The sequence below is a fragment of the Chrysemys picta genome, chromosome 6 (genome assembly GCF_011386835.1).
Source record: "Chrysemys picta bellii isolate R12L10 chromosome 6, ASM1138683v2, whole genome shotgun sequence".
Lineage (NCBI taxonomy): Eukaryota > Metazoa > Chordata > Testudines > Emydidae > Chrysemys > Chrysemys picta.
In genome coordinates this window covers 33,209,758-33,281,846 of record NC_088796.1, presented here as the reverse complement: position 1 = coordinate 33,281,846, position 72,089 = coordinate 33,209,758, and the positions used below count along the sequence as shown (strand labels likewise).

Sequence of the window (72,089 nt, the reverse complement as noted above, 5' to 3'; positions counted from 1 at the left end):
TTCATGAAAGTGAGCAGGGGAACTAAGCACTGAGGAGTATCTGTCCTGCTGTATTCTGAGAAGGGCAGCAGGGGAACAACACTGATTATTATGAATGTATTTCTCCCATACTCTTGCTTCAGAGTGGGCAGTGAAACTGGGCACAGAGATTGTTGTCTCCCTAGCCTGAAAGAAGCTGGGCTTATTTGTCTCTTCTTTCCCACATGGATCCCTTCTAAGTCTCTCAAGGAGAGTACTGGCCTGAGGCTCAATGATGGGCTCTTCAGAAGCTCTACCCCTTTCTATTGCATGGGATCCACACGGGCTAGATAGGTCTGTATTTCCCTTGGAGATCACAGCCTGGGTTAGGAATAGGGATTCCCTGGGACAGCAGAGGGAAGGAGCTGGACACAAAGGCCCCTCACTGCACTCTCTGGTGTTGGCAGTGCCCATGCTGTGTCCAGTACCCTCTATACATGGGGAAATGGCAACTGAACTCTGCAGAGATGTGGCTGCAGGTGCAGGCTGTAGGAACTCAGGCACAATATTCCATCTGACACACTGTCCTTCTGGCTTCACTCGCCTCATGGATATAGAGGAGGGTGGTGCTTACTCTGGAGCCAGTTCTTTTCCAATCCTGCCTCCCTCTTCTCCTGCCAGGGGAGGGAAGGTTCAGCCTGACTGGGCTATGTTTTTCCCCAGCAAAGCTAGCCTCACTATTTCTGCCTGGCTCCTCTCCTGAAGGAGGAAGAGGAGACTGAGTGACCCTACAGATACTGGGCTTCGAGGGAAATTGTGTCCTGCCTGCAGAGCTTGCAGAGGTCCCCAGTGAGAGACTCGATAAGGGGATTAAGCAGAAGACACAGGCCCTTCCTTTTGCCTCTGGTTTTTCCTGGCCTTGCCTCTCCCCCTGCAACCTGAGAGGGCCCCAGCCACCACCAGTACCTCACAGAGGGGAAAGCAGAGCTGAAGGGACAATCTCCCACAAAATCTAATATAGTCATAGGCTATAGCTGGGAATTTGATACATTACTGAACCAAATTGTTTGTCTAAAAATTTGAAATAAAGTTTGGAATTTCCCTCAGAAAAGCTCTGCAGCTGGGAGGCCTGGCTGAGCTCCTAGAGAACTTTAGGAGGTGAGGCATTCCCCAGCTGCCAGTGACTGACAAGTCTGGCTCTGCCCCCAAGCTGCAAGTATCACGAAGAAGAATAAATCTTTTGGATCAAACTTCAATTGTACAAAATAGAGAGATTTAGAAGGAAAGCTTCAAGTCCATCCCCAATGCAATCCACTGTTTGCAAAACATTTTACTGCTCAGAAACCCACCAAATCACAAAGGGGCTATTTTCTGATCTCACCAATACTGGTTTCACACCACTGTAAATGGAATGAGTTCAGGGGAGTTATTCCTGACCTACTATTTTCAGTTGGATTTGGATCAATCTCCAAGACCCAGGTTCTGCTCAGTTACAGCACCGTAAATCTGAAGTAACTTGGTTTCAGTGAAGTTAATTTGCAAAAATTTACACAGGTGTAATAGAATGGAAGGGAGGGGGAATCTGTCTCAAAAGGGTGACCTATGGACAGAGAGCCTTAACTCAGAATTGCTTTGCTTTTATTGATTTAAGGTGCTGCAAAGTGTTAATTATTTTAAGACTTATTGTATCAGGACCAGGAGAAATACAGAACACTCAATTTAGAACAAAGTCAGCCCTGTCTCTAGCATTCTTGTTGTTTAATGCAACACTTCACAAACAAATTGCAAATGCTGAATCCCAAACCTGAGGTTACAGTAAACTTTATACAGCTGAATAAGTGGGTTTCTTCTTTAATAGTTTCTTTTCTAATATATCACATATTACAAATTTGGTTTGGCAGTTAATTGTTTTAATGGTTATGGACACATACTAGACTTAGAAATACAGTATGATTTTGGATGTTGTATGATGCAGGAGCTTAGAGAGAATTCCCCTCTCCAAACTCCTTGAACAACACGTTTGTCTTGCCCAGGGCCGGCTCTTGGCACCAGCAAACCAAGCACGTGCTTGGGGCAGCACATTTTCAAGGGCGGCATTCTGGCCATTTTTTAAAAATTTTATTTTATTATTATTATAATTAGTTTTTGCTTCCGGCGGCAAAAGCCTAGAGCCGGCCCTGGCAGCAGCAGTGTGTTGTGCGCGGGGGCCGCTGCGGTTCGCGCCACAGGAGAGCAGCGCCCGCACCTTATGGCCGGGCGGGCTCTGAGCTCAGGACACTCGGGCTGGGGGCCGCCCCGCGGAGCGCACGGAGCCACCTGCAGGTGCTGCAGGGCGGCCGCCCCCCAGCGCCGCAGCCGGGGCTCGGCGCGAAGTGGCCCGAGCTGCCCATGGACTGCGGCAGGGTGGCCAGAAGCAGCAGCGGGGCCATAGAGGGCAGGGCGCTGCCGTGTGGGGCCTGCGTCCCGCTCTCTGGGGCTCCACTCCCTCTGGGCTACCCTGCCCTGGCTCCTCAGCCCCCTGCCGGGGCGGTACCCCGTCTCTGCCCTCCTGGGTCCTGGCCAGTCCTGGAGGTGGGAGCCCCGGCTGGAGGGACCCTGGGCTGAGGTGCAGCCCGGGAGCCCCGCTGCTTACCCCGACCCTGCCAGCACCGGACTGGCTGGAGGGGAGGGGGGAGTCAGCATTGGTGGGGGGAGAAGAGAGAGTCCAAGGCTGGGGTGGGGGGGGGGGGGGCAGCCAAATTTTTTTTTGCTTGGGGCAGCAAAAAACCTAGAGCTGGCCCTGGTCTTGTCTCAGACCTGAAAAGCATGAAAAACACGACCAAAGGATTCAGAACCACATATTCCTTCGGTATGATTTATCAGTGAAACTTTGCTACAGTATGTCATTTAAAGGGTGCTTTAATGGCAACATATCCCCAGTTTTTATGTCCAGACTACAAAGTTACTCTCAGGTACTATCCAGACTTTCACAAATGAGACTGTCAGTGGTGATCATTAAAAAAAAAAAAAAAAAAAAAAAAAAAAAAAAAGCACTTAGTGAGAAACATTTTTTGTAATCTTTAGAAAACACCCATTTGGCCACACAATATCAGAGTGCCCTTTAACCAAAATAATGAAACATCCAACAATTGACTAAAAGTGCTGTAGTAAGCAGAGAATCTGATTTGGGACATCTGGCTACTGTCTGTAATGAACTATGTGTTCTTGCGTCAAAATGACAATGTTCTCAGTTTGATGCTTTACTTCACATAACTGGTTAAAAGCAGAAGGCAATAATGACTCATTAACATTCAATTAGAAAAATAATTTGAATCAGCTGTATTCAGCATTACTAACATATGCTTATTGCAACAGGAAACTAAGTCATAGTAGAGGACGACTGCTTCATTGAATAGGCATGCTAAGGATTTTGTAATCTTACATAACAGTGGAAAACTAAAATCTCTCATTCTGAGTAAACAGTACTTTCACAAATTTTCTTCACTTTTTCTTTACTTAAATATGCTTTAGCTAAGAAGAGTTTTACTGTATGGAAATACATGATTTCCTAATACTTTAGATGGGTCAATTATACATATTACATATAAATACACATTTTTAAATTAAGCCCAGCTAGCCATACATAGTTTACAACTGCACGTTTAAGAAGCAATTTTCTGTTCAAAATTATATATTTGTATAAGTTAGGCAGTTTTCAAAAATTTAAAATATCTGTGGAGTAAAAACCTCCTTACTTTCCCCTTCCTTGATTCTTCCCATGCATCCACCAGTTCTGGTGCCTTGAGAAAACGCACAAATTTCAACAGTTTCTTATAACATGAGGTCCATGGACATGATTCTGTACTTCACCAAGGAGGGTAGTCAAAGGCAGGACTGGTGGCCAAGATTTTTTAAAAAATCCTTATTTTAGACACCTAAATAAGCATTCAGGGTACTTGGCATTTTGGGGGGGGGGCTTTTTTTTTTTTTTAAATCTGGCCGTGTATTTGGGTGCCTAAAGGAGGATTTAAGAGGTATAACTTTAGGCACCCATTTTTTAAAATCTTGGCTTATCAATTTAAATAAATGCACTTCATTGATGCATTGGTTTGTAACATACATTTTTCTTTTCTCTTTTTTAAAGGAAGAGTGAAATTAGTGCAAAAATTTATATGGAACATGTAATATTGAGGTTTCAAATGTAAATGCGCGAAGTGTCAGGAATTTCAAAAGTCAAGATTCTTATTGCAATGTTAATTCTGACACTTTAAGCCCCCACCACAGAAAAACATCTCAGAACATGTAACTAAAAGGGCATATCAGCCTGAGTTAGTTATATGTGCTAAAGCATAAACACTAATTGAAAATACTACATATGGATTTGTGTAATACATATTTTCGGAAGTGGAACATGCCCTTAAAGCTCAATCCAGAAAGCACTGAAGACTGTGATTAGTCCAATTGGGCCTACTTGCAGTAATAAACACTGTTCCCAGTAGTAAATTTCTGCAAGCTCTGACACATAAGAATGGAAGTTCTTTGGATCAGGTACCTTAGAATCATAGATTAGGGTTGGAAGAGACCTAAGGAAGTCATCTAGTCCAACCCCCCACTCAAAGCAGGACCAACCCAAACTAAATCATCCCAACCAGGGCTTACCCCATATCACTCTAAAACACATATCACACTATTATTTAATTATAGATTGTCCGATACAATATAATGAAATATTTAAATAAAATAATGTGACGGGCTTAATGTTTCTTTGAGAAGCTTTAATTCTGAATTTCTGATTTTTGTGCTTTTATATTCTAACCACTAATCAATTGATATAGTTTTTTTTAGTAATGAAGAAAACACATGCTTTGACAGGATATTTCAACTACTATAAAAGACGATAATGGAATGCAGAAATATTAAAGCAATGACTTTTGAAAGATAGTTGCATTACCAGCATGCCACAGTTTGATTTCCATTGTGTCTTAGTTTGTTATAATTGTCTATTTGTCTGGAATGATATTTTTTTCTTTAGCTCATTGCATGTTTGGCTTATGTTTTTTGCAATTTACTCCTTTGTGGAATGACAAAATATGCTGGCATGAGCAGTAACCAAAGATAATGTAGTTAAACATAATGGTACATGTAATAAATCCAAGCAAAGCAAAGCTGAAGTTTGCCTGAATTTTAGCTTTCCTTTTCTCCTCACTATGCCAAAACTTTGCAGATAAGGGTGATTACATTTTCCATTTCACAATATCACTTACTGGACTGATTTGTTTTAAATTATCCATTAAATTGTGTAGTGAAGTAATATACTGCTAAAATCTGGAACTGTGCTCTTATCTTCCTGGCAGCCTTTACGTTTCATTTCAACTTCCAGAATTTTAAGACTTGAAGGGGCCTTGTTATAATATGAAATTGTTCGCTGGAAGAAAAAGTATAGATATCACTGGAGTTCAGAATTATTTAGCATGCTGAAGAATGTTGTTCTTTAAAAGTGTCAGTGTTCTAAAATAGACACTTATTTTGTGCAAAATTAAATTAAAAATTAAGCACAGTTTCAACTCTAAGTCTACATTTCAGGGAAGGAAAGATGAGTTTTAAAGTAAGCACCAAATACTCTCACAATATCACCCTTGTTAGTAGTCTCAAGAGAGTGACTGAGGACGAATGGACATGGAGAGTTACTTTTAGATGAGATGCTGTAACAATATGGCTGAGGCATATTAGTGAGATGATGAGGGGAAAGTTTTCCTGGTCACTGCCCTGTGTATGAATGGAACTTCCATTGCCAGAGCTGTCAAATTGGCACTACTTAGTAGCTTTAAAATGAAATTCTGACATTTGTTTTATTCAGTGTCGTTGCTCTAATCAGTGTGTAATCAAGTAAATTGGCACCGTATCACACTGAAGAGTTTTCATATCCACAACTCTGCTGCTGCCTTCTATCCCAACCCAATAGACCTGAGTTGACTCCTTCTAAAGCTGGACATTTAGCATATCCTGCTGTAATCTGATACAAACCCATTCGCCCAGTGAACTGTGATACCCACGCTAGGAAGGTTGCCTGTGTTGTGGAATCAAGTCACAAAACAATTAGAAAATGTTTTTTCTACAACTTTGCACAGGTAGCAAGTTACCATTCACTCGTCCAAATAGCACTCTTGCAAAAAACAATGAGTGGAAAAATGTACAAGACATGGTATGGATTTAAGCAGGAGGTTGCCACTTTATTTAAACATTGGGAGGGGCATTATGTGCCCTGTGTCCCACTCTGTCAAAGCAGGCATTTAACTGGGTCCATGTGACATCAAGGATTCCCACCAGACAACCAAAAACTTTGGAGTAGAGCACCCTAGGCTTACTGCAGGACTCAGGTTGCCTTTGAATCGTCTCCAACTTCCCCACAAGGGGAAGGAGGGTGAAATTTTCCAATGGAGAAACTCAGTCTGCAAAAGATTTCAGATTTTCCCTTTTCCCATAGGCAAAAGCCCAGCAAAATCCTGGATCTAATTTACATCTGGGTACTGTTCCATTTTATCCTTGAAACAGGAGTGCATCAATGTGAACATTTTAGTCCACACCAGCAGGGTTTATGCAGGACAGTTAGAGCTCTACATATAAAAGCACTTTACAAATCGCACCCTGGTAGACCGGCCTACAGCCCTGTGAAGACAAGTCCTTAGGAATTATGTCCAGAAGAGGCATTAAGATGACTTAGTCTGACCTCCTGCCTCAACTTCACTTAATTTTTTTGAGATCTAATTGGATCATAGCAGAAAGTGGTATCGGAAGACTGACTCCCAAAAAGGGTCATGACTTTATGATGGAAACTCACCTACATACACTATGGCATTTGATAGAACAAGCTCTCTAATTTTCCTCTCTTCAAGGCCATATCTGTCTCTTGAGCTGTATCAGCTACTGCACTTGAGTGTATTATAATGTCTAGGACTGAAGAAGGAGCACTTCTCTGAATTTACAAATTCAATCAGGTGCTAAAGGAGCACTCAAAGAAGACAAGGCTGTTGCAGAGAAGCTAAATGAATTCTCTGCATTGGTCTTCACTGCAGAGGATGTGAGGGAGATTTCCATAGTTGAGCCATTCTTTTTAGGTGACAGATCTAAGGAACTGTCCCATATTGAGGCATCGATAGAAGAGTTTTTGCAAAAAATTGATAAATTAAACAGTAATAAGTCACCAGGACCAAATGGTATTCACCCAAGAGTTCTGGAGGAACTTAGATATGAAATTCCAGAACTATGAACTGTAGTGTATGTAACCTATCACTTAAATCAGCCTCTGTGCCAGATGATTGGAAAATAGATAAAGTAACTCCAATTTTTTAAAAAGGCTCCAGAGGCAATCCTGGCAATCACAAGAATGTAAGCCTGATTTCAGTATCCGGCAAATTGGTTAAAACTATAGCGAAGAACAGAATCATCACATACCTAGATGAATATGATATGCTAGGGAAGAGTCAAAATGGCTTTTGTAAAGGGAAATCACGCCCCACCAATCTATTAGAATTCTTTGAGGGGGTCAACAAGCATGTGGACAAGGATGATCCAGTGGATATGGTGTACTAGGGCTTTCAGAAATCCTGCGACAAGGTCCCACATCAAAGGTTCTTAAGCAAACTAAGCAGTCATGGGATAAGAGGGATGGTCCTCTCATGGATCAGTAACTAGGTAAAATACAGAAAACAAAGGGTAGGAATAAAAGGTCAATTTTCACAGTGGAGAGAAGTAAATAGTGGGGTCCCCCAAGAATCTGTACTGGGATCAGTGCTGTTAAACATATTCATAAATTATCTGGAAAAAGGGGTAAACAGTGAGGTGGCAAAGTTTGCAGATGGTACAAAACTGACTGTGAAGAGTAACAAAGGGATCTCACAAAACTGGGCAACAAAATGGCAGATGAAGTTCAGTGTTGATAAGTACAAAGTAATGCACATTGGAAAATAATATCCCAACTATACACAAAATAATGGATTCTAAGGTAGATGTTACCCCCTCAAGAAAGCAATCTTAGAGTCATCATGGATAGTTCTCCGAAAACATCTCAATGTGCAGTGGCAGTCAAAAAAGCTAACTAAATGTTAGTTACCATTAGGAAAGGGATAGATAATAAAACAAAAAAAAATCATAATGCCATTATATAAATCCATGGCATCTCCACAATTTTAATACTGTGTGCAGCTCTGGTCGCTCCATCTCAAAAAAGTTATATTAGAATTAGAAAAGGTACAGAGAAGGGTAACAAAAGTGATTAGGGGTTTGGATCAGCTTCCACATGATGAGAAATTTCTAAGCTGAATAGTCATACTCTTTTTAAAGAGATTACTAAGGGGAGATATGATAGAAGTCTATAAAATCATGGGTGATATGTAGAAAGTGAAAAAGGAAGTGTTATTTATCCTTTCATATAACACAAGAATCAGGGGTCACCCAATTAAATTAATAGGCAGCTGATTTAAAACAAGTATAAAAAATACTTCTTCACACAATACACTGTCAACTGTGGAACTTGTTGTTAGGGGATTTGTGAAGGTCAAAAGTATAACTGGGTTCAAAGAAGAATTGATAAGTTCCTGGAGGATAGGTCCATCCATCTATTTAGCCAAGATGGCCAGGGATCCAACCACATGCTATGGGTGTCCCTAAACCTCTGAAGCTGGGACTGGATGACAGGGGATGGATCTCTCAATAATTGCCCTGTTCTGCTCCCTCCCTCTGAAGCATCTAGCACTGGCCATTGTCAGAAGATGGGCTGCAGGGCTAGATGGCCCATTGGTCCGACCTAATATGACCATTCTTATATACTTATGTGGTGGTATTTTTTACAAATAGAGAGAGCGCAACAGTGATTAGATGAAGTGGTGGTTTATGATACTCATATCGGTTGCAGTTGTAGGTAAATCATGGAACCGGAAGTAAGTCTCAAGAGATCCAAGCCAGTTTCCTACAGTCCCTGCATTATTTGGCAAGGATCAAGTAAAGAAGATGTGCATGAAGCATGTGAAAAGGGATTGCATAAAGTAAGGGAGGAAACAGCAATTAGAAAGAAATTGCAAGATGTCATAAGAACATCAGAACAGCCATACTGGGTCAGACCAATGGTCCATCTAGCCCACTATCCTATCTTTTGACAATGGCCAATGCCAGGTGCCCCAGAGGGTATGAACAGAACAGGTAATCATCAAGTGATCCATCCCCTGTCACCCATTCCCAGCTTCTGGCAAACAGAGGCTAGGGACACCATCCCTGCCTATCCTGGCTAATAGCCATTGGTGGACCTATCCTCCATAAATTTATCTAGTTCTTTTTTGAACCCTGTTATAGTCTTGGCCTTCACAACATCCTCTGGCATGGAGTTCCACAGGTTGACTGTGCATTGTGTGAAAAAATACTTCCTTTTGTTAGTTTTAAACCTGCTGCCTATTAATTTCAGTTGGTGACCCCTAGTTCTTGTGTTATGAGGAGTAAATAACACTTCCTTATTTACTTTCTCCACACCAGTCATGATTTTATAGACCTCAATCATATCGCCCCATTAGTCGTCTCTTTTCCAAGCAGAATAGTCCCAGTCTTATTATCTATCTGGAGTAGTTTTGTATCATCTGCAAATTTTGGCACAAATACAGAGACGACAGTGACAGGATTGAGTTCACCCTTTTTTCAGTATCAGTCATGTAGCACTGATATTGCTATGCCCAATACACTGATAAAAGCAAAATCAGAGGTTACAGAAAGCAAGAGCATCTGCAATTGATGTATCATATGTGGCAAGTTCTAGGGATCCCAAAAAAAGACACCAGTGTCCATAATACAAGACAGGCCAGTTCTGTGAAAGCTATGGACTGGAGATGCTGCATGTTTTGTGAAGAAGTGAATTCTAAACAGAGACTCATAACTGGAAGTACATTCAAGATGAGTGAACAGATAATGAAGGCAGCTGTATTTGACCACAACATGAGTGTTCATTTAACTGGAGTAAATGACCTCAGAGCTGCTGAAGGCAAGTACCGCCTGACTTGTTACATCCCGTTTATGAGGTCTGGGATGAAAAAGAGTGAGGGCACCAAAATTACTGACACAGCAATGCTTTCTCTTCAAAATGCGCTTCAGCATGCAGCCAATCAAAGCCATGTTTTGGAGCTATCTGAGGTTTGGCATTATTACTGCAACATTGCAAAGGAAACTGGCATTGGAATTTCAGTACCTCCTGAAATAGATCACTATTCAAGGAAAATCTCCAAGCTCATATTGGGGATTTATTTCATTTCATTTCATTTCATTGCCTGATCGATCATCTGATGAGAGAGATACTGTTAGTTACAGACAAGTATAAATATGTACCCATCTCACAAATGATGGATTCTTGGCCAAGATGAGGAGATGGCCATCCCCATTTACCATCCCCAAGAAGATATATTTCTGTCACTGGTACATGTTGCACTGAAAATTTGGGAGATACTTTGCTACAAATGTTTCAATGTCAGTGAGGATGGTGCAGCTGCTTGTGTTTCAGATAGCCTGTACATGTTCCTTGATCTGCTATATGAAGGACAATCTCTTCTTGAGGGATACAAAGCCAGCAGAACTGTGCATTTAGAACAGCTTTTGAAACATGAATTAATACCTGTCCCTTTTGCATTAGCACAGATTAATGGCAGATTATGTACTGACTGATGTCCACTGCCCATCAACAGTTACCCTTGTTGAAGAAGAAGAAGCTGTCTTGTGATAGATGCAGAGGCTTTGGTACATGCCATAGGAAAGCCGTCTGGAGCCAAAACATTTGGAGACTTTGCAGGCACATTAAAAAAAAAAATAGTACTTAGGACTGGAGCAGTCTTCCACAGAATAGATACCTAGTACTACAAGCAATCTATTAAGCATGGTAGAAGGCAAAAACTCTCAAGAGGTTCAAGTCCCACCTGAAGCTATGAGCCTCTTCAAAGTAATGAGATGAATTTCATTGAGCTTCCAGAAAAATATTGCAAGGTCCTCCTTATTTTATCTGAGCAACTAATGACTCAAGCACCACATGATAAAATAGTCATTGTGGCTGGTGATTTCAGCATGAGGCTGAAATATCGTGCTCGGTAGCAAGAGTTGACACCAATCAGCTGTGTCTCCTCAGGAAGAAGCAGACAAGAACGATGTTACACTCTGTGCACAGTATACTTACAGTATGCTTGTTCCAGCCAGGGACACTGATGTGCTTATTTTTTCGCTGGAGACCCACCCGCTGCCCAAATCCAATACTTTCTCCTCCAAATACAGTGAATTGGAAAACAGGAGGACAGAGGTCTGATGGCACAGCTCATGTCACTGCCACCAATCACAGCAGACTACATGGAGGCAATATACAGTGGCTGCACAACAGGGTGCAGAAGTCAGCAATGCAAGTGCAGGCCAGCACTTGTTTGTACAGAACCATACAAATGCAGAGAACTGGAACAGGGCTCTGTCAGTGCACCTAACACTTAGTGCTTATAGATAGTATTATGTAGCTGTGTCATAGTAAGTGACCTAATAACATATTGATTCACTCTGCCACTATATACTAATGTTTCTTAACATCTGTGCTTAACTTGTGTATATAAAAATGTTTATTTAATGTTTAATCAAGAAAATATTTTCACCTGTTTAAAACAGATGTTTTCAGATTATGTATTGTAGTTGAGAGTTAAATAATCTTGTATACTTTTGTTTCACGATGCTAATGCTCAAGTTATAAGAGCCACGTCTTTCATGGTTGTATAACATTTTGATCATTTTTCTTACATCCTACAGCTCATTAAGATCCAACTGAAGTATGTTAATCCTAAATGAAAAGAAAATAAAAAGAGTTACACTTCAGTGATTTCCATGTATTACTTTTTTCTCTTTGTAGAAGTCTTTATACACAACATACAGCTTGGTAACAACCATATTTGGATTCCGCACACCCTAATTATCTTTAAAAGACTTACCAACTTTTAACAAAAAATGCCACTTACAATTAACTTTTCTGAAAGCCTGACTAGTCTATTGTAGAGACAATTCCATGGTATACCAAACTTGATGAGGAACTGTGTAGTTCGTGGGAATTCCCAAGCCTGTTTCTAGATTTCACAGGTCATATTGATGACTACTCCTGGTTGAGAATACCCAACTAGTACTTACCCAATGTATGATAGGTAACCTGTTTAGATCTAGTCTTTATCTACTCCGGGATTTCTGGAGCAAGTAAGACTCTGCTGCATATTGTAGCATGCACAGTTCAGTGAAGAGATGAACTACACCTCATACAGAAACAGCTAGAACTGGAGTCCTTTTCTTCATTGTTTTAGCATCAATTTGGTGCCATAGTCATGTAATCTGGTGCAATTTGTGGTCAAACCTGGAATCATACAGCAAACCATCTTCTGGTGTTGCACTAGCAAGGGGATGGAGCCAATTATCTAAAAAGTGTTTCCTATTTCTAACATTATGATTGTGTTTGTGCTTAGTTCTTCCTATGAGGCTCATATATCCAATTTGATTTTGAGAATAAATTTGTCCCCACATAGCAGAGCAAAGAACTTGAAGGCCTGAGTAGGTATAGCTATGACTAGGGGGGCAGACACTCTGGTTGAGTTTATTGCACAAACCTCCATTCCCCTCCTACACAAGTTCCCTGTGTGCCACCCACCCATCCTGTTTTCAGGGACTGCCTGCAACTCCTTCAATCTCCCCTCTGCCAGGGGTTCCGTGTGCACGCTCACAGAGTCACAGAAGAGACCATCATGACCTCCTGCACATCACAGGCCACAGAACCTCACCCACTCCTGCAATAGGCCCACCACCTCTGGCTGAGTCCTGGAAGTCCTTGATTTCAAGTTACAGATAATTCACCACTCACTCTGCTCTATGCCCTCCATAGCAGAGGCTGTGTGCGCCCATTTTGCCCTCCTGCCCATGATTGGCTGTCTATGTAATCCCTCTTCCTGGTTCCCCCAATCTCCACCAGCAGGGGTTCTTTGTGCCCCCTATAAGCCCTCCCTCTATTCCAGGATCCCCCAACCTCCTCCAATGCAAGGGCTCTGTGTGCCACCCCATTCTTCTCCCCCCATCCTCCTTTCTACCAGGGTTCTGTGCCCCATTCCCTCTCCCCAATGTCAGGGTCTGTGTGGTCCCTCTGTCCCCCATTCTCTTCATATTAGGGGCTCTGTGCCCTTATTCCCCCATATCCATTCAAGAGTCTGCCATTCTGCCCCCATAAAAGGGGCTTTGTTTACACCCTCATTCCCCCCTTCACCATGCCAGGAACTATCTGCCCCACCATTTCCTCCTCACAATTCAGACCTTCCCCCAATGCAAGGGCCATTTTGTTCCTCCACCCCATGAGGTTTTTCCAATCTCTCCCCACCAGGGGGGTATGTGTGCCCTATTCCCAATCCCCCCCCCCCCCACTAGGATCCCACATGTTGCCTCTCCATGATGGGGCTGCGTGCACACCTCCATTCCCCCTTCCCCCAAAAGTCATTATTCTATTTTCTGGCTGGCTGATAAGTCAGTCAGGCTGTCAATATGTGAAACACTATTTCAAGGAGTATGGTTATGCTGAAAAGCATTAATGGGTGCCAGGAACAAGTCTGAGCTATTGACAATTACAGATGTGCCTGAGGTTGTCACTTTGCTAAGAGCAAGCAGAGTATTCATATGCCCCCCCCCCGCCTCTTTTTCCTCCTTTTTCTCCAAAATATACAGCTCTGGCCCTTGATGCCTAGAACATTCCCTCATATTTTCACATTGATCAAACGCGCATTGAAAAGTTACTGCATTCTATACAGAGAAATGCTGTTGAACTGAATGTAAAGAGTGATGGTATAGTGGCAGGCTCAGCCAATAACTAGCTTTCCACCATGATCAGTGTCTTTGTTCCTGAGATACTTAGCCCTGTAACTTTTAATGGCTTGCAACCAAATGCAGGAAAAGAAAGCAGGGAATGTGACTGGAGAAAACGGATAGGGTCTGGGCTTGAGGAGGACTGAAGACTTCATCAAAACCAGGTGAAACACCAATAGGTGCCAATCTGCATATTTTAGGACCAAAAAAACCAACCAACCAAAAAATAATCTAGCCCATGATGGTCAGAGAGTACTGAGAAGGGTTGAAGCAGGAGCCCCAGGTCCACTATGTGGAGGCTGGATCTTGCTGTTCATGGCTTGTGAAAGGAAACCAAAAGATTCTATCGAATGGATTTTATTACCAGTGTCTCCTTGGTGGAGGACAGAGTGCTAGTCGGGTTGAAAGATGTAGCGACGCAATGGAATCTGGGCTGTTCAAATCTCCAGTTTGGTGCACATTGGGATTTCTGGAGTAACTTAGATGCCACCGCACATCATCGCATGCACAATGCAATAGAAAGATAATGAACTAGGGTGTGTCTGGAATACGAGTTCTGTGTTTAGAAGGCAGCAACATCAGCCAGCCAGTTGATTATACTGAAATTGGGTAAAAAAACAATGGTTTAAATAAATGTCAGCCAGCACACTGGGACAACTTTGTGAAATAGACTCCGTGATATTCTTGTAATGTCCCTGAGTCACCCTAGACATCTGTTTGTGTTTTCCTTTGGTCAGTGTACAAATGGATTGCAGTTGCACCATTTTCAAGTGTCTTGTCCTATAAATAGCAGCAGCCATCTGAAAAATGGAACTTGTCTGAACACTCTTTTGTGGGACTCAGGGTAAACTATTTGTTGTACACAAGTTTTATACCAACATTTATAAGTCTCGTCAGTGACTATCTGCTGATGTCTCAACTTGTCAATTACAAAATTACTGAAAAATAATAAAGGGCAAAGAAAAGACACTGGTAAGTCAAAGACTACAAATATAGAATTTTACACGACAAACGTTCTAATTAAATACACCATCACAGTGCTGGGTTACATGTTTTAGTAGAAAGGCTGATGAAACATCTGTAGTATTTTTATGGAACCTGCAGTTTAGGTAAGTGTTTGCTTTCTATATTATTAAAAGTAAAATTTAGGTGTGATAAAATAGGTATATTAGCATATATTTAATGTTACAAGAGCACCTTATAGCTGCTACCTTACTACTCTGATTTAATTTGCAAGTACGAGTTAAGTATTAAAATTTCCCATCTACTTGTACTTTGAAGGTATATCGAACAGGAGGGCTTACTAATCTTGATCTTTTAGACTGCAGCTCAAATTCATAGGAATATACAATATTTTTAAACACAACCACACAGTGCTAGCTTGTTACTCAGATTATGAATGCTTCTAGGAAGTCACATTTACAGCACAGTATTAATTTGGACTGAAAGGAGCTTATAGTACATGCAGTTCCACCAAACAGCTTAAATAATAAGCAGATACCGACTTCTGCATGCCATACCATGCTGTCAGACTGATGAATTTCTCCTGTACATAATGACAACAAAAACAGAGGAGTTCCTGTTAACAGAACATCTACATAAAAGGGTGGTGATTTTAAACAACGTATTGAACTACAAAATTACTATGAAAGGCAAGGCACAATCCTTAAAGTTGCAGCTGATTTCAAACATTCCTTTTAATGGATTCCGAGTACAGCAATTTCCTAGAGGTATGAACACCCCAAATCTCCTCTCTATATAGGGAAGGCTGTAACAGGTTCAATTGGAGACATCAAAAACATTTTAAATAGACACCACAAGATGCATCTGTAGTTTAAAGGTCAAATTTATTAGGAGATTAAGAGATGTATTATACATGGACTATAAATACAGCACAGCTGACTTTATTCACAGTCAGACAGAGAGATAGCCAATGCCAACCTATTTCGTGGACACCCTTGTTCTTTTGTTCCAAGAAAAGTTTTCACCATAAGACTTGGATTTAGGCTTTGGAATCCTCCTCTCTTGAACATCATAGCTCCAGCCTGGGGAAAAACATGCAGAGAATTTTAAATAATACACATACAGCATATAATATGGAGCAAATGAACAAAGAAATATAAATTAAAACTTTAAATATTTAACAGAAAAGAAATATAAACACCTCTGATATATAATATATATGTACTTATTAGTTTATTCTTTTGTAATCAGCAGTAGAGAATGATGCTATAACATAGAGAAGCCCTAAATGTGACCTACGCCTATTCTCAGGTTTGTCAGATATCAGATATTGCATACTTCAACTTTCACTACTCCTTCCTAGGGCATTATTTCAGTGGGAAAGCACAAAAGGGAGCACCGACTGTGAGGTATATAGTCCCATAATCTCATGGGTCCACATCTCTATATTTTACGTCAGACTGAGACACCATGACTCTGCGAATGCATGTGCCCTTTGAGGGAGGCTGGGGGGAATTCAGCAAGAGGGGAAATGACAAGTTAGGGAGGGAAGGAGAGACTGGGTGATGTGAGGAAAGATAAAGGAGACCTAGGGAAAGGGGGTGGGAGAGAATCTGGAGAGAAGGGAGACTTTGCAAAGCAAAGGAGAAAGAGGGAGAAAACAGGCCAGGAAAAAGAAGAATAAGTAATCAAAGCTAGGTAGAAAGGAGTAAAAAGAAAAGGACACCTCTACCCCGATACAACGCCGTCCTCGGGAGCCAAAAAAATCTCACCGCGTTATATCGAACTTGCTTTGATCCCCCCGGAGCACTGCTTTACCTATATCCGAATTCGTGTTATATTGGGTCGCGTTATATCGGGGTGTGTGTGTGTGTGTATATATGAGAGAGAGAATAAAATGGGGATAAGAGAGAATGGAATAAAACATTAAAAGATAAGTAATATGATAATTCTGCAAAGGAAATGCTAAAAAGGTCAGAAAAGTGGAGATAGTGACAATACTGTTTATGTAAATCAATATGCAAATTAGGCATAACCTCCAGGTATCTGGAAAGTTGCCATATAACGCTTGTTATTATGAAGTTTGGGCTCCCTTTCTGCAACATGATTTCACTCAATCATTAAACAGTTGAAATGCTTCCATTTTTAAGTTAGAAATTTACAGAAGCACAAGTTTCACTGATGTCAATGAAAGGGTAAATTTCCTCCTTAAAGTTAAATTAAAAAAGAAAATTAAAAAACCCCAACATATACTTCTGAACCTTTTAAACATTTATAACATGACAGTATTAATGTATACATTCTGGCTGTATTCAGTTAGCTTTGTGCCATTCAGAGAGAACAGAAGATACACTTTTGTGCAAAGCCCCTTTGAGCGAATCACAGTCTTGCATTTGCTCTAAGCATCTCTTATCCTATATGTAAGATATATTTGAGATATGCGAGTGAGACAAAGTGGGAATGTTCTTAATGTTTTCTCTAAATACTGTGAGGGTGCCTCAGTTTCCCCTATGCATTTCTTAAGTATCTAGGTGGTGAGATAAGGGTGTGCGATTGTTGCAGAACCCTGGAGGGAAAGGGTGTGCAAGGGTCTACACAGAGAATGGCCAACACCCTGTCTCCTGATAGCCTGGGCCCTTCCTCTGCAAAGGTGCCAACTGAAGGTGTTGGAGAACAAAGATCAGGTGACCTCCTGGCCCGAGAAAGGGACAAAGGCAGAGAAGGGGCTGGAGAGTTTCAGTTTGGAGCTGGCTGGGAAGAGTCAGTTCCCTAATTTATTTTTTATAAATATACACACACAGAGACTATGTACCCAAGTTTATAATTTAAATTACTAGCGCAATTGCCACAAATTGTTGGTCTGAACACTAGTTTTGGTCCAGCTTAGAAGAACCTGAGGAGATTCAGTAGATCTCTCTTCTCTTAACAAGTATTTATGAATGCGTTTTTTAAAGTAGAATGAAATATAGTGACATTGTCATGACTCGCTGTATTTATATATATATAGACACACACATCCTCCCCCAATATACACAGGCTTTATTTATTTATTTATTTATACGCGCACAAAGTAATAACTTAAGTTTCCAGGTCTGCCTGTTTTAAGATCCTCAACTAATAAGGTCTGAAGACAGATAAGGGCTACACATAAAATTGCACCAGTTTAACTAAAGGTGTGATATTAAAATCAAATCACTTAAGCCAGTACAAACATCTGTGTAGACACTTTATATTGATTTTACACTAGTTTATATTGATTTTACTGGCATCGGGAAGTGCTTTAGTGCAAACCGAACTGGTATTTTTTTAAAATCACACCCCTAGTTAAACTAGAGCAGCTTCTGTGTTTATACAAGGCTTTATGCCTTGATCCTGCAATCCCCTACATGTTGCTAAAGGCTGAATCAGCACCACTGCCACTGAGGCACAAATAAGGTAAATTGGCAGGCAAAGTCCTCCACAATGAGCAGTAGTAAACATCAGGCATCATACTCAAGTCCGCAGATTAAAAGGACAGGGGGAGAGTGGAGACTAGGCATGTCCAAGGAGATGGGTTTAAGCCTGATTTTTATGCTAACGAGATGATTAAGTATGTGTTCCCCTCTTAGGTTTTGCACCTATTAAGCTGAAAACCTGGCAGTGGAACAGAAGTGCTATCATTAAGGCAGCTCTGGGTTCTCCTGATTTCCTGCTTTGCTCATCACCTTTCATCCAGTACTTTATACATGCAGCATTGCATACCTTGCAGCCCTTGAGGGAGATGAAGGTGCTGTGGGGACTGAATGAAAACTACTGCATTCTTTAACTTTTTCTGAAACAGTAATTTGTGTATCCCAATGGAAACAGGCAGATTTTTGGGGGGTAATTAATTCAGTTTATTTTTAATTGAACTGTGACCACTCTAAATTCAGAAATACATTGAACGGGGAAAGATTAGGCAACATTGTGGTTTAATACCCTAGTATTTCACCTCTGGAGATGCAAGTTATGACCTGTAGTGACAGGAATTAAGTGAAAATCTCTTTGAAGGGCTTCTCCTAGTTCCCTGCATGTGTGCACACATCATAAATACCACATAATTTGGCACCAATTTGATCTGACAGGCACTCCCTACTCATGAGGTGCCTAGGACTGAAAATAGTAATCGTTTGTAGGCCAAGATGAAGTTCATTGGCAGAACTGTGTGCGGAAGCTGGAGTAATGGAGCAAATTCCTTGTGCAGTTGCAAATTCCACTTGCAAAGGACATTGTTAGAAAAAATGTCTAAAAAGTTATTTAACACACTGTACACTGCTTACTGTATACATAGTACTTCTAATGGCCTGTTAGAAGATTAAGGCCCAAATCCTTTAGAGATTTAAGCATGTGCTTATCTTAATGCATATGAGCAGTCCATTAGACTGCCAAATCAAAATTAAAAATGACTACTACTAATATACTTGCATTTCTAGTGCATTCTAACAAACGGAAATTAATTGCCTCACACGTAACATGGATGGAGCCTCTCAATACCACAGTGAAATAAACATCTCAAAGATGGCGAGACTGAGGGAGCGGTTAAGTGACTCGCACAAGATCAGACACAGCAGAGTCAAGAATAGAACCCTGATCACATGCTATCAAATCCTATCTCCCAAATTCGTAAGTAGGCATACAACAACAACCAAAAGTTTTCAGAGCTGCTACTGACTATGAGGTAACTACATAATTAAAGAGGGATTTTTAATATGTAATTATCAAAATTAAAACTGGTACTTAAAGAATGTTAGCTTCAAAACACTATTACTTACTTTATTAAATGTAACTTTTCTTCCCAAATGGTAAAGATTATCTAAACAAAATGGACTCAAACACAAATACTGCCATGACCTAGAATTCTCAAATACATACCATTTTTTTCAGCAAAGGCAATGGCATCTTCTTTAGTAGAGAAAGCTAGAACCATGTTGGACAAAGGATCAGCACTGTAAGATATAAAACATAAAATATTAATATATATTTGAAGTGTAACACTAAGCATTTTGTATACTAATGTTTGCACCTCATGGTCTAACTAATGCCACTTTATGTATACATTTTTAAAGACACCATAAAGAAAATGTATCATCCCCAAACAAACCTGAGTCCTTTTACTTTTAAGTTAGGATTTAATTTCAATATAAAAAGATTTTTCCCATGGGAAGATTTTTCTTTGTTTTTCAAACAAACAATCTGTGTTAAACTTTTGGTTTTATTTTCAGAAACTGATATTTTAAAATTGTAACTATGTAAGTTCCTAAGCATATGCCAATGACATAAGCAACCAGTGCTCTATGACAACCTTTTAAATTCTAAAACTGTTTGAAAAAGAAAGATGAATTTTGAGGGATTGAAAAGGTGAAAGATGTAAATACTGAACAATCTAAAGAGACAGGAGCCTGTCTTTACTCTTTTTGCTTTGTGAATCTACATTACTGCAGAAGGGAAAGCAAGACTTCACAGCAAGTAGGCCAGGAATACTTAGAACAGTGGTTCCCAAACTTGTTCCGCCGCTTGTGCAGGGAAAGCCTCTGGAGGGCCGGGCCGGTTTGTTTACCTGCCGCGTCCGCAGGTTTGTCCGATCACGTCTCCCGGTGGCCGCGGTTCACTGCTCCAGGCCAATGGGAACACGGCCAGTGGGAGCCGTGATTGGCCGAACCTGTGGACGCAGCGGGTAAACAAACCGGCCCAGTCCGCCAGGGGCTTTCCCTGCACAAGCAGTGGAACAAGTTTGGGAACCACTGACTTAGAGAATACCTGAGCAAACCTGGCATCTAGAACTGCCTGAAAATTGACAAAGTTATGTTTGTGATGACCTCCACATTCACATTTAAATGCAACAGAAGCCATCTCTACCCTAATAAAACAAGTCCAGAAGCCCTCTGAGCTAAACGAGTAGTGTTCGGAAGCCCAAACACATAAGCTAATTGTTACTTGTAGATCAATTGTCTTAGTCTCATTTCTGAAAGGCACAAAGTGGCAAAATGATTTTTGAAATGTGGGTCCAACCATAGTAAAAACTATGGGTCCACTTAGCAGCTATAAAAATTCCACCTAGAGAACTGAAAACAAAGGAGTAAAGCTATATGGTAATTGATTAACCTGCACATTTAACAGCAATTCTAGGAAGAAGTTTGGGGTAACACTACTGGAGCATAAAACCTAGTCTGGCGTCCTGCCGTTCTGAGACAGCAAGTGCTTAAGAAAGTGGGAGGTGGATCACTGAAAAAGCCAAAGGCTGAACAGCAAGAACTGCAATAGGGGTTTCTTCTTGGCTGTTCATCCTAGGAAGTCAAAAGGATGGATGAAGAGGAAAAGCAGTACAAAGGACGTGACACTCTCCAATAAAGAAGAAAGCCTCTGAATGGGGGGTGGGGGGAGGGGGAGAAAAAAAAATCTAGTTCCAGTGCAGAAAAGATGAAACATGTAATCTTATCCACTGGGCAAACTAATGTGCAGATGGGATCCACCAGTGATCCAACATCTTACTCCTCAAAGAGGAAAGTGAAGAGGGGGAAACAGACTGTCCATCAGCCACCAAGATAAGGACATCTCATAAAAAGGCAATGAAGAGAATTAAAAACTGGAAACTAGTCCAAAGCATGACCACTAGGTATATTAAGGGACCACGTGATGAACCTTTGATCTTCGCTATCATCTTCTGTGAAAAAGAGATCCACCCTCTATTATGAAGTAGCAGTAAAATCCTGAGAGAGAGGAGTAAAATCCTGTCTGGGTTACAAAACCCTCAAGTTTGTTCAGTACCAAATATGGTGACAATTTTCCAGCAATCAGATACTATGGGGATGGAGGATATATAAAGCAGATTGCCTATTGATCTCTATGTTCACCAGGGAGTATCTCTGAAGAAGTTGTTCATCCTATATAAAGGTACAACTGTGTTCCCTCTTTCTGTAAGTTGGCTATTGCCAAAATTAGGATGCTGAAGGTCAGAGAGCAGATGTTAGAGGATAAATGAGAGGGCATGATATTGCCAACAGAGATCTCAGAAGCAAGTTATTTACTAATACACATTTCTAAATGGTCTATTACTATAGTATATGAGCGCTCTTAGTTATTTGCGTACAAGAAGTCACCTCTAATGGAAACACAGCTGTCCTCTATCTCCTCCATGGCAACTATTCCAGGGCGTGGCATGGCATGGCATGGCAGGTCGCCATCACCAATACATCACGGAGGACACTGGTATGAAAAGATGGGAACCACAGATTTGATGTTCAATGAAGAATACTTGCACTGATAGCCACTTTGCAAGAGCTATGTTGAAGAAAATAAAATCTTAGCTATTTCTTGCGTTGAACAGCTAGTTGGAAATAAGCTGTAAGTAGGCCAAAGAAAATTTACCCATTGGATTGAGTGTAAACACAACTGGGTCAAAGGTTTTATAAATTAGTTTATACCTATTAATCTTTGTATTGAACTCTGATAACTGAAGGTGCGATGCTACTAGATAGTTATGTACACAGAACAGCTACTCATAGAATCATAGAATATCAGGGTTGGAAGGGATCTCAGGAGGTCATCTAGTCCAACCCCCTGCTCAAAGCAGGACCAATTCCCAGACAGATTTTTGCCCCAAATCCTAAATGGCCCCCTCAAGGATTGAATTTACAACCCTGGGTTTAGCAGGCCAATGCTCAAACCACTGAGCTATCCCACCTGAATAACTATTTCTAAATAATTCCATGTGGGCACACTTATTCCAAAATAAAATTGTCTTTTTTAAAATTGGCTCAATCTGGATTAAGGTAAACCAGAAAAAGGCGCACTGATTCCAGAATAAGAGAGTCCATACCTGGAGTTATTCAGACAATTATTCTGGAATCGCTATTCCGCTTTATATTCACACCCCACCTTACTCTGGAATAACTATCATGTATAGACAAGACCTTGGTAACAACATTAATTCTTCTGGAGGATTATTTTGTAAATGTAAAAGTTGCCTTTTTGGCTGAAAATTAGGCAAAATTTCACCCAGGAAAAGAAATTGAAAAAAGCTGAAAAGTACGGGATTAGGATAGAAGTTCAAACTCAACCTTAACTAAAGCAGGGGTTACTGGATACTGCTACAGTATCATTAGATGTTTACAAATATAGATAGAAATAAAGAACATATTTTAACTGTTAGGTACTTGGTTGAGTGGGGGGAAGGGGGAGAGTAAAGGGGTGGACAGAGAGGGAAAATGGTGATCCACAGCCTCTCTCTTCTGAGCTACTTGTTTAAAAACATTTTGGTTATGATTTACCATTTGATGACAAAAAGAAGGAGGAGTACTTGTGGCACCTTAGAGACTAACATTTATTTGGGCATATACACAGAGAACATGAAAATATATATATCTTCCTACTGTATTTTCCACTGCATGCATCTGAAGAAGTGGGCTGTAGCCCACGAAAGCTTATGCCTAAATAAATTTGTTAGTCTCTAAGGTGCCACAAGTACTTCTCATTCTTTTTGCTGATACAGACTAACAAGACTACCACTCTGAAACATTTGATGACAGTTCAGTGGTTATGTACAGTATAGAAATCAGCCTAATCCTATTTTATTACATTATTATTAGAGCATGATGCCCTTAAAAAAAAACTGGTTTAAGACTATTAGAGACCAACAGGTGAAAAACATGGAGTCTGAGGGGAGCTGTTTAAGATGGCAAATCATTAATAGACTACATTCATAGGCTTAACATTTCAAAATCATTTGTATTAAAATATGCTGGTTAGTAATCATTCTCTCCTTCTCCTACCAGCTAAGAGCTCACTTCTGAATTCAATATTTTTCCTGCTACACTGGGCATCCGGGAGCTGACATAGGTGTTGGTCGTATCAACTACTGTACAGGAAACGGAACATAGCAAAACAGACCTGAGCCCAGGGTTAATTTTCAAATAAAAATACATTTTAAAAATAGACTATTTTAAAAATTATGCATATATTTTGTGATTGGATTTAGAATATTAAAGAGCTAAACCAATAAACAATCTATACTATTTCAACTTTAAGGTGTGTTTTTTTTAACCACATAGAACAAAGATAATTAAGGGTTTAGTTTCAGTCGCTTTGGTACTAAGCTCTAATGTAATATAAAATAATTGCTAGGGGAAATGTGGACTGTGCTCTTTCCAATGTTTCAAAAAAATTCTGGAATGGGTGAGATATTGAAACAAGTTTTGCTGACAATGTGTAAGTGCTAACTTTTCAGAATAGGTCTGTAGCAAATGATATTTCAGTGGCAATTTACAGTGATGTTAGGAGAAGTGTGCCAAATTCTGATAATTTATGAAATTTGCTACCACTAATTAAAGTGCCTATGAAATGCTATAAAAATTCTGCAGGATCAAAACGGGGACAAGACTGTTTAGTAGGTGATACTCTACAGTTATCACTGCTGCAATTTTTATTTCATCAAGTCAACAAAACATCTTAAAGCATACCAAACCAAGCAATACACCATAATTTTGAAAAGTGGGTAAAGTGATGTAAATACTTATGAAGAAATATATTTAAAGACTGTTCATGAACTAGATACATTTATCTGAAGTTTTGGCTAATTAAAAATGGACCATTCAGAGGGGTTTAGGACGAGGTGTAATTAATGACAGTCAACTACAGTGAGGCTTACAACTCGCTACTATATTGCATATGCAAACATAATCCTTGATTTTTGAGCCATACACTTAAATTAGGTGGAGAAGGAAATTGAAGATTTTTTTCCAGCCTCTTCTAGCCTGGAGCAATGCAATCTAAATTTGTTTCTAAACCTATTTATGCTAATAGAGAGAGCAGCACGTGTACTGTTATGTTTAAAATTTCATCATGATCACCGTGACCCATCAACCATTTATTATAATTATGGTTAAATACACATGGATTTACATATACAAAGGGCATTTCAAAATAAAATCTGCGAAGATATGAGAGGAGAAATCATTTAAAAATCAGACTCACGTAGATGCCCAGCCCATTAAAGGATTTTCCCAACGCTCTCTGGTATCAAATTCTAGCTTCCATTTCTTCGTGTTGTTGACACCGGCCTGCATAGCATTACGCGCTGGGACAAAAATCTGAACTTTTCTGGTTTTTATGTGCTCCTCTGGAACGCCAGTTAAAGGAGTGATATCCTACAGAAAGAGAAAAAAAGGCAACTTGTTTAAAACTACTCTATTAAAGAAGCTAATATAAGTATCAATGTTCACTACCTCCCACACATTTTTTTTCTTTATTTTAAAAGGAATGTTCCTTTAACCTTTTTTAATAAAAAACAAAACACAAAAAAACAACAACAACAAAAAAAAAAACAAAAAAAAAAAACCCAAAACCCCATGAAGGTATACCCTGTAAATTCATCTTTCCTCAAACAGCAGGCTCAGTTTGATGAGTTTCTGATATTATGACTCATTTTACTTAAAGATATATTCTGTTTGACATTTTTGATTGGGAAATTTCTCATTAAGGTTCATGCAGTGTTTGTTGTATTGATGTTTTGGGATTATATTTTTTGTTTATAAGGGGAAGAAGTCTGCAGGAACTTTATAATTTAAAAAGCAAAACTGTTTACAAGTTTTAGTGGAAAAGGTTAGTAGGAGAATGCTGTAGCTAATTAAGCTATTGTCTTGTAACCAGATTTAACTGTACTCAACAGTAAAGCACTAGATAAAGACCATGAAGACACACAAAAGTTTTAATAGGTAACAAAAATAAAATAGACAAAAAAATAATCATCAAAGAATCAATCTATTCATGAGAGAGACACTGGTGAGAGTAATTTTTCTGGATATAACTGAAATGAACACACTTTAAAAACTAAACAGCAATTAAATATAACTAGCATGTCAATTCGTCCTAGCACTGTGACACCTGCTGAACAGAGTAAAGTGGATCATCAAATTCTTCATCCAAAGCTGCTGAAAGAAGCCAGCTAACAATTCATGACTTCAGATACTTTTAAGTTTAATGCCAATGGGAGCTTCTAGGACTCTGTCTCCTTGTCTCTCTCCAGGAACAAATGCTCATCTGGTGAAGGTCCAGAAATGTGCAGCTGAACTTCGGGCATATTGAACTAATCTTGCCAGTGGTGACAGGACTTGAATTGAGGAGGCAAACAAGTCATTTTGGGTTTAAGTCTTCAGCTACCAACTTCATAGGATTCTGTTCTGTGGCAAACTTAAAAGCTTTTGATGCTGTCACCAGATCCTCCCTAGAAATGAGGAATTTCATTTTTTGTTTCACTTCACAAAATAAACTTGGAAAGATCAGTTTGTCTGAACTAAATCAGGGAGTGAGAGTGAAATGTTTGTCCTGCATTTATAACTAAAACAGAATGAAAGAAAAACACAGGAAGTTTCCAACTTGTAAAATTTGAGCTCAGACTATACCTAAAGCAAACTGTCAAAATATTTTAACAACTTAATCATGAGTGTTTTCCTTAAGCCCAAGTAATGTTTATTTTGAATACCAGTCTAGCCATGATATTAAAAATACACCACTAACAATTACTCAAATGTTGCAACACGTACACAAAACATACTTTAACAGACTGGCATTTCTAATTCTGCTAAAATCTGAAACTACAATTTAAAAAAGAAATACTTTGAAGTTTTTATTTGAGTTGGCAACAAATTTTGTGCTTAATCAACCAAATACTTTTTCATCTGCAGTAAAAATTAGGTGCGGCTTTACTGTTATGGCTTGTCTGTTTATAGAAACGAAGTAGTAAACCATACTTTATTATATATATATATTAATGTTACATTACACACACACAAATATACATGGGGGCAAGTATGTGTGAGCGACAGAGAAACTGAACACTGTAGTTGATGAAATAATATTGATCCTACTATGTGCAAAGATAGTTACAAAAATTGTACAATGAAAAGCATTTTTAATTTCATTAATATTGCCATTTTCGCAACTGTGATTTATTTTGACACTCACAAATTGGTTGTAACTAATTTTTTCATCTACAGTGATTCAGAGAGATGTCTGGATTTTGATGATGGTTAAACAGTTCTTGTATCTACCATATCTATGGCTTATCAAGTTTTCAAGTGCTTTTGGATCCTTCAGGATAAAAAGGTGTTCTATTAAATGAGATTACAATAAACTTAAGGACACTTTTAAAATTCTCTCTTTTGATGGTAGTAAACTCCCCCTAGAGCCCTAAACTCCACACCAAAAAGAACACAAAAGTATTGCATATAATGTAATAATTTTAATACTGGCGTATGTTGAATATGATTTTAAAATTGCACTATGCTGCCCTAAGAACACAGTGATTACTGTAATTATAATTTTTTTGTAATAAATGTCCAGTCTAGTTTATCTGAAAGAAAAAAAAAGTCACAGTTTTGGGGCACTTGATTGGCTTCAAATAATAAAATTAACTTTTCTAGCAGCATGCGATTCATCCTATGAAGATCTTTTCAAAGTGCAAATAAAAACTGCCTGTTTTAAGACATTAAAATAGCTATATGATGTTGCTAGCTCTCCATACTTTTGATTCATTATAGCTAAAGTTTCCATGCCTTCTGGGAATCTAGCAATTGTTTATTGATATCTTCCCCAGTTTAAAGTTGGCAATTGAACAGACAGTTGTTAGGACAATGAGTTTCTGGATTTTGAAGCCCAAGTCGTCTTGACATAGAATCACTGTTTTTGCTTGCAGTAGACATGTAAGGTACTGTAGCATAGCTGAGCTGTTGCCAAAGATATGGAATAAAAAGGCTTGGCATCTATCACATACTTGACACCTAAAGAGCACAGAAGCTCTAAAATTCCTATTCCCCGTAGGCGCACTCTTAGTCTAGACAAACTGATTTCTCACACTTTTAAAATGCATTACAACACTCTATTGTGATCATTTCATCCACACAGTTCCAGCTAGTGACAGAAGAACCTGTCCTTTAAGCGACATTTCAATGGGCTAAAGCTCCCGCTCCAAGATTCCATTAAAACAATATAATACTTGAAAAGAACTATGCTGCACTAAGTTGAACTTTCTCTGTGTCTTCAGTGCTTTGTTCTGAGTTCAAGTTCTCATTGAAATTACCTGTGAACAAACTCTCCAAAACAAAGATGTTTTTGACAGCTATTTTCAATTTGCTCTCATTCTTTTTAATATTGTGCTTCTTACAAATTTTTGCTTTTGTATTAGTATACTTAGTGTTAGGGTTTTTTTTTTTTAAATGATAAAGGTATCAAATATTAAAAGTAGAAAAAAAACTGAGAAATTTGAGATTAAAGAGATGAACTGTTCAATGCTTAAAATTAAGTAGGCTGGCAAAACTGGATCAGATTTTAGTTGATGTTATTTATCCTACCATACAAAAAACAAATTTTGACTTGTACTGCATGATGAATATACAATATTTTCTTTATTTTTTTTTTTTTTTTTTAAGAAAATAACTTTAAAAAAGGTTTATCATTTTGATAGCATGTTGCAACATATCATAAAACTTTGGTAATGTCTATTTTTAGCCCCCCTCAAAAATTCTTAATGTCTTTCAAATCAAAGAGACGTTTCTTTTTAATTTATGCTATTTAGAAAGATTTGTAGGATTGAAAATCCAGGCTGTTGAACACTTGTATCATTTCCTACTGATGAGCTACAGAATCCAAAGAGGAAAAAACTGGTTCACAGACTTAAGGTCAATGAAAGTAGAATTCATCATGAAGGTGACCTAATTCATTTCTGAGGGGGCTGTTAAAGTACCCCACTATTATGGCAAACTCCAAAGGTGACAGTCTTGGGGAAAAAAAAGAAACTAATAAGGCAAGGGAGGAGAGCAAAACATTTTTTTTTACATATTAATATTTATGAAAGTTACAATTTTTGCTCATATGAATCAGGTGCGCACAAATTTCATCTCTCCACTATGAAAACTCTCATACACACATGAAAAAATTGTGTGAAATGCTGCTATCAAATATCCACTGTTTAACTTTTCCCCCTTTTTTTAAAATAAAGGAAGCAGGGAACAAGCAATGGGAAGTTGATGTCAAAATGCAGAAAAACCTCCCAGTAAGCTTCCAGCAGCCACCCAGGATTTAGAGTCTTGCTAGCCGCTCTCTTTTCAATACCAGAATTTCACACATTTCAATGACCATTATGACTTCAAAGAATCAAATTTTCATCATTGTCCGTCATCTGCCGGTTGATTTGTATAAAGGAGTTCTTCTGCATGCACTCCAGACAAAAGGCTCCTTACTTTCGTGGCTATATATCAAGTTTAAAAGTTCTGTTTGTGACAGTTGTCTGTGGTAAATTAGGGTAATACTGAAGGAGTGCAGCTGCTCTGCAGGACCCTCCTTTTTGGCATCATTTCACTTAAATAAAAACTGAATAATTAGCTTCTGCCTGTATTAAACCACAGAAATGCCACTGGCCTTAGTAATTACTTCCGGTTGCTCCACCTACTTAACCTCCACAGTTTACACTTGTTATAAAACATGAATAAATAGACATTTTCTGCACTTTACAGGAGTTTAAGAGAGTTTGTTCTTCCCCCAACCCTCATATGTTTTGATAGGTCAGTAATAAATTGCATCAGGTTTTGCTATAAAATCATAGTTTCCTTTTAAACTTAGAAAATGTATTGCAATCAAAATATAGTTATGACTTAACACACAAAAACAGGCCATTGGGCAATTTTAATCACATATATTATGTAGCTGCTGTAAATAAGAGTTTTTATTCACTGTGCTTAAATTGTTTGGGTTGTAATAAAGGTGAGGAGAACATGTACATTTCTGGAATTCATTATGGTCCTTTTGAAACAAATATAAGAAAATAAATCAATGTGAAGCACAAGTAGAAAGATGGAGTAGAATAAGCTGAATATGGGCAGAAAACATTTTTCTAATAGATATAAACATGGGGGGACGGGGGAGGATATTTGCCCTTTGGAAATTCCATATTGCATGGAACACAACATTCTCTTTAAGGCATAGAGAATATTTTTGCATTACTATAATAATTCTGTGGACAACATGTGTAACCCATAATGTGTTCCTCCATCTAAATATTCATAGCAGGATGACTTTACTATTATATTTTAAAGGAAAAATACAGTATAATAGCAGAAAAATTAAAGTCTATACGTTGACTAGTGTCTCAATTCATGTTTACATTAAAAACATTTTTTTTTTGCTAAAAGTGAAAAATATTCAGGTAAAGAAAGAAGGGTGATGAATCTACAAAAGACACTCTGGAGAACATGTCAGAGGTGTGGGAGTTTTCAGTTGGGTTCTAATCTGTTTTTGATAGATGTTCCTCTTGTAATATCTTTTATTTCACTAAGTGCATGTCTACACTGAAATTAGATACCTGTGGCTGGCCCATGCCAGCAGACTCGGGCTCATGGAGCTTGGGCTAAGGGGTTGTTTAATTGAGGTGTTGACATTTGGTCTCTGACTGCAGTCTGAGCTCTTGGACCCTCCCACCTTGTAGGGTCTTACAGCCTGGGATCCAATCCGAGGCCAAATGTCTACACTGCAGTTAAACATCCCCTTAGCCTGAGCCCCAGCCATAGGGTACATCTACACTGCAATTAAAAACCTAACAGCATATGCCAAAGGAGCAGTCATCATCCAGAAGAGGTCTCTGAGCAGAGTTATCTGGTCTGAGTGAAGCTTGCAAACACCCACTCCTTTTTTGAGCAGCCTTTTCCCCTCCTTTTTCAATGCATATGCCAATCTAACAGTTCCTCTGTTTTCTGTCCCACCAGAAAAAAAAGCCTGGCATGCAAAGTCACTCCAAAACTAGAGTATAACATGCCTTTCCCTGGACCATTTGGTCAATATCACTTGCGGTTGTTTTGTCCTGAGAGAAAGCAATAAAATGGCAAACAGTGGCATGTTTGATCACCATTCTAAAAACATTCCACTAATCCATTAACATATTTGAGTGCAGATCCACATTAATTCCATACATTAATTCTCACCTCAAGTGGGAAACATGAAAGGAAGAGAAGGGTGTAAAATGGTGTCCCCTCAAAATTCAAGCTTTAATCTGAACACAGGAAACTACCTTATTTATACACTGCACTATATTCATACAAAAATGTACATATTAAAAGCTAGTTTTCTGTGACAAAGTCACAAAAATGATATTTACATAAGTGTCTCTCTTTTTTAAAGATTTGTTTAAAGACAGTACTAAAAATAAAAATAAATAGAAATATTTTGCTTCCCTCAGTGTCCTGATAAATTTCATAGTGAAGTATCAAAGTATATTCAACAAAACAGCATCAGACAAGGCAAGCACTAAAAAGTATAACGGGTTCAGTCTGTTGCTGGATAGAATAATTGTGTCTTAGAAATTAAAAATAAAGTATCTGGAAATGTAAGTAGTAAGTTCCACATACTTCCACATGAGGTATAAAGAGATCTCGCGCTCAAATATATTTTTGCCGGGAATCACAAAGCGGCAAGAATAAAGCAAAGGAAATGAAATCTTTATTTTGAAATAAAATCATTTTTAATTTCTATAATTCTGCTTTCCAGTTTTGTTAAAACTGGCCTCATAAGTTCAGTGAAATTAAAAAGAAAAATTGCATCAGCCTGATTTGACTAATTCCTGGAAGAAGTTATGAATGTTTCTACTTGAATGGAAAGAAGGGAATCACTGTGAAACTGTATGGAAAAAATAGAAAACTAGGCCTGTATTCTATAAGAGAGAGAGCCCAAACTTGCTCCCACTGAAGTCATTTGGAGTTTTGCCATTGGGACTTCAGTGTGAGTAGAATTTATTCTCTAGTTTAGAATAATGCAACAGCATGTTTAATGGTGGTGGGGAAATCACAGCAGAACACCTTACAACACATCTTGTAAACTGTATTAGTTTCAAAGCATAATATTAAGAATAGACAGAATATTCTTTCTAGAAGTGTCATGTATAGAAGATTTATTTATTCTGCCAGAAGACACACCAAAATGTTTGTTACTAGTTGTAGAATACAAATTTAGTGATATGCATTTTTCTGTACTGTAAAAGGTTTAGATTGTACATATACACTATGCAGTATATATATATATATATATATATATAGATAAAAACAAACATATCACAATGAAATACAAAAAAAGTGTAGTGGTTAAGAATTACAACAATAGCCAAGTTTCTGGATTATGACTTTCCAAATAAATGGAAATAGGGATATTGTTTAACATTACTTGGGCTTACACCAAGAAAGATAACCGTTACATAGCTGAAGTGATTTGATACTGCTTCCTAGCTTCCTATCATTTGCAATTGTTGGCAATATGCCATTGCTATCTTGCTACCACCAGTATTTGTAACAAAAGACATTATTTCTCAGTATCAAAATTGAAAGGTACGGGATGGAAGAGAGCTTAAATTTACTTAATTGCCATCAATATTTCCTGTAGCACCTAGTTATACCCTGCTGGTTTGCCATCTAAGCAATGATCCAGCCCAGTCTGCTTACTCCATAAGGTCTAGCAGAAGTACAGCACAAATAATCAAAAGAGCAAGAGACCAGGAAGGAGCAGTCATACACATCATTGCTCTGTTTCCCTTGACTGAATCTTCAACTCTATACACTACAGATTAACAAAGTTATAACAATTGAGGCTGAGAGTTTTAGACAAAATATTCATCTTGCACTTCTGATTGTTTGTGCTGCATGTCTATTAGATCTCATGGACTAAACAGATTAAGTACTGGTCCAGCCCAGATAGGAAAGCAAAAAGGTACAAACAGGTTCTACAGGAAGTGGTTATGGCAACTCAGTAAGTGAGAGTCTTGCTTAAGAGACAATACTAACCAGTAACCCACCATAACAGTAGCACACACTAGCTTAAAATGCCATTTTTCAGATGAGATGCAAAACTGAGGTCTCGACCACTTATTTCCATTAAAGGTCCAGCAGCACTTTGTGTAATAGGATTGTTGACTCATATAATGGCCACAGGAAGTTTACAGGTGTCGCGCACACACACACAGACACTTTTTTTTTTTTTTTTTTTTTAAAAGGACATACTATCTCCCTCTCATGAGACTAGAATAGCAGTCATAAAAACTCCTGAAAACCAAATTACTAAGATGTCATGATTATATTAACGTATCCAGTCACTACTTCATAGGAAATAAATCAGAAGCAAGACAAATTGAGCAGGTTTTGCTCTACTTTGTTTCTCTTTGGACAATAGTGAGCCCTACAACATTTCCTTTTCCGCATCCATTCCCAGGCATCCATCAGTATAAATTGCTCCAAATATGGACCAGATGACCTTAAATGCTCTTTTCTAAATACTGATTCTAAGAAATCATACTGCACCATGTTAAAGTAGTTCCATTTTATATAGATTAAACCTATAAAAATCAGAGAATTTTAATGCTAATTTATGTCGGATGATATAGTGTGGAGTATGGTCAAAGGAATATTCTCTGCATCTTGAAGTCTTTAAACCATGATTTGAGGACTTCAATGGCTCAGACACAGGTTTGATACAGGAGTGGGTGGGTGAGATTCTGTAGCCTACATTGTGCAGAGTCAGACTAGATGATCATAATGGTCCCTTCTGACCTTAAAGTCTATTATATTTCTGCAATAATGAAATGCTTTTAAAATCACCACTTTGATTCATGCAATTGTGGAACAACTAGGTGTAAAGTCGTAACTCAAAGGTTTGGAATTTAATTCAATAAGCTATCCAGGTCCTTGCACAAGTCTTATTTAAACAAAAAGTAGTGCATTGAGTGAGTGCACAGGAGCTAGCGAGAACAAAAGTGAAAATGGATATTTTTAACTTTAAGGACCAATATTGTCAATAGCAGCAAATACTACTGTTTCACTTCAATTAAGTATAATTCCCAGAAGACCTTACTCCCATGTAAACCAAGAGCCTTCTTTACTGGCACATGTGCTCTTCATTCTTTGCTTCTCTCACGATAAAGAAAGCAATTCCTACTGCTGTAGTAAGTCCTTGCTACATGTAAAACAGTCTTAAAATTTGGGAGAGAACAATGAATGGAAGTAAATCCTAAATAAAATATTACAAATTGCAGTAGTGTTGAATGGGGCATTTTGTACCTCTGTTTAAAAAGGTATTATTAAATTTTAGGAATTATAAGAAACCCCCCAGAATGTTAAAAATTGTCCCCAACTGTAATCTGAGATGTAATTCTTCCATGCAGTAATATGCATAGCTTTTAAATGTTGAAAGCTAGTGCCAAGCAGTGTGCACAATTTCCATATACAGCAGGTAGTGAAGAAAAAAAAAAATGGACACAGTTACCCTAGTTAAAAGAGTACAAAATAGAGAACGGTTATACAGTGTTAGTATACCGCAGTTCTATACATCAGGGATGTTGCAGCTATTAACAGTTTAAACTTTCACTGTATTTTGTTAATTAGTACATAGGACTTTTAAGCTTTTAACATGTTTTAGAAGGTTCTATTCTCTGACTGTGTCGTGTTAGTCATTTCTCTCCATACAAATAAACAAAGCTTCAACGTTTAACCACCACTGATGAAAGCTATAGTTGAATACTATCTTGCAAAATAAAACAAACTTATTGTATTTACAGTATGATTGTTTAATTTAGATTCGTCAATTGGAAACTTTTTGCAATTTCTTTAAAACTTGTGCACTAATATAGCCTATTGATTATTCCTTGTTTGCCTTATGGTCAAGCTACGGTTTAGTTAGAGTTGTGTTTTTCAGAGTTTATCCTTCTCAAGTTGCTGACAGCCATAAATCCTGTTTCCATGCAATTTCTGTGATGCAACAGAGAAAAATCTTGGTCTAAGAAGTTAACAGGTATTGAAGTTAGACATGTCATATATAGGATCTTTGCCTTTAATTTTCTATTGCTATGTAAAGAACAATGAAAACAGAAGAATATATTTTACACCAGTTGTATATTCATAATTCATTTATAAATATGAAAAGTTCAGTTTGGGAAAAACATGATTATGGTAAAAATACATTTCTGTTTTAGTACTGCAATATTCAGCTACTAGCTTATAAGAAAGACAGAATTAATGGATTTGAAGGTGAATTTGAGTCAGACACAGACATGATTGCATTAACAACTTTTTGGTCATTTACAAGTGAAATATTTTAATGTTACAATGTATACAAGTAATGTAAAGTGAAGATTCCTTACTTCTATAGATAATCTAAAGAAGTTTTTGCCTATAGGACTTATTACCTCTAGACTGCTACATTTTAAAATATTTCAAATTATACACAAAACTATTCCATACTGCAAAAATCACTTACATATGCATACACTTATGTGAATAAAAGATTATTTATTAAACTGTTTGCAAAGAAAAGTGAACAGTTCCTCATATGCAAGAACAGAAATATCATACACGTCTTTACAGGAGATACTTGGAAGTTTTTATGATTAGTGGCACATTTTAATCCCCTTTAAGAGAGACAGAAGCCACATTCAACATGTTTTGTCAGCCCTTAGTGGAGATCACTTGTAACATACCCTCTCTCACTTGTTTACCCAACGATCACAGAAAAGGGTAACAAATCTTTCCAGCTTCAGTGAAGATTACCTTTTTCATGAGAAAACAAAGACACTGGGCCACATGCTCTGTTCTACTTTATAGAGTGAAAAAAAAAAAAAAAAAAAAGAGAGGCACTAACCATACAAAAGGGGAGGAGCAATTTCTCTGAAGCATGTTCTTACCAAGATAGACACTGCGTAAGCCACACAGAGAGAACTTGTGAGATGAAAAACTGATATTCTCTGCCACACCCATCCAGCCTCATTATACACAGGTTGCCCCTTTTGTGGGAAACCAGCCCTGAGACGGTGGTTCAAAAGTAACTAAGAAATGCCAAAAATACTGGTGCAACTATAGCCATTCTGCCATTGACCTTAGAGGTGGAGATAGGTGGCAGAACTAGTGCAGAAGCACAGAGCCATTATACAGAGAGACAGGGATTTACATAGGTTTCAGGCCCTTAAATCTCTGTTCCTGAGGGGTAAATCATGCTCCTCCCATTCAAGCCCAACAGAATGATTCAAAGGAAACATTATGAGTGGAAACAATTTCTTGTTCCTTATGCAAGATTTTCCTGTATAGGAAGCAGTTTGGCCTAGAGCTGTTCTTTTACCACACACCTCATATTTATGACACAAATACTGAATGGAAATGATACTTAAGAGTAAATTAGGGCAAGCAACAGCAACATGGACAGGGCCTTTACTTAAAGCAATTCTGAAAAGGGATTGGCTAGTCACACTGGCATTTGGAGTTGTGAAAATAGCCACAATTATTCTTTAAAAGCAAAACTGAGTCATAAGTATTCATTTTTGAGACTTCAATTTAAGAGAATTATATGGCTGGCTAAATTATTTACAATATACTCAAATTACTGTTTGCATATTTACTTATAAAACCAAAACAAGTATTTGTAAGATGAAAACTCTTAACTGTAAAATGTTGCCATATTTAGTATATGTCTTTTAAAAAGCTGTACTAAACTGCCACTATCACAGGTTCTAGAAGACTAGTATTCTTTGATGTAAAATGAAATACTACACAGTGAACAAAAACAAAAACCCTCCTGTCTCCCCCTCAAAGAGACATATCCTTTGACCCAGTGCTTCAGACTAAAGCCTTGAAATTTTTGCACAAGAATGCTGCATGAGGGAAGTCCAGACAAAACAGACACTTGAGATGTTAGAAGGTTGTATAACCACCAGTCTCAGACACTCCTCCTTCCAATAACCTAGCAGAGATAGTGCTACCATGCACCACAAGAAAAGGATCTCAGAAAGAAAACCAATTCCTCTACCTTCTCCTCAAAAACATGCACATGAGAATGTAACCCATCAGCATAACTACGGTACATTTGTTTCAAGATAGCTCAGTAGAAATTGATTCTGAATAAGTTAGGGGCTACTTTAAAAATTCTGCAAATTTAGCATTATAAATATTTTCCATAATGAAAGAAAATGATCCTAATCCTAGAAACACCAATATATTCATGTATCAATATTTGTTTTGTTTTTTTCTCAAAGCTTGTTCACACCATTTTTTTCTTCTTTACAAAAAGAGGATGATACAGTAATTTCTTTACTTGCACTGTCAGAGCTACAGAAAGCTTCTCCTCTCTGCTGGTGAATAACTTGTTTCCTGCAGACATTCTACAGAAAGCTCCATATATATCACTATCAGCCAACTGAACTTGCTAACACCACTACATGCTTAATCAAACAGTAATTACTTACAAAAGCAAGTTGCAGCAAGCACTAGAGGCTGAACTGAGATAGGTTATTCTAATTAAAGAGGGATTTAATTGCCAGGCAGCGAAATGCAATGAACTAACAATCAATATACTAGATGATCTGTAAATATAAATGTGTGCTGTATTTAAGATATTTCTAGCAGCAACTGTACCAAAACAACATTTTAATATAAATTACTATTTTAGCAATAAATGTTTGTTCTGGTGATCAAGTGTGTCACCAGTGTACATTTACAACATTATTATTTTTATTATTATAGTACCAAGCGGCCCTGGTCATGAATCAAGGCTCTATTGTGCTAGGCGCTGTACAAATACAAAATAAGACAGACTGTAATATTTCTGGGGCAGGGACTAAAGTATAAGATAAGAGACGACAACAGATGATGCAATACAGACAGATGAAGAGTACAAGGAAATAATGAGATAATACCAGTCACTATAATAGCCAGCGGTCTCAGCAAACCAGTGACCTAATGGTTGTCAAGTTTTGGTAGGTATCACAACAAAAGAGAATTTTAAAGGTGGATAATGATGTAGTTTTTCAGATTAGAGGCAGTATAGAAGAAAGCACAAAGGACTAAACGATTACCTTAATTTTTTTAAAACCAGATACTGTAAAATGCACAAAGTTAGCAGCAGTTTCAACTGCTGTCCAAGCGATCTATGTTAAAAGCATTCTGAAAATCAACATACAGCATGTCCGCTGTATCCCTATTGTAAAATGCTGTAGTATTGCTCAGAGAATTTCCAGTTAAGTAAGATTTCCTCTTCTTGAAAGTACAGTAAGCCTATATTTAATAAAGCTGTAATTTGCCAAATGTCTCTCCTTTCAATTCACAAAAATAGCTTCTAAGACAAACTCCAGAAAGGATATCACACTGATTTGCCTCTAACTTTGCAGTGTACTCAAGCTTTGTTTTCAAGAAGTAGTTATACCACCAGACATTTTTTAGTTTTTTTGGATCTGCTGGAAAATGATCCAAACGTTTAAGGGTGTGCTAAAACTCTTATTGCTGTGTCCTTTATATTATAGCACTCTAGACAATAGGAGACATTTGAAAACGTCTAACTTTTCATGACCATTTTCCACATATGGGTACATATTTCTATTTTGTGCTGCAGTGTCACCATTGTTTAATATACTCCATACTATGGCTTCTTTAATCAAGCCCAAATTATATTTTCACTACTTTCCAAGCCAGGGAAATGAATGAAGGTAAACTGGTTACAAGCTGACATGGCTAAATGATGCTTGCTGGTAGGGCAAGCTTCTAGAGAAGTGGACTGGGATAGTTTCTACAGTTGGTTACTGAAAGTATATGCATGCCAAAATGGCTCACATGCTAGGAATCCTATTGATCCATCATTAATCCTGTATTCTCAGATAGTAAAAATCACTACAGGCCATCACTACCACCTATGGATGGTCAACAGGTTGCCACTATTACTCCCCTTTGATGTAGTCATCCATCTGTTATTTCAAGGCTGGACTGTTGTAATGTGCTGTATACTTAAAGACCTCTTAAAAGTCGCAGCAGGTGAGGCATGCAACTGTCTACCTCCTGACTGGAGTGAGTGCTTACATGTTTGCACTGGCTTCCCATTCACTTACATGTACAATTACTTCAAATGCCAGTTCTCTGAATTCCTGTCTACAGAAGGAAACTGACCCATTGATGACAGTTTTAAGTAACAAGTTCTCCTAAACTGATTCCAAGAAAACAGCTTAACTGATAATATAGACAGGGCAAAGCCATTTCAGCATAGTCGCTGAAATGTCAATAGCTTGGCCACATACAGGATTTTGTCACTACAAGCACCACTGCAAGTAGCTTGTCATGCTTGTACTACATCTCACTGTCTATGTACAAAAAAGAAAAAAAAATGCAAAAAGCGTTCACAGCACAATAGCAACTGTAAGCAAGGCTTCGCACTGCTGTATCCCGCAGCAGGTCACTGTGCTCCATAACAGTGCTAATATAAACAGAAAGCATTTGTGTAGCACCTGTAGCTTGTGCAGCACCTGTAGTCCACCTAGCAGAGACTCTTGCCATGTCTCCTGTATTTTTACTTCTTGTTTTGTGCGCTACTGTAACTTATGTACAGTTATATGAGTTCTCTTTAAAGGTATAAAGCATGCAATATTATGGATTTTCTTGTTTAAAAATATTTTATGCAATACTGATGTCAACCAGTCTTATCCATTGAAAAAAGCTTTATGAAAATGTTGGTACAGCACCTCTTCAACTGTGGACAGCTACTTCCACAGAACGGTGCTTTGCTGGAAACTATGCAATAGGTACCCACTGTACAATGGTAGTATGCCAAATGCAAGGCCTGCTTGGGGCAGACACGCTAAACAGGCTTACAACCGTACAAATGAAGCTTGTAAGTTGCAATAGTGGAATTTTTTACTTTCTGCAATACTAATCATACTTTCTGCAATGACGTTCAAACTATGTTGTCCCATCTATATTTGCAGTTACATTGTTTTAAGCATCACTTGAGGGAGATCCACTGCTAAAAGACCTTGTCAGTGACAGCCCAGGGTCTCAGAACACTTCTCACGCTGCTATTTATCCTAGCAGTTGAGAACAGATGGAATGCCCTTGCTGTAAGCTTAATGGATAAAATGCCAGGCCTTTGGAACTCAACCCTACTGGTGACGCACCAGAGCTTGAGTTTGACCAGAGATTCAGGATATGATGCAACACCCTTGATTTTGTTTAGCTTTGTTTATTTTATATATATATTTTGTTTTATTTTGGCTTTGGCTATTCATCGAAGATACCTTAACATCTGGACTACACAGGAAATGAAAGTGGTAATCATGACAGGGGTATTAGAGCATCATCACTTCTTGAAGGTTATAGTGGATCACAAACTAAATGTAATACAGTTGCAAAAAAAGTGAAGATCATTCTGAAATGTATTAGCAGGAGTGTTGTAATCAAGATATGAGACATAATTCTTCCACTCTACTCAGCACTGATAAGACCTCATCTGGAGTACTGTATCCAGTTCTGGGAACCACACTTTGGGATGTGCACAAATTGGAGAAAGAGCAACAAAAATGATTAAAGTTCTAGAAAGCATGACCTATGAGTAAGGCCCTACCAAATTCACGGCCGTGGAAAAAAACGCGTCACGGACCGTGAAATCTGGTCTCCCCCATGAAATCTTGTTTTGTGTACTTTTACCCTATACTATACAGATTTCACGGAGGAGACCAGTGTTTCTCAAACTGGGGATCCCGACCCTAAAGGGGGTCGCAGGGAGCCGCAAAGTTATCGTAGGAAGGTCATGGTATTAGCAACCTTATTTTGGCACTGACTTCAGAGTTGGGTGGTCGGAGAGCGGCAGCTGCTGGCTAGATGCCTAGCTCTGAAGGCAGCACCCTGCCAGCAGCAGCGCAGAAGTAATGGTATGGGCATTGCCATCCTTACTTCGGCACTGCTGCTGGTGGCAGCACTGCCTTCAGAGCTGCGCTCCCAGCCAGCAGTTGCTGCTCTCCGGCTTCCCAGCTCTGAAGGGAGAAGAGCCACCACCAGCAGCGCAGAAGTAAGGGTGGCAATACTGTGACGCCCTACAATAACCTTGTAACCCCCCCCCACACCCTTTTGGGTCAGGACCCCTATAATTACAACACTGTGAAATTTCAGATTTAAATATCTGAAATCATGAAGTTTATTATTTTAAAAATCCTATGACTGTGAATTTGGTAGGGCCCTACCTAGGAGGAAAGATTGAAAAAAAAACGGATTTGTTTAGTTTGGAGAAGAGAAGATGACGGTCTTCAAGTACGTACAAGGACATTATAAAGAGGAGGGCGATAAATTGTTCTCCTTAGCCACTGAGGACAAGACAAGAAGTAATGGGGCTTAAATTGCAACAAGGGAGATTTAGGTTAGAAATTAGGAAAAAGTTCCTAACTGCAAGGGTAGTTAAGCACTGGAACAAATTACCTAAGGAGATTGCAGAATCTCCATCATTGGAGGTTTTTAAGAACAGGTTAGAAAAACACCTGTCAAGGATGGTCCAGATAATAATTAGTCCTGCCTCGAGTGCAGGGAACTGGACTAGACAACCCAATAAGGTCCCTTCCAGTCCTACATTTCTATGATAAAAGAAATTCCATCCTCAGGCTGCAGTGTAGTTATAAAGCACTTTTAATTTTCTTCTTTTGGATTATCATCGAAGTGCCTTACTGACATTACAGCCATATGTATGTATGTACATGTAATGTTACATTTTTCCTACTAGATATTGTCATATGTGCAACTGATCTACTGAGAAAGATGTGTCAGATGTAGGGAATGTGGTTGTGACAAAGCGAGGGATTTTCTTATTTTTTCAATGGTTTGCATGCAGAGTGTGGGAGACTTGGTTTCCCTGTGTTTTGCTTATTTAACGAGGTGGTGGGAGAGGGGGGTTGTTGTTGCAGAGGACTAGCGGTGATCTCGCCTAGCAGTTGGGACCCTGGATAACAGCCTGGAGATTGGGTACCCTAGTGACTAGTCACCAGGAGGCCCACCCCAGCTTGGAAGTCAGCTGGTTCAGGTCAGTGGGAGGACAATGGGCTGAGGAGAGAGGACCCCGTGACCTGACCAGACGGTTCCAGCCAGTGGGGAAACAAAGGATGGAAGAGAGAGGGCCCAGGTGGCCTGTTTATCTGGGACTGAAGACAAAGGACAGAGGAGGGGCTGTTGGGGGAGGTGATATAGGATGGTCAGCTGGAAGAAGGGGGCTTCTGGACTGCGGAGAGAGAGCAACCAGAGCTCACTTGGATGGGGAAAAAGACCTAGATGAACTGTGTTGAGGGCTGCTAGGCCCGAGGGCCCTGAGAACTTCCTGTGTTGTGTTCAGATGTTCAATAAACCCTTCTGTTTTACGCTGGCTGAGAGTCACTGCAGCTTAGAGATCGGGGTTGCATTATTTCCTCTGGGTATGAAGGTCTCGGGGGTCCAGAGCGAGGGGACTCCCTGAGGTGGCCCACGGCAAGAGCATGCTGAAGGTTCAGGGAAGTGCAGATCCAGGAGGCGCTGAAACACAGGGCTTAACCCCCAGAGAGAATGTGAACCCTCGAGAAGGGCTGTCACACTGAAGGGGGTTCCTCCCAGGGACCGTACGGAGCCGAGAGAGAGCATGAGTCCTGGGAGTCTATGACAGTAGTTATGACAAAATTGGGGGGCGAGGGGGAGGAAATAAGAGTTCAACTCATATTGCACAGTATGGTTTAATGAGCTCTGATAAGGAGATGTCTACACATGCAGCAAATATGAAACTTTTCCAGGGGGGAAAAGTACCAGTTTCTGCAATGTAATTTAACTATATAATTATGCATAGATACAGTGTAGTTTCATTATGCTTAGCACTAGTTTTTGAAAAAATGAACAGAAAATTAAGTATCTGAAAGTCTCTGAAAAGTGATTTGCTGCTAAATAAGGGATTTAATCCTAATTTACAACTGAGTTAATGTAAAATTTAATAAAAATGAATTTATGCCAACAACCAAAATCAAGTTATTTACATAGCAACCTAATCATCAAACATTCACTTGAAACCCCTCCTCGTTTATAAACATGAACTATTAAAGGCCTGTCATTTTTATTCAGGTGTGTGTTTTTCTGAATGGTTTCTACATTCACTCCATTACAAACAAATCTAATCAGACTGTAATTAAGTCTACAGACACAGTAGTTGAAAAGATTCATAGTATTACAAAAATTAATCTCAAGCCCTGTATGAGCACAGAAGAAAAAAATTCCAGTAAGATCGACAAATAAATTGTAAATAAACAACAGTATTTGGTTAGACCTATTACCACAGTACTGGACAAAATGAACATTTAACCATCTTATTTACTATTTAAAGGGCTGCCAGATTAATACTGTATTTACAGAATTAATCAGAGATTGCATTATCAAATTTGAAAGTATTGTACATAATACCAAAAAATCCACAAAATGTACAAATTGAACTTGACCCCTTTATACAAGATACATGTAACTATAATACAAATTACTACTCCAGTGTTAAACCTTTAGATTAGGGAACAGTGCTACAATAATTCTATGAAATGCAATTCATAAGATAATTATTAAAGCTAGGAAAAACAGGAACATGAGTATTTAGGCAGCATCCAGTGACTTTTAATCCATATACTGAAAACTGAACTATTGTATTTAAGTTTCTATACATAAAATGGCACATGCTGCACAACAAGTTACACATTTGTCCAACTAAATAACCACATCTGCCAAAATAGAGAAAAAAAATCTTAACACTAAAGTTTATAAACTAGAACTATGTTTATTATTTTTGAAAATGAGATTCAGATAAAAATGATTACGGGTACTGTAATGTATTTACAGATAATCTGAACAGTTACCAGTTGACATAGATAAAGAAAGAATGACCCATATTTATATTATGGAAACTATGGGAAATAAAGTTTTAAAAAGATGTTCAAAAGCTTTAGATGTCTCAATACTGAAGTTACTATTACACATTTTCAATTCAGATGATAAAAAATTTCAAGTATTTCTTTTTATTCCCAAGAAGTTAAGATGCTTTTTTGTACGCCTGAAGGTAAATATAATATGAACTATCTATTATGGGATTTTTTTTAAATTAAGATTTAAAAGTGGTAAGAAAGCCAATGAAAAACATGCTTTTGCTATGACACATTCCCACCAGAAGGCCTGGAAGTCTTACAAAACTTATGCTATTGTATATTGTAAGCATAAGTATCAGGTTGCATCTAAAGTAACGGACCACACATTGCAAAATTTATAAGAGAAGGTTGCCAAAATTCTAATCTGCTACTGATTAGGAGAAGAATGCTATGCATTTGTTCCTAGTTGTAATCTAACCCTCATGCATATTCAAAAGCCGAGTATAGGTACAAAGTAACACTAACTTCGCATCGTTCTTTAGACTATTTCTTCAGCACTGTAGAACCCAGTAAAGTCAATTTTAGGAAGCAGTGGTAAATTCTGTGTGATTTCGCTAAAAAAGGCAAATGTATAGCTTTCAAAAATAGCACTTTCATTACAAAAATAGAGTTCTTACTGCTTCTTGACCACAAAATAAACACCACCAAGATAGTTTCATAATTCTGTATTGTTTAATATTTGTAACCATGAATTTCTTTCACGTACAGATTTCCTTATGGCTCACTAATATTCCCACTTTAAAATGTACGAGAGATTTTTGCTTTGTAGTTTACATTTATATGGCTTTCCTACAAGAGCAGGGAAGACCATACTGATGCCTATTGTGCAGAAATAACCCTGAAGGCAGTATCATAGCAGTGTGCAGTAGAAAACCCTTACCAATTTTTCATCAACTGTGATGAGTTGCGTGTCTTGAGCTTGGTCCTGTGCCAGCCGCCATGTGGAAGTGCTCAGTGACCTGCAGTGCAAGACTTGAAGTTAAAAAATGATTCATGCAATGAGAAAATAGAGGCAGACAAATCTTACATAAACAAGTTACTTTATCAATATCCATCTTGTAAAAAAAATGGAAGAGGGAGAGATGAGGGCACAAAAATCCTTTTTCTCCCCAATTAGTTCTGTCTGCTGAGTTTTTGGCAGACTCCCACTTAGCAGTTCACAACAGGCTGCACTTTATGTCAGCCTACAGGCTCTCTGTCACAGAGAGACTGCCAGTGGCAAGGACTGTACTGCTCTATATGAATGTACAGTAGTTGGTTTGTCACGAACAGACAAAAACACAAAGCTGCTGCAAGTATTCAGGAACTCTGATCCTAAATGATGGCATCAGAGGAAAACAATCTTAATTCTATCCCAATGGTGTAAGCTAGTTGTACCGTTTAATAACAGGATATTAAACAAACTCACTCCTCTTAACTGATAATTCAGATACAAATTCTGTCTATACGACTAGGTACAGCTCATTTTGATTCATTTCTACCTCAATTGTTGATCTTTTTAATAACTTCCAAACATTTTGGTTAACCTTTTAGCATAATTAGTAAAACCTATAACATTAAGTATGGGCACAACTATGAAGCCAATTCTGCTCTCAGTTAATTCAGTGATGGTTTTGCCATTAATTTTTATGGAGTCACTAGGAGCAGGATTGGGCCCCACAAAAGCAGTTGGTCCCTTGGCAAAACAGTACAACAGCAAGTGAAAGAGCAGTTTTCTCTGATAACTCTGTGTGCTTCATGTTTAATTCAGGTTGCTTTAAACAAATGATGCATTAAAGTGAGAGAATATATAAAGTACAAAAAAGAGTGGACCAGGCTACTGTAGTTTTCGATTGTCCTTCAGAGGTTACATAATTCAGAAAGTTAGACATATATCATAATGCAAATGAAATTTATGAGATTTTTGTTTATGAGGTGTCATGGCTGACTTGCTGGTGATTTATTGGCATATCTTTTATCGCTACATTATACAATTTTTGAAAGCCAACCATGCAACATGAGTACATTCTGAAATCCAAATTTTTCAGGAACAGAATGACAGTATGTTCAGATTTTTTTTTTAAATACTATCTAAGCCAAAAATAGAAGCCAACAACTATGTACATTTGTTTAGTAGGCTACAATGCGAAATACAGTTTAAGAACTATGAGTTTGCATACAAGCATTCAAGAACAAATTTGAAAAGCATGTCATAAATTATGTACAGTGCTTTGAAGGTATAGAGTCCAAATGGCTATTATAAATTAATCTATTCCCAAAACTTAGTAATATGCCAGCTTTACTGCATTTTCCAACATCAACTAAATTAATTCCCCCATTTTAGAGAAAACAGTCCAATTAACATTTAAAGTGACTGAAAAAGTTATTTTAACAATGATGACAAAGTTCTAGCTATTATTGCTTGGAAGAGTTTGAGATCACTGAGCACAGGTCAAGCCACAACTATTTTATGCAAAGTTATAATTGGAATTAGTAGGATCCAACTCCATTTGTCCAGGAAAACAACAACATTCCAAGAGGTTATGTTACTATTATTTCAAGCTCAACGCAATTCTACTTCAGTTGTGTATTCCCATTGGTCTATGTTATTTAATGTGCATTAATGCAGCTCATATTTAACTATATTAAATTTGATTTGCCAAAAAAGCAGTTTGCCATCAATTACAAAACAAATTCCTTCTTTTATTATTTTTACTTTTTCATGATAATGCAGCCTTCTTAAGTACAAAAATTCTTGCATCATCCCACTTGAACACGTGAACTCATCATTCTTGCTTGACTGACAGATTTCCTCTGTGGCAGCACTGGAATAATAGAAACCAATTGTTCTGGGTGACTTCAGCATAAATGCAGATGACGAACCTTCTTAATTAGCTTAAGGTCTCTTGGCTATAGTGACAACTGTGTGTCTGTCTCAGGTAGCTTCTGGCTCAATTCTAGCAGGTGGCTGAACTCTGGATCTTGTTTTTGGGACTGACATTGGAGGTGGAGGGGTGAGAGAAAGGGGATATGCCTTTGTAGACTGACCATTATCCACCTCTGTTTTGTTGGTTGAAGCACTCACTTCTGTCAAGCTTTCTTGATGGTCTGATCTTGCAGGCTTACTGGACTGCCTTTCGTAATGTGCCTGTACAGTGCCTAGCCAAATGATGTTCTGATCTATGACTGGGGCTCCTAGATACTACTGCAGTACGAATAATAAGTTATAATCTACTGTTTCAGAGGGCTCAAAGGAAATTGGCAGGGCTCTGGGAGTATGGGTGAAGGAGTTTGGAGCGCAGGTGGTATTCTCTTCAATTCTTCCTGTCAAAGGTAGGGGCCCGGGCAGAGACAGATGCATCATGGAGGTGAATGCCTGGCTGCGAAGATGGTGTCGCCAGGAGGGCTTTGGCTTCCTAGACCACGGGATGCTATTCGAGGAAGGACTGCTAGGCAGAAATGGCATTCACCTTTCGAGGAGAGGAAAGACCCTATTTGGACACAGACTGGCTAACCTAGAATCTATGAATCTATAAAAGAATGGCTCACTGGGACCTTTTAGTGATATTTCATCCTTTACCCATGAACACAACCTTCTCTGGTTCCATCTTACACAATAGTATTTTTTTTCAGATGAAGCAGAAGGAAATATGGGTGGGGCATTGGGGGGAGAAGTCTTGGTCCAAATAGGAATAATTGAAACTAAAGAGCTTATATGGATATCTTCACCTTCACAATATCAATCAGCAGAACAGTCCAGGAGGATGAGCCCAGGTTAAATCAAAACTGTTTACATCCAGAATATTAAGGAATTTCCAAGCTATTTTAACAATAAGATCACATAGATCAGACTGATCTGTTGGTAGGAAAGGTATGCTTGGAAGAGAGTGGGGAGTGTCAGTACACAGGCTGGGTTTCAACTATTGCTGCTTCCTGAGGTTCTTGGAGTGCTAGGGATGTGCAGACTAAGTCATGCTAGTCAGATTCAGGTCTCTCTTGGCTGGTGAAGGACAGTGGGGAGATAATAAAACCATAATTGGAACAGATTTTTTACGACTCCCCGCAGAAGAGCAAGATATCAGCTCTGCTTAAAAGGCTATCTGACCCTTGCTCAAGAAACCATTTTGATGCTGACAATAGTCCAATTTCACTCTGTTTTGAAACTGTCATACCAGAAGAAGTTTAAAATGGTTTAGCAAGGCAACTACAGCATTGTCTGCATTCTCCAATCTCTGATCCTACACATCTTCAAATGTGGTATAGTACACAGAAGGTCATGGTTTTTTTGGTTGAGGATCATCTTATGGTGATGAAGATCGTACTACGCCCATAGCAAATTTTGAGATGCATCAGCCATTTTTTAATATCAACTGGCCATGAAGTGCAGATGATACAGCTGTGGACACTGCAGATGTTGATTAGTTACTGAAGTTTCTCAGTTCTGTTCATTCTGAAAGCTACTAGGAGGAGAGTGTGACAGGTTCCCCCTGGAAACTGGGGTACCACTGAGCCCTCTGACCCACCAGCCTAAGCTCCTCAGCCTGTGCTGCTGTGACAGGCTGCAGACCTGCTCCTGGTCTTACATTTCCACCAGCACACACACAGGTAGGGACACACCCAGCTCTCTGACTAGCCACTGCACAAACCAACCAACAGTAAAAAGGCTAAAGCCACGGTAACTCTCAGCTCCCTAGGCACGCATTCCCCCTGGAGCATAAACCCAAAATTATACTGTCTTGCGCTGCACAAAACTGTACGGTGTAAACTCAGAGTCCCCACCCCGCAATGTGAAGAGGAATATGCAACAGCCTCTCTGAGCTAAGATTCCCAAGCACCTCACTCCAATTCACTGGTGTAGATAAAGCAAAAACAAGTTTATTAACTACAAAAGATAGATTTTAATTGATTATAAGTGATAGCAAACAGATCAAAGCAGATTACCTAGTAAAAAACACAAACTAAGTCTAAGATACTAGAAAGATAGGATATGAAATAGCAAATTCTCACCCTGGCTGATGATACAAGCAGGCTGCAGATTCTTAAGGGACAAACTGCACTTGCTTTACAGCTTGGAATCCCCAGGTCTTTCATACACAGGCTAGAAATCCCTTTAGCCTGGGTCCAGCACTTCCCTCAATTCAGTCTTTGTTCCTCAAGCGTATCCAGGATTCTTCTTGTGTGGGGAGTGATGTCACTCCCTGCCTTATAGAGCTTTAGCATATTTCAGGAACCCTTTGTTTCAAAACTTGATTCCCTGACCGGTTTGTGGAAAAATACTGACATCCCAAGATGGAGTCCAGAGACATATGGTCTGGTCACATGACCTTGCATACCTGAGTTATAGCAGTCTAGAACATTCACAGGAAGGTTAAGTTCTTCCAGGGTCCATTGTCTTTGGCTTCTTCACTGTTGTACCAGAAAGGCTAGTTGTGGGTGTCACCCAGAGTAAGCATGATTGAAATGCAGACACATAGTCAATATTCCTAATTTTAGATACAAAAATGATACATGCATACAAATAGGATAATCATATTCAGCAAACCATAACTTTTCCAATGACACTTCACATGATCTGTCTTGTACAAAATGCATCATAATTATACCATAATCATATAATAATATCACTGTTCAGAATATGGGGTGTAGTGTCACAGAGAGTTTTCAGCAATTACTCTTCTGTTCAGATGCTCCCATCTATTATGTCAGAAAGAAACTGTATAGGAGTTGGAGAACAATTTTGTAGCCAACAGAGTGCTGCCCACAGAGCATTCCTGAGGAGCAAAAGAAAAATAACTTTGCAACAAAGCATTGTATTTTCAAATAGGAATAAAGATTCACTAAAGAGAAAAAACAGCAAAACGTTTAACTGAACTAGCTGTACCTGCTAGAAAAAGAAGTACTCAGTGTTTTCAAACAACGCTATGTAATATTTTCACCACAAGTCCTTTATTTATTTTTGCACTCATCAACTGCGAGAAGGAATTATATCAACTGCTTGGGCTGGTATATAGGAAAAGAAGTTAGAAGACCACTGAAAACTTATGAACTCAGTATTCATTCTATTTTAATCTTTGATTTTCAAATAACTTTTTACTTCACTATAATAAAGACATGCATACTAGTCTAGGTATGCTTTGGCTTAGATAAATAATTCTTTTAATGCAAATAGCATTTTGATCATAAAGCACTAGTAGAAATCTGTTGTTCTTGAGATCAGTGGATAACCAAGACTTAAAATGAAGTTTTACTTTAAAAAGGTGGCTCTAAAAATGGCAAAATGGATGCCAAAGTTTATTCTTTTAATTTGCATATCAAATATTCTCAAGTTTCTTTTACAAATTTTACAATTTTTCCACTTTTACAAATATTGCTAATGTGTGTTCATTTTATATTCTATCTTTATAATTTCCATGTTAGTTTCTTAACTCTGAAAGAGTTGTTACAAATTTAGTGCCAAACGACATTTGATCATGAGTTTTCACCAAATTGTTCAGAGCCAATCCAATCCCTTTCTTTTAAATTTGTGTTTAGGAAATTATGAGTAGTTAAACGTTAGCTCATTTTTAAATGAAGTTTTGGTATTGGAATTTCTAAGGATTTTTCCTCTCTGAAAAATTCACACAGACATCCAATCATGTTTTCTTTGTGTAGGTAAATAAAGACTAAAAAAAATGGAACAGACAGATCACCAGTGCATTAAGTTAAAAATGGAGTGGCTGGCACTGGCCAAGCTAACGAAGCTACCCAGGGAAAAGATCTCTCATACTAGAGGGCTCTTTAATCTAGCAGAAAAACATATACGAGATTGAATGGCTGGAAGTTGAAACTCCACAAATTCAAACTTGCATTAGGGCATAAGATTTTATCAGTGAGAGTTATCAATCATTCAATCAGCCAGCTAGGGTAATCCACATCAAGGATTGTGGTGAATTCTCCAGTACTTGAAGTCTTTAAATTAAGATTGGATCTCTACGAGATATGCTCTAATGCAACCACGTTATTATATTTGATGCAGGAATTACTAGGGGGAAAGGAGGGCAGGAAATTGATAGCTTGTATTATGTGGGAGGTAAGACTATATGATCACAATGGTCTTTTATGGCCTTACAAATCTATGATACGAGGATGACAAAAAAAAAAAAAATCCAGTAAGCCCTGTTTACCTCTGTGGTGGACATGGCTCATGAATCTTTAGTTCTGAATGAAAACACCCTAATGGCAGATCAACCTGCAAAACTTCTAGTGTTTGAGGAATTATATTGGCTGGAGTTGGATATTTTTTTTTTCTTTTCTATACTATCAACCAAATGTAAGCCAAATTAAGCATATTCCAAGTCTATTCCTCACAGATAGAAAGGGTGTCAGTTACTACAGAGGACTATTCCCCACAACCCAGTTATTTGCATTCAAATTCCAAATCTTTTTGACAAAGTTTACTTAAGTTTGGCTGATAGTTCTGGGCTCTCTTTACGGAATGAGAGAGAAAAGTGTGCAAGGACAGTTCCGTGAGGTCCAGAAATTATGAACTCTCAGCCCAGAAGAGTGCTACTGGAATTACTCATTAATTTTCTTCAGAAGTAGAAGGAGTAAAATAGGCAGACGGATTAATTTTGAAACAGTATATTCAGAGCCACTGCCTCCTAATGGGTCAGGAATAAACTCTTGTTCTGTCATTTCAGTCTGCTTACCAAAAGATCCCAGTTTTGCTATGGACAAAAAGACTCCACTCAGTTCACCTCTTGTCTACTTATCCAGTTGTGCTGTGCTGATTTTTGCTATGCAGACCCCAAGAAGAGGTTACACTTGTTTGTCTGTATAGGCCATCACTCTAGTGCTGTCCATCATAGTGGACAGGTTGAAGTTACACCTGTTTTTGTAAGAGAAAGATGAGCTAGTCAAATAGCTTGGTTCCCTAGCCAGTTTCTGCTTCTTTTCATGACTATCTTCCCTGTACTAAGGATTTACAGTCAAACAGACTGGCAATCATAAGCCTATATGTTTCCTCAAATCAGATGACCTCTTTGAATCTGTTCTTGCTTGCTACCAGGCTAGGGAAGAGTCTGGGAGCTCTCTATTTGAAATGGGGTTGAAAATGAGCATCCAAAAGAGATGAGATAGCTGGAACCTGAAGTAGAAGCATATGGAGTCTCTCGTGTCAGTAGAACACATGATACTAGCATATCTTTCGGGCTTAACAATTTTTTGAACTATAGAAGCTATTGACTGATTTTTATCTTTCATGGGAAATTAACTTGTGGAACTTGGTATTGATTTTGATTCTACAGTATTTGATAATTTGAGTAGGAGTAACCTGACTATTCAAAGTTCACAATCATTGCAAGAAATTTTGGTCTGATTTTCAAAGGTGTTGAATACGAAAAAATCTCACTGAATTGATCTCACAGGGTGCTACTTGAACTCAGAGCCAGCAGCTTCAAAAACTTATCCCCCCTTCAACCTTTCACTATCCTCAGGTTCCTTCCCCTCAAAATACAAGCACATCTCAGCCTTCCTCAAGGGTGCCCATTAGGGAGTCATTTGAAATTCCCTAATCCTGACCAATCAGTAGCTCTAATTTACACCATTGGTGTAAGATCCCACAGCAACCTTATACCTGGGAAGATAAGGCATAGCAGCGCTCCTCATTCCCATCATGACCACTTTTCCTCTTTACATCAGGGAAGCAGAAGCCAGCTCTGCTGATACCATCACCATCCGAGAGTTCTGCTATAAAGGAGAACTCTCTGCTGACCATTCGTGGCTAGTTTAAATCCACTTTGTGCCATTCAAGCTCAAGAAGTGCCAAGTGGACTTACCAGACCTGAGCTTCAGCTCAGATTTGTTAAATATGGAAAAACATTTTATAAATATTTTAGCTAAATTTTACATGAAAATTAAGCAACGCATTTGGCCTAAACACTAGTCTTGAAAATGTGTTATTTTTAATCAGATTTTAAGATTCCACTGACTGATTTTAGGTGAAACTAAGACGACTACATATTAACCAATACATAGTAACACAACTCCATTTCTTTTTTTGCATTTAAATACACAACCAAAAAAATTAAAAACTTATACATTTGGGAAGACTGATACAGACACTGAAGTAATAGAGACTTATCTAAAAAAATTAAGGAAAATGTAAAGAAGCCATGTTTAGAAGAGGTCAAATTCCTGTGCTTGCCTGGCTGGTACACAGAATGACCACATGCAGAATATTCATACTCCTCTGGTCTATTCAGTAAGGTAAGACTGAATTCACTGTAAAAAAAAAAAAAAAAAAAGAAAAAAAAAAAAAAAAAGAAAAAGGCTATTTAACCACTTTGTGGGAGACATCTGACTGATCTTTTAGCACTGCCTTTTGGTCAACGGTTGGAGGTATGTTGAAGAAAATTTGAAGTTTCGAAAAAGGAAAATTGGGTCATAATAGGAAGACAGAGGAAAGCCTGAAATCAAACCCCATGTCTCATTCATCATATAATAGTAGGGCTTTGAAAGCACTCATGAAAAAGCATGTATTCTGATCAAGCGTAAAGGGAGTTTTAAGATGACCAATCCTGAACAACAGTAGGTACTAGAACAAATAAAAATCAAAACTCAACCCTTGAATACACAGAACAGAAAGTTAACTCTTGGGAACCTTGCATAGAAAGGGACAAAGCAGAAATAATCTAAGAAAAAGCTAGACAAAGGATGTGAATGTGAAACAAAGTTATACATTAAACCAATGTAACTCTCTAAGCAGTATTTATTGTACATGAGCTCAAAGGCTCCAGGATGGTGCATTTTATATTCTAAAAATAAAATAATATATAGCTAGAAATACATTATGATTAAGAAGTAGATTCAAAACAAACTAGGGCATTTTTTCATGTAGGATATAGATGTTATGATAATAAAATTATTAGTAAAAACTGAGTTTATGGATCTAAAAATTCTCTCTCTCTCCATATATTTATATATATCTGTTTATAAAACAGATTATGTGAAGTCTCTGTATTACAATTTTGTGGCACATAGTGCATGAATAACTTGGTTTTGGAGGAGAAGCAAGTCCGCAATTAAAAGTTGCTACATTCTTAAACAATACTTGCACATCATAATTTCTCCTCTGTCTTCAAAATTATGTTAAATGATAAACACAGAAAAATGAGTTTGAGATAGGTGAAAGGAAAACTGTTCTAGTCTAATTTACACTACAGAAATTGTTACTTTAAAATGGAAAAAAAATCCAAACTGTGAAAATGAAAACATTAAAAAGTGTCGCAGGTATAAGCAGTTATGATGAAGAGTCGATGTATAATGTAATATATATCCCAATTTACAAGGACTAACTGAATTTGCTTTTCTGCTAGAGAAGACTGCATTTTAGGTATACAGGTGTTGCTCATCTGGAGTGTGCCTAAAAAAATACTAAAAAAAAAATAAATATTAACATTGTTTGACCTTTGGCTACTAACTACCAAGTATCATATATCAAAGCCAACTAGTACAGAAGATCACCTGTCTTTGGAAATTGAACTCACAACCTTGTAAGTACTAAATACTTTATTAAAAAGGAAATAAGCACTTTCGTCAGAGTGGCTCAGCACACTAAGAATGAAGCAATCTGAGACCAACTCAGAATTACTATAGTAGCTGTCACAGAACATGTAATGTAAAACGTACAAGATTGTAGATATTAATTTATTTAGCAATGGGGACAATTATAAGATGTTCCACTGATGTCAAGTGACTGAATTGTTTTGCACTATTGCAATCTGTTGTAGAATAACTTCTGATCAGCAATTTGGTGTGTAACTGGGGAAGGGCATTATGCACTACTCCCTAAACCAGAAGACACACGTCTGGAAATTAATCTCTGATCATAATCCTGAGTTGGCAGATTCTCAATGCAACAGTGGAAACTTGGATGTTAGAGGGGAAACAATCCTAACATTTACTAGTATTTAATTAATTTGGCCCACGCAGGATCTTCTTAACTATCGACTGATTTGGGGATTATCTATTTTTGGAAAGGGTCTTGAGAAATGGGGAGAAGGCTGAAGGTGGAGGGAATTTCAATTAAAAACACAGGTGATCTAATTTTGCTATGTCTGCTTTCTGAATGTCAAACTTCTCCCCTCACACACACACATATACATACATATACAGGCCACATCAGTAATAACTGTTCTAAGTGCTCTCTTTGTAGTAAAAAGAACATAAGTCTCAGGGTTTAACACCAACACTGCAAGGAATGAAAGAAACTCAAGTTCCACAACTAGAGCCCTACAATTCTGCGGATATCTGCTTTATATCCGCACCCGCGAATATCCACAGACCATTTTTGCAAATTGCAGATTGGATGCAGATTTTGTATCCACGCAGGGCTCTTTCCATAACCCACCTCTGTGGTAGGAAAGTCTGTGCTCTTTTTCTGGTATAAAATGTATCCTGAATTGTAGAAAATTAAACAAAAAAACACTAGAAACTTTACATAAATTTTAGGTTATACAACATTACTGCATGTCTAGCCTTTCCTCTTGATGTTGCTTCCCTTTTCATTTCATTGAGCATTTATAGTAGCATGCACTGTATTGATAGGTCTGGAGATAACACAAGATAGCGAGGGCCACAAAACCTGGCTTGTAAATTTGTGCATCTTATTCTTGCCTTCCATATCCCCAGAACAGTCCCATTTAAAAACCATACAGCTAACTGTGTGCAAAATAATTTTTTAAAATGTTACTGAGAAACTTCTTGGTTTCACATTTTCAGGCCACAAGTGAAGCCAACTTATCTGTTTGGCTAGAGCAGTGTTTCTCAAACTTGGGATGCCGCTTGTTTAGGGAAAGCCCCTGGCAGGCCGGTCCGGTTTGTTTACGTGCCCCGTCCGCAGGTCTGGCCGATCGCGGCTCCCACTGGCCGTGGTTCGCCACTCCAGGCCAATGGGAGCTGCTGGAAGCGGCGCGGGCCGAGGGACTTACTGGCCATCGCTTCCAGCAGCTCCCATTGGCCTGGAGCAGCGAACCGCGGCCAGACCTGCGGACGCGACAGGTACACAAACCGGCCCGGCCCACCAGGGGCTTTCCCTATACAAGTGGCGTGCCAAGTTAGGGAAACACTGGGCTAGAGAGCCACAATTGCAAAGACAGCTATGACACACACACACACACACACACACACACACACACAAAACAGCTATTTCACACACAACTAATGTGTTTCACTTTGAAATACTTCATAAAAATCAATGAAAGGAAGAAATGCACTGCATTCTGGAAGTAGTAACTAAATGAAACTTACCATTTTGCAGACTTGTCTGCAGTCAGAGTTCACTCTAGTCATGACAGTGGGATTATCAAGCTAATGGACCCCCTTAAATCCTGTCCTGTTTCATTCTTATTCCATCTCCTTTGTCCTGCTTTTCTCCCCCAACCTTTGGTTTCCTTCCTGATCTATAGCTTTTGTCCTCAATTCCACCCCAACCTTATTTCTCTGTCACTATTCTACCATAATTATCCACCTTGCTGCTTACTCATCACACTTGATTTTAAGCCTTATTATGCATTTGTGGATTTGTTTCCAGCTCCAATATGTTCAGCTGCTGCAGATCTGCATTTTACAGTACTGAGAGTGGAACCATCATGACACTTTAGCACGCTTCATTTAGTGTTGCATCCAAACAACACGCACAATGGTGCAATCCCGTATCCAGGAATCAACATTAACTGAACATCCAATAAAAGTCAGGTTGTGTTGTAAATATCATTAGAATCCTTAAGACAGAACTTGGCCAGACTGCAGTAGTCAATAGTTCCAGTTGGACTTCTGGTGGAACATTAGGGTATGCAGCATATTTGCTTTTGATCTTTAACCTCATTACACTGTATCAATAAGATTTAAAACCCTTAGAGACAACATAGAATATAAGAAGTATTACATCTTTCTTTAGGAAGAGTCTAATCACAATGCTCTTTTGTTGTGGGCAAGACTGTGAAATAATTAACTTCTATCATGCACATTTGCCTTTGGCTTGAAACAAATGACCAATTGCAATGCAAGTTACCTCCTGCTAGGGTCTCCTATTATAGTTTTATAGAGTGTTACATCAAACATCTAGATACAACAAACTTTCTAGGACACATTTGAAAATAATCATTATGTAAAACTACTTCAGAAGACAAACCTGATAGAGATAGATATCTATCAGAGAACACTATAGAAGGTAAATATCTACTCTCTTGGGACAATACTACTTTAGACAGATAAGGGATACATTATTGTAGGTTATTAGCACATAAGGTGATTTTACTGTAGTTTATTTTGAGACAAATTAAACTGTATTTTCACTCCACCTTTTTCCTCTCTGGACTTCATGTATCTTAATTTTCCCTTCTCATTTTCTATTTACAGCTAATTTCTTTACTTGCTCTTCCGCTTAATCTAGAGTACTGAGAAAGACATTTTAAAAAAAACCCAAATAAATAGTTTATCTTCTACATTTTCTTATGGTCCCCTGTTCCCTTAGTTACTGCATTATTCCCTTCCTCCACCCCAGTTGATTTTTATTTATATTTTCTTTCCCCTCTGTTGTATTCTCTCTCTATGCTCTTGCCTTTTGAGCAGCTATTAGCTCCTTAAAAGGACTACCTGCTAATGCTGACTAGTTTCCAAAGTGGAATAAACCCCTAAGGCAAAACTAGTGCTCAGGATGCAAAGCTTACTCTTACTATAAATTCCAATTCAAAACACAGGCAACAATATTGAGAGTTTAACCTGTGGCTTCTCATTTTCAACACAATCACCATCTACATTTAGACAAAACATCACTATTGTGAAACTGCACTTCAGACAATTTACAGAGAGCATATAAAGATCCCCTGAATGCATCACAGCAGTGTCAGACTACTTCAGCAAAAAGCTCTACGTTGTTGTTTTAAAAAGATTACAAAAAAAATTAAGTCACTCATTTTTCATCACATTAGGCCTTCAAATATCTAAAAAGAATACCTTATAACTATAATCATGTACAGCCTCTCAATTATGTTGTTTTAATATCTCCCAAAGAGCTTCTGTGCATGAAGTATCAAAGATTAAAAGATCTACTTAAATGTCAATTAAAACCTAATATTTATTTACATTCTGTTGAGTACATTAATACAAATTTTATCATTAACATTTTGTGGGAGGCTTTTTACTTTGTTAGATTAATATTAAGATGGCAACTGGGAAAAGTATACAAATATTAAGGAGCACAAATTTCATGAAAGATATGCCTTCAAATATTTATTTAAAAGTAAACTCTAAATTTAGAGTCAATTTTTTAAAATAGTGAATTAAAGTTCAGTATGAAAATAAACTTCTATATTACTAGTCCAGTCTTATAAACAGCTGCAAGAAATGTTTGCCTACATGAATTCTGTGGCTGCCTACAGTCTGTCTAGCACAGTCAAAAGTTAATTTACTTTCTCTACATCAGTTGCAGGTCAAGGGAAGATTCAGACAGCAATAAATTACAGCAGCTGGAAGTGGCTTGTTAACAAAATGGTATCTAAATATACCATAATGGCCAGCAAGGGACAATGTCACCTTGAAATACATAATAGATAAATTTACACATATTTTTAGTTTAAAGAGAGACCTCTCAGGGCCCTAAGTACATCTGATATAAACTTTAGTTCTAATTTTAAAATTTGAATATACATTAAGGTCAAAAATGAATTTCACCTTATCTCCTTCTAGATTGATCAAAGGACCTATTTTATTTAGTTACAGAAGACTATATATGATACTTCTGGGCAATCTCGAAATACACGTTTGTAAAGTAGTTAGACTTAAGTTCTTACAAGAAGACAATGAACCTCATTATTGAAACAAAACATTTAACAGTGTGACAGTGCCTTGCTTTCACTTAATTGAACTAAAACTTTTTTTAAATTGAAATTCCTCATATTTTTGAAACAGGATGAAAGTAACGTAAATGCAGAAAATTCTTAAAGAAAATGTTTAATCACCACAGGACTCAACCAAATCTACTAAGACTGCTAGATTAAATAGTGCAGAGAGTAAAGGCACTGCACAGACTTCACTCAGTAGTCTATTTATACTAAGACTAGGTTTAAGCTTCCCTATAAAAGTATGTAAAGCTTCTCAGGATTACAGTAAACATGGTTTTTCATTCCCACAACCCAGTCAATAATAGGAAAGTTAACAGTACGTGCAAAAGGTGATTTCCCCCTCCTCCCTCCCTCCCCCCCGCCACTGTTCCAGGAACAGTGGCTCCATGTTAAAATCTGGAGTCTAAATGAAAACGGTTCATTTTTTAGTTTCTAAAGAACCAGCAATCCTCAAAAAAGCATTGTAAGGAAACTATTTCTGTATACAAATGATCTGAACATCAAAAATAAGCGAAACAGCTATGAACAGGATTAAGTCTTCCCTTCCTCCACATACATAAATAGCATAAGCAAGAAAGAACCCATTTCTTTAATATTTCCACAAAATTATGCTATGTAAAACCCTGTTTTGAAGCTTACATAAATAAATGGGAAAATTTAAAAGTTTAGAACAACATGGAAGTAGTACCATACTAACTGCCTTATCTGTAGTACAAATTATATATACAGTGGCAATATGATAGCTGTTTTCAAATAATTTAGGACACAGCCAAGTATTTAAATTTTGAACACTTTAACCCACCCTTGTCCTATTCCCATATCTACTTAAGATATTGACAATCATGAGAGAGTACATAGGTATTAACACAATCACAGTTATCATGTTGGTTTGCTTTTATTTCCAATAAAACTAAAAAATTTAGATACTCATCCACAGCCTGTTCCGTCTCATGCTGCGACAAGCCATAAAAAGCATCCTAAAGAGGTAGCAAGCACTGTTTCATTTCTTAAACATTTTACATTTAATTATCCAGAATTTCCATTAAAGGTTATTTTGGGCCATACCAATTCTGATGCTAACCTCACTTGGAAAATGATTGCTTTGGAGGCAACAGCTCCTACCAGTCACTGAAGACAAGCACCACCCAAAAAGCTGTCTTTTGGGCTTTTCTGATTACATATTGAGGTAAATATTGTCTGAAGTTGAAATTTGCAGTGGAAAACTGTGACTCCACAGTTGACTGAGTTATAATGCCCAAGGCTACAGGAGACACCTACTGAAGGTCATTTTTGTAACCCAAAAGGCAATATTTTCCCCACTATAAATTAAAAACTTGGTGTCTTTTCCCCTATAAAGGATATTTAGGGAGACAAAAAGGTGCAACTAGATGTAATGAAAAGTAGTTAAGAACAGGAAATTTAGCCTGAAAACAATGAGATCTCCTTCTGGTCAGATTTATCAGTCTGTGGAATAGTTCCTCCAAAAAAAGTGATAGAAGCCCCAATACTAGAGTCATTTAAGATCTAGTATACAGAGAGCACTAGAAAATTGACTTTTGGGAAAAATGAGTACTACCAAGAAAGTAAAATAGATAACATAAAAGGTGTCCTTTAAAGCTGTCCTTTAAATCGGCTTCTGTACCCAATGACTGGAAGATGGCTAATGTAACGCCAATATTTAAAGAGGGCTCTAGAGGTGATCCCAGCAATTACAGACTGGTAAGTCTAACATCAGTACCTGGCAAATTAGTTAAAACAATAGTAAAGAATAAAATTGTCAGACACATAGAAGAACATAAATTGTTCGGCAAAAGTCAACATGGTTTCTGTAAAGGCAAATTGTGTCTTACTAATCTAATAGAGTTCTTTGAAGGGGCCAACAAACATGTGGACAAGGGGGATCCAGTGGACATAGTGTACTTAGATTTCCAGAAAGCCTTTGACAAGGTCCCTCACCAAAGGCTCTTATGTAAATTAAGTTGTCATGGGATAAGAGGGAAGGTCCTTTCATGGATTGAGAAATGGTTAAAAGACAGGGAACAAAGGGTAGGAATAAATGGTAAATTCTCAGAATGGAGAGGAGTAACAAGAGGTGCTCCCCAAGGGTCAGTCCTAGGACCAATCCTATTCAACTTATTCATAAATGATCTGGAGAAAGGGGTAAAAAATGAGGTGGCAAAGTTTGCAGATGATACTAAACTGCTCAAGATAGTTAAGACCAAAGCAGACTGGGAAGAACTTCAAAAAGATCTCACAAAACTAAGTGATTGGGCAACAAAATGGCAAATGAAATTTAATGTGGGTAAATGTAAAGTAATGCACATTGGAAGAAATGACCCCAACTAAACCCAGGGTTGTGAGTTCAATCCTTGAGGGGGCCACTTGGGGATCTGGGGCAAAATCAGTACTTGGTCCTGCTAGTGAAGGCAGGGGGCTGGACTCGATGACCTTTCAAGGTCCCTTCCAGTTCTAGGAGATGGGATATCTCCATTATTATTATTATTATTATTATACATACAATATGATGGGGTCTAATTTAGCTACAACGAATCAGGAAAAAGATCTTGGGAGTCATCGTGGATAGTTTGCTGAAGACGTCCACGTAGTGTGCAGCGGCGGTCAAAAAAGCAAACAGGATGTTAGGAATCATTAAAAAGGGGATAGAAAATAAGACGGAGAGTATCTTATTGCCCTTATATAAATCCATGGTACGCCCACATCTTGAATACTGCGTACAGATGTGGTCTCCTCATCTCAAAAAAGATATACTAGCATTAGAAAAGGTTCAGAGAAGGGCAACTAAAACGATTAGGGGTTTGGAACAGGTCCCATATGAGGAGAGATTAAAGAGGCTAGGACTTTTTAGCTTGGAAAAGAGGAGACTAAGGGGGGATATGATAGAGGTATATAAAATCATGAGTGATGTAGAGAAAGTAAATAAGGAAAAGTTATTTACTTGTTCCCATAATACAAGAACTAGGGGCCACCAAATGAAATTAATGGGCAGCAGGTTTAAAACAAATAAAAGGAAGTTCTTCTTCACACAGCGCACAGTCAACTTGTGGAACTCCTTGCCAGAGGAGATTGGGAAGGCTAGGACTATAACAGCGTTTAAAAGAGAACTGGATAAATTCATGGAGGTTAAGTCCGTTAATGGATATTAGCCAGGATGGGGAAGGAAGGGTGTCCCTAGCCTGTTTGTCAGAGGGTGGAAATGGGTGGCAGGAGAGGGATCACTTGATCATTGCCAGTTGGGTTCACTCCCTCTGGGGCACCTGGCATTGGCCACTGTCAGTAGACAGGATACGGGCTAGATGACCTTTGGTCTGACTTAGCACGGCCACTCTTATGTTATGTTCTTATGTGTTCTACCATCACCACTAACTTCTATCATCTGGGCCCTGCATATGCTGGGATTCCACTTCCCCTGAAAGTATTTGGATTTTTGCCCAATGGCAGCAGAATTCTAAGTTTTGGCTGCTGAATTTATGATTTTACTGAAGCTATAAGCTCAACAATTTGTTCCCCCTATTCCCTGGGTCAGAACATGGCTACAGCTTCTTCTTTCTATGCAGCTTTTACCACAAGGGGGAATGAATTACATAAGTAGAGCATTATCACACCCTTACTGCCCATAAAAGCAAAAGCCAAAAAGCAGGACAATAGCTCTCTTGGCTCATCAGGACCAAGATGTGTGCCATGGGAGACAACATGGAAGTTGCGGGGCCAAGCCAATGTGCTGAAGGTCTCGGTCACAGCTCTGTCTCACACAGGATGCAAATATGCAGGGCTGGATAAAGCAATCTGGAGTCCTGAGAACACCACTACATGGGGCCTTGCATGGCTCCCCCATGCCCCAGAGCCTCACCCACCCTCCATCTAGAGTTGCAGGAACCCCCCTCCTCTCTTACAGAGGCTGTAATATGCTTCTCATCCAGGTTCCAGCACTTCAATTTTAATCCAGTCATGGACTTGTGTGGCATTGTGTAGCTTTATTTTCTCAACTGCAAAGGAAGATAGCTACTTGACCTTCAGAAGAGAGTTGAGGATTAAAGTTTATGTAATGTTATGAAAATATAAAGTGTTTATTATTCCTCTCAGACAATGCCAAATGGAAAGAATGTTAGTCACAGGCACCCCTACAGACACACTACAACTACAACAGATATACCCATAGTGTTAAACAAATCTCAGTTAAGGGGGGGAGGGGGCATTTCTAACTTTATCTGCTGTTCCTGGTATGTCCTCTGACAAAAGAACAATTTAAAAAAAATCTCTCCTGAAGAACAGTATTCTAACAATATTATTTAAATAAAAATAAAACCTCTGATGTGTCTTTTGCATTATTGACACAGCAGATATTTCCAAAGCCTATGTCTACATTTGCATTAAGAAAGGCTTTCCAGTGCTCACTCTAAATCTGATGATGACACATCTTCTCTAAGACACTGTACCTGAAACAGGTTAGTAACTATCATATACTATATTAGATGCAGCTGTGTACTTCCTGCAACATGCTAGTCATTCCCAACTTGAAAAATCTCAGCTATGGTAAGTGACCCAATACCCCTTTCTAATATTCTTCCACCTATTAGTTAAGAGAAAAAATAGTTGTAAAAACCAAGATAGCCAGAGGTTCTTGAATTCATTTAATACTAGATACAACTATCTCCTCAAAGTACCAATTATGGAGAAATTTAAATAATCCATCAATAAACAGATATCAAGAGGACACAAGTAATGAATATGATTCATCTGCCGACTGGCAGAGAATGACATGTTAATTGATTGCTTATTACTAGCTATTTGTATTCTGGTATAGGTCTCCACTGTGCTAGGCACTGTATAAATACTATTCTCTCTGTGCATAAACTAACAAAGACTCTGTTCCCCAAGATCTGCTTTACAACCACAATATCAAACATCCAACTGCAAGATGTGCATAGGCGTATCTCAGCCATAGTTAACCTACCTAGGCTTAGTTCTGGGTGTGCTGAGGTGACTCCATTAGTGAGAAAGCAAACAAACACTTTTCTTGCTGTGATTGTGGGTTGTTTTTTTTTTTTAACATATATATAAAAATACATATTTTAAAAGAGAAATTGGAATAAAAATGTGTCTTAACTTTTGAGTATTACCTTCCAGAGTCAAAATATTGTTACAAATCCACTATGTTATAAGAAAAACACAACGTTACTACTTCTAGAACTTCAGTAGTTAGTGATTTGTTTAGCATTGTAGTTATTCCAGACAACCAGAGAAGCACAAATTAACTAACACTATTTTAAGAGGTATGCCAACATGACAGGTAATACTGGAGTACAAACAAGAAAGCAACCAAAAGAAAACTTCATTAAACACAAGAGTGGGGGGAAAAAAAATCTGTTTTCCAAATGAAAAAATAAAATTTGGCACAGAAGTTTATATATCTGAAAGGAAGCATGTCTTAATAGAATTGAGAGCACAGAATTCGGAGCTAGGCAATGAGAGTTATTTTGCTACTGATTCACTCTGTGACCTTGGCCAAATCAATTAACAAATCTCGTCAAAATTTTCATATTTGGGCATCTAAACCCACACAAATTACTGCAACTCTGACATTATAATCAAAAAGGCTGACAAATGAGGTGCTGTAGTCATCCTGAAGAGGTCGGAGTATGAATGAGAGGCTGCTAGGCAACTCCCTGACACCATATTCTACAGGCCATTACCCTCTGATCCCACTGACGGGTACCAAAAGAAACTACACCTTCTGCTCAAGAAACTCCCTGAAGAAGCACAGGAACAAATCTACACAGTCACACCCCTAGTGCCCTGACCAGGGGTATTCTATCTGCTACCCAAGATCCATAAAGCTGGGAATCCTGGATGCCCCATTATCTCAGGCATTGGCACCCTGACAGCAGGATTGTCTGGCTATATAGACTCTCTCCTCAGGCCCTACGCTACCACTCCCAGCTATCTTCGAGACACCACTGACTTCCTGAGGAAACTACAATCCATTGGTGATCTTCCAAAAACCACCATCCTAGCCACTATTGATGTAGAAGCTCTCTACACCAACATTCCACACAAAGATGGACTACAAGCCATCAGGAACAGTATCCCCAATAATGTCACGGCAAACCTGGTGGCTGAACTTTGTGACTTTGTCCTCACCCACAACTATTTCAGATTTGGGGATGATTTATACCTTCAAGTCAGTGGCACTGCTATGGGTACCCACATGGCCCCATAGCATGCCAACATTTTTATGGCTGACTTAGAACAACGCTTCCTCAGCTCTCGTCCCCTAGCGCTCCTACTCTACTTGTGCTACATTTATGACTTCTTCATCATCTGGACCCATGGGAAGGAGGCCCTTGAGGAATTCCACCACGATTTCAACAATTTCCACCCCACCATCAACCTTAGCCTGGACCAGTCCACACAACAGATCCACTTCCTGGACACTACAGTGCAAATATGCAACGGTCACATAAACATCACCCTATACCAGAAACCTACTGACCGCTATACTTACCTATATGCCTCCAGCTTTCATCCACACCACACCACATGATCCATTGTCTATAGCCAACCCCCAAGACACAACCGCATTTGCTTAAATCCCTCAGACAGAGAAAAACATCTACAGGATCTCTATCAAGCGTTCTTAAAATACCCACCCAGGGAAGTGAAGAAACAGATTGACAGAGCCAGAAGGGTACCCAGAAGTCACTTACTACAGGACAGGCCCAAAAAAGAAAGTAACAGAATGCCACTAGCCATCACCTACAGCCCCCAACCTATCCTGAAGGACGATCCCTCACTCTCACAGACCTTGGGAGACAGGCCAGTCCTTGCTTAGTCAGCCCCCCAACCTGAAGCAAATACTCACCAGCAACTACACACCACACAACAGAAAAACTAACCCAGGAACCTATCCCTGCAACAAACCCCATTGCCAATTCTGATTATTCAGGGAACACTGTCATAGGACCTAACCACATCAGCCACACCATCAGGGGCTTGTTCACATCATTTGACCCCGCAGCTTCCCGCAGCCCCCATTGGCCTGGAGCGGCGAACCATGGCCAGTGGGAGCCGCGATCGGCCAAACCCGCAGACACGACAGGTAAACAAACTGGCCCGGCCCGCCAGGGTGCTTACCCTGGCGAGCCGCGTGCCAGAGGTTTCCGCCCCCTGCTCTATGTTCTCAAGACTGGTTTCTAATTATTGTGAACATATATCTGCATAGCTACAATACATACAAACTCAAGAACAAGAACTCTGGGTTTCCTATTTTGCTTGGACACAAAGTGTGCATTTATGACAAGCTTGGAGAATTTCTGCCACACCACCTCCATAAATACATCTCTGCTTTCACATACTGATAGTCGAGTAAGTACTTATGATGTACTACTCCAATATTAGCAATCAGATTCATAACATCCTTGCAACAAAATTATGCCTGGTAGATAATAGATCATTCAAGAAAGATCATCTATCCACCACAGCACATGTAGTTGTCAGAAACTGAAGAAAAATGTTAAAGGACAATCTGACATTGTAGGATGCATGTTACTAGATGTTGAACATGAAATCGATTACTTTTGCCACAGAAGGAAACAGTTTTCCACTCTGACCTGAAATACATCATGAAAAAGAGTGTGCTTATTGTAATTTCCACTCCCTCTAGAAAATGGATTGCACTTGCATTACTAGTTAGAGTACTAACCTTCAAAACATTGATCTAAGCAATTCTAATGTAGTCACTCCTATGTCCTCTGTGTCAGCATATTAGCTCAAGTCATCTGCTGCTGGCCTGTTTGGCTCACCACTAACCTAAAAATGCCACGAGTGCCCACTGATTCAGGAATTTGGCATCCATGCACTGGCATTTCCTGCCTACACAAGTCAGAAATATTGCTGCTCATTCAATTCTTTTAAGCAAAAAAGCAAATACTTGTCATCCCTCCTCCCGCTTCCACCTTGTGCTTTCAATGATTAGGTCAACGTTGTTGAGAAGTTCAAATATGGCATGTTTTGCAAAGTACCTAACTGCCCGTGCCACTTCAACTGGAGTCATAAGTAACAATCAAGGTCATCTAGAGAATCTAGAGGAAAACTTCTCATCAGATTACTGGAAAATGATCCCAGGAATAATTTTCAAACTCAGATGACACCCATACTGTCCTGCCCCAAAACTGAGAGAAAAATCAGAAGCTTCATGTGCACAAGACTGTAAGATTCGTTTAGGCCATTGTAAATGAGCCTGATGCTTGAAGTTACTCATTCTAATTCTAGACAGCTTCAATTCAAACTACCAGAGAAATTCTCTTTTTATAATCTAGGCGCACCAGTTGCTTTTGTACTGCATCAATCCTCCATCAGTATGGACCAAACCCTATTTTGAACTTGGATAAGAGAAAGAATTGTGCTGCTACAAGACCATCAAGCCAATCATTCAAGTACCCTCATAACTTAAAATTCTAGCATCTTATTCAGGGATCTCTTGACAAGAACACTACCTTTTAGTGGAATGACAGTGGCCCTAATCAGGCCTGGAACACATTTTTCAACTAAGGACAATGACATATCCATATTCTTACCAAAATCACTTCAGAATCCATGCAGAGCAGATAAGATCTCAGTTTAAATTCTCATCCAAAAGAGATCCCCACACAATAAACTGCAAGGTATACAGTTTATCTGCCAATGAAAGATGAAGGGTGATGTCAACCTTGCTAGGAACTGAATCCAAGGATCCAGAATCCACCTAAGTATGTCCCTTATAAAGGAACCAGCATCATGGTATCTGAATGCTTTACCAACTAATTATTCCAGAATAGGATATTAAGCTATCCTATTTGACATTCCTTATAGGAAACACTTTCTCTAAGACTCAGCCAACTCTGAATGGTAGTGTTAAATTGAGGACCCAAAATATAGCAGGCAAGTCACTTGTTACCACAGGACCTTATGACAACATCTATTACCTTAAAAAAATGTAAGTGTTCCTTTAAGGCTCCTTTAAGTTTATGGTGACAAAATTAAATTGGCTGCTCTTCTATAAGTAAAAGCCACAAGAAAAGCAGGAGAATGCCACACTGCACTAACATCAGATAAAATTATTCATAATGTAAAGGTACAAATATATATATCCAAAAGTTATTAAAAGGAGAACCAAGGCAACAGACAGGCTGAGGGGAATGCAGTGTCTAGGAACTCGTGAAAAGAAACCAGTACTGGCCAATCCTAACAAAATTTCTCATTTACTTTAATAAAAAGTTTTAGTTATACAAGGAGTGCATGATCAAGACTTACGAGAACTCTCGCCACCCTCAGGCTCTGAAGATTTTGGCAAATCCTGCTACATTATTTCTAGATCTAATTAAATAGTCAAAAGTTGCATCCACCTACGAGATAGAAAACTCCTTGTATAAATATCACGTGAAGTCTGAAATTCCTATCTTCATCTCTTGGGAGAGAGGAAGCAAAACCAAAGCATTTCAACTAGAATAAGAAAATTCTAGAAAAAATTTAGTTTAGATGTAGATTTTTCTTCCAAGCTCTCAAAAATTTTCATCTTATGACAATTTCAATATAAGACATCAAGAAGACCGAGGTCTATGCAAATTATTATTATTTTGTTAAAAGCAGTAAAGTTTAAGAGTTGAGATATAACACCTTAAAATCAAGCACATTATGAAGGTGTACTGACACTGTCATCGTAACTCAGTATCTTTCTGGCACATTGTTTTCTTCAGGTGGGGTGTGTGTCAAAATACCAGGACCCTGATCCTGAAAGTTGCTGTATATGGGCAGATGCGTGCACCCATGCGGAGCTCATTGAAGACTCGAATGCAGCTGCTGTTAAAATTCCTACAGCTGCGATATTTTTGATACAACTATTTGTGTGGCATTTGACTGCAATGCTACAATATTTCAATTAAGAAATGCTAATTTTAGGAGGTTCCACCACCCTACACCCACACATACTCTTTTGTAAAAAGGGAAGATTGGGTAAAACAGCAGAGTAAAATTTTCACAACTACTACTACTAAAGTGAAAGTTCTTCCCGCCATGGCCGGATTTAGAGGCAGGCGACCGCCTGGGGTGCCGGGCTTGGGGGACGCAATTCAGGGTCCTATTTTTGCTGTTAGCGACAAAAGGGAACACAGAATGTTCCAAATAAAATGTTTCGGGTATTCCGTATGTAGATTCATTTTCACTAACCTCCTAGAATGTTCTGGACCTTTGTAGAATCTTGTGGAACCTTCCAGACTTTCTGAGAACTACATTTTCCTCAAACCTCCTAGAATGTTGTCAGCCATCCCCTCGTGGGTATGTAAGGGGCGGGGCATTGCCAGTCAGTCTTATATGACAGGGATAATTATGCATCAAAGTCATGAAATGGGCTACAAATAAAATAAAGAATAAGGCATTCAAAAGTTTAACAAATGGAAGGGGAACACGCTGAAGACATTCCTCGTCTGGGACGTCATTTGGTCTAGGGCAGGCCCTGCTTCCAGCATCACGTTTCTGGGCTCCTGAGGAATTTTTATGTAATTTGCTCCAATAAGCTTGTCACATGCATCCCACTTTCCTCTTATTCTACTTAACTGCCACTTGATTTAACAAAGATAAAATCAAATTGAAGGGTTTTTTAAAAAAACTCAGGACAGAAAATGGTCACAACTTGGTATTTCTGAAGCTGCATGCTTTAATTTCAATTTATTTGTGAAGAATTATGGGGGGGTCCTGAATCTTCTGGGACTCTGATACCCTGTGTTCTGCTGGGTCTAAAATAAATAAATAAATAAATAAAAAAGCATGAATGCTGTTTCAGGCTGAACTCACAATTTCCTTGATTGTGGGTGTTTAAACTCAACCTTAAAATCATTCAGAATCAGGCCTGGATCCTCCAATTCATTGTGCACCAGTCAACTGCTGTGCCCATGCAGAGCCCCAGAAATTTAATGGGGCTCTATGTGCACATAGCAATCCATGCAATGAACTGTGTACCATAAAGTATTACGAACCCTGAACTCCTCACAGAATAAAGGTTCTATTTTCCTTTTTCACTTATATGACTTCCCCCACTATTACCACAGTAATCACGTCTGCAAAACACCCCAGTGAGGTAGGAAAGTACTATTTTGCAGATAGGAGACTGAGAAACAAAGAGACCAAGTGACTTGCCCAAGGTCACATACAGGAAGTTAAAAGGCAGAGAAAAGAATTGAACCTGGGTCTCCCAGTCCCAGCCCAGTGCACTATCTACCATCCTTCTTAAGTATAAACAAAGATCATTTTGCATAGTTAAATAAAAACCTCAAGCATTTAATATTTAAAAAAAAAGGCTTTTTCAGTGCTAGCTTTATTTTAGAATCTCTTGCTACACGTAATTTTAACTCATGTTTCACCTTTGTGCATCAGAATTAATAAAAACTTGACTTATTAATAAACAGATTCTAAAGAATTTCACAACAGATGCAGGAATAATTTTACACAGTGTTCAACTGCTGTCACCTCAAGGAGGAGGACATCAAGAGCACCAAAACAACAGAGGGAGAAAGAGAGAAGGTTAATATGACCAAGGACACTCATCCAACAAAGACCACTGATTCTTGATGTTCAACAGAGGCTCTTTTTGTTTTTGAGATACATCTGGGGAGAAACCTCCCTCACAACGAGCCGCATGGAACTCATTTTCTCCCCTGAAGAAGGAGAAAGGGCACCAAGATAAGAAACTCTGGTCTGAGGGTGTTTATACATCTCAAGCCTGATGTTTAGAATAGTGGTTCTCAACCTTTCCAGGCTACTGTACCCTGTTCAGGAGTCTGATTTGTCTTGCGTAGCCCAAGTTTCACCTCACTTAAAAACGACTTCCTTACAAAATCAGACATAAAAATACAAAAGTGTGACACAGCACACTATAACTGAAAACATGATTACTTTCTCATTTTTACCATATAATTTTAAAATAATCGACTGGAATACAAATACTGTACTTACATTTCAGTGTAATACTTCAGCCTGCTTTTCACATGTGAGCCTTGTCTGAAGCTCAGATCCCCATGCCACAGGGGGCTACACAGAGCTAAGTTACATGTTTCAGCCCCTAGATGAGTTGAGTACCCCCAGAAGACCTCTGCATACCTCCAGGAATACACATACCCCTGGTTGAGAACCACTGGTTTAGATCACCAAGCCTAAGGTCTCCAGCTTAATAAACAGTAACACAGAAGTCTTTCAGCCTTCAAGACATTTTGCAACCATTAACTAATCATCAACTTGTTGAGGGGGCCAGAGGAAGTGCCCAGGTGAACAGTCGCTCTATTTGATCTGTAACACCAGAAGGGTGAGGATAAAGCAAAAGCACAGCAGGAGGGCAGGGGATACACCAGGGGAGCGGAACAAGGAACACCACCACTCTCTGTCTTCCTCACACCCCGGCAGGCGGCCACGGCCCTCGGAAACTGGGCACCTTGGGCCTGTGTTTCAGCAGCGCCCAGCAAAGCCCAGGTGGCCAGTCGTGGCAGGTGCCAGAAGCGCTGAGGCCAGGCCCCTGGTGAACACGGGCTGCGGCGGCACAAGCCCCTGCGGGGCCCGAAGGGGGAGGAATGGGAAAGGCCCCGGGAACCCCTCCCCAGCACAGGGGCTGCGAGCGCCGCTCACACTGGGCCCCACGGGGGTGCTCGCTCTCCCCAGCGGGGCCGGAGCAGGCGCCCGTTATTCCCCCCGAAAGCAGCCGCCCCACTGACAACAACGGGCCCGCGGCCGGAGCCAGTCATACCCCGCCCTCCGGGCCGGGACCGGGAGGGGTGTCCAGGGCCCCCGTTACCTGGCCGGAGTCAGGCAGGCAGCGAGCGCGCCTCTCCCCCTCGCAAGCTGCCTCCGAGCCGCTGACATTGACAACGCCGCCGCCATGGTGGTGGTGCCAGAACCGCTCTGAAACGGCGGCCTCCCAGGGCCAAAACTCCTCCGCCCAAAGAGGAAACGCGAAGGCGCCAATCATCAGCTACCTCCCGGCAAGCGGGGGACGTGGGGAGAGGGAGAGGAAATGGCAAAGAGGGCGGGGAGGGAGACCAGGCAAGGAGATACCTGGATCTTTCCGATTTTTTACATCCAAGCCCCTAAATTGTAAAATAAAGACGTCTAGGCATTCTTAGTATTTCAACAAATCCCAGACCCTGGCATAGTGTGGTGCAAATGCACTACAAATTGGTGCAAATTGGCAGCTAGAAATGTTTGGGCCTATTCCTCTCCTAATTATATGTCATAAACAGAGAACAAAAGAATGCTCTTCTTATACAAACAATTCAGACCCCGAAGCATCTGAAAGCAATATCATTACAAATATCCCGATTTAGCACCTGGATCCTGCTAGATCCAGCTAAGTTTTGGCCACAAACCTGTTTGACCATCTAAATGTAGAGGATGTGCAGCTTTCCCTAGTCGACTAATATAATCCATATTCCAACATGTTGATGGGGTGCTGGAACAATTTTTATAGTGGGAGTCCTGAAAGTCATTGAACAAAACTATAAACCTTGTATATGATGGAAACCACTTCAAGCTAGGGGTGCTACCACACCCCCTGCAGCCCTATTTCCAGCATCTATGCATGTTGTGGTTCACTTTCTACAATGAATGACATTAGAACCACTAATATCTCTAAAAGTGGAGTGATTTTTTTTACTTCACCACAGTAA

At 38.9% G+C, this 72,089-nt stretch overlaps 1 protein-coding gene across 2 annotated transcripts; it reads right to left on the bottom strand.

Annotated features, from left to right (window-relative positions):
- Nucleotides 1-15,646: 15,646 nt before the first annotated feature.
- On the bottom strand, nt 15,647-71,414 carry NDUFS4 (NADH:ubiquinone oxidoreductase subunit S4). 2 transcript variants are annotated; one of them, XM_065598946.1, is made up of 5 exons: nt 71,219-71,398; nt 44,406-44,484; nt 24,769-24,941; nt 19,672-19,745; nt 15,647-15,863 (listed from the first exon to the last, which is right to left on the bottom strand). In XM_065598946.1, the coding sequence occupies exons 1-5, from the start codon at nt 71,302-71,304 to the stop codon at nt 15,760-15,762; spliced, it is 516 nt and encodes a 171-aa protein (XP_065455018.1). In that variant the 5' UTR covers nt 71,305-71,398; the 3' UTR covers nt 15,647-15,759. The 2 variants fall into 2 exon arrangements, with proteins under 2 accessions (XP_065455018.1, XP_065455017.1); XM_065598945.1 differs by lacking the exon at nt 44,406-44,484 and having other exon boundaries at nt 71,219-71,414.
- Nucleotides 71,415-72,089: the final 675 nt, after the last annotated feature.

Coding starts and splice junctions, on each gene's coding strand:
- NDUFS4 (XM_065598945.1), bottom strand. CDS start 71,392: ATGATTGGCGCCTTCGCGTTTCCTCTTTGGGCGGAGGAGTTTTGGCCC. Junction 24,942..71,218: donor GCCTGCCTGACTCCGGCCAG/GTAACGGGGGCC, acceptor CTCTTTCTGTAG/GATATCACTCCTTTAACTGG. Junction 19,746..24,768: donor TTAATGGGCTGGGCATCTAC/GTGAGTCTGATT, acceptor TATATCTTACAG/TGCTGATCCTTTGTCCAACA.